The 71,882-nt window shown below is 45.4% G+C and overlaps 1 protein-coding gene across 1 annotated transcript; it reads right to left on the bottom strand.

The window, feature by feature from the left end:
• Positions 1 to 31,471: 31,471 nt before the first annotated feature.
• Positions 31,472 to 59,344, bottom strand: PDGFRA (platelet derived growth factor receptor alpha). The gene is made up of 22 exons (XM_059817616.1): positions 59,296 to 59,344; positions 57,562 to 57,876; positions 54,254 to 54,517; positions 53,390 to 53,520; positions 51,828 to 51,999; positions 51,535 to 51,724; positions 50,910 to 51,025; positions 50,303 to 50,429; positions 49,178 to 49,371; positions 48,622 to 48,716; positions 48,379 to 48,511; positions 44,103 to 44,207; positions 43,315 to 43,425; positions 42,874 to 43,027; positions 41,588 to 41,754; positions 40,314 to 40,429; positions 39,633 to 39,755; positions 38,908 to 39,019; positions 37,021 to 37,120; positions 36,794 to 36,899; positions 35,846 to 36,081; positions 31,472 to 34,812 (listed from the first exon to the last, which is right to left on the bottom strand). The coding sequence occupies exons 1-22, from the start codon at positions 59,342 to 59,344 to the stop codon at positions 34,665 to 34,667; spliced, it is 3,264 nt and encodes a 1,087-aa protein (XP_059673599.1). The 3' UTR covers positions 31,472 to 34,664.
• Between the last annotated feature and the right edge of the window lie 12,538 nt (positions 59,345 to 71,882).

The raw sequence follows: 71,882 nt of genomic DNA, 5'->3' as shown, positions 1-71,882 counted from the left end.
GCCAAAAAAATCCTTTCTGAAATGTCCCATGCTACTGTCTCACTGAACTAAATATTGTCTGCTAGCTTAATCCTAGAGAGAAGCAGAAAAGGAATGCAAAATTATGCTTTTAAAGAATGTTCCCTTTTGATTTTCTCTTTTTAGAGACAAAATGTTAACTCTGGAAATCTGCAAAAATTAACTACTAAAGAACTACAAATGTGCTTTGTTTTATGGATCACCGAAAGAATTATCTTTTAGCTGAGAGAGTTTGAAGGAAGCTGGGAGGAGGAGGTATGGGCCATTAAGTAAACCTAAGCAGTTTATACTACCTTACGTTTATTTAGGCATGGATGGGATTAGCTGCTGGTTGATTAAAGGAGACTGTAGAGAAGGAGGCAATAGGGGACGGTGTGCGGTAAAGGAGGAGGTTCTGCAGATCCAGCCATGCTGCAGGAGATTTGAGCAACACATTGCTGTAGCAAAAGGCTTGTGCGTTAATAGTCCCGCAATATTGCGTGGAAGCCCTGGAGGTGGGGTTGGGGTGCTTGGCATCTCTTGGCCTTTGGGAATTGGAGCTGAGAGGCTCCTCCGTAAGGCAAGGAGGCACCCAGGCTCACCTCGCGCATGAGCCAGCTGTGCCTTGGAGAGCAACCTTGGCTTCCTTGGGCTTTCCTAAACAGCATGAGGGCTAGGGCAGAGAAGAGAGCCTGGGAAGACAGCAGAAAGCTGGAGAGTTGGTGGCTTGTAGCTGTGCCACCTTAAAATATCTCACAGGCAATATGAGTATGAAAAAATACATGTGCAGCAGTTACTCAAATCCCTCCTCTGTAACTGGTTCCCAAGGCTGCCGGCCTCCTCCAGTATGGGGATTTGCATACAGCCCATTTTTTTCCACAATAACCATCTCACTAGTTATTATGCAAATCAGATACCCTGAAACAGAGTACACAACTGCTGTTGTGGAGCTACAACTATTGTTATGAGTCAGGAAAAGAGCCATCTCTGCATCCAATGAAGTAACCCCATTGCAGTATGAAGGCAAGGTTTGATGGAAGCATCTGCAGCCAATTCAGAAGAAGGCCAGCTTGATGCCTAGCAGATCTGTAGAGCCGGAGCAGGGATAGTCCTGCTTCTGCTGGACCAAACCACGAATCTCCCAGGAAATTTGGCAGGAGTGCATTGCCAATCAAGCCATATAAAAGTATTAAGGAGAGAAAAAAGCAAGGAACTTTATTTCTGAACTGACCAGAAAGAAAACTAGCTGGCTTTAAATGGAGATTTTAAATGAAATTTTGCAAGTATTTGCTGGGAACTCCTTACGGTTGATTCATTCTTGAAAAGAGTGTCGTGCTGTTTATTTAAACTACTCTATCTCAGCACTATTCAAAATGCTCAGACTGGAGAGCTGACAGGGATGTGCCATGGTTTTCTTTTTCCTAACTTGTCTCTTCTTAAAGAAATAGAGTTGAAACATGTCAAATGAGAGAAATGCGACTGGCAGCTGAGCTGTTGCACATTTTCCAGGAGCTCTGTTAGTGGCTGTCAAAATCACCTGTGCGCCAGAGAAAGTGGGCAGAACTACCAGCAGTTTCAGAAAGAAGACCTTTGGGCTTAGGAGGGCCCGAAGACAACCTTTTCTCGTGTGATTTCTTTGGGTTCTGCTTTCTACAGGCTGGCCTATGTTAGGGAAGTTAAAGGGAGATAAGACTGGGTTGGACCTTTTTGCCTTTTGCCTAGAAATCCAGAGGCATTTTCCTCTCAGAGACCACACCTCAGTGCATTTCTGAGGAGCTTCAAAACCATCTCCTCCTGACCACCTCTTTGGATGTGGAACAGTGGTTTTCTGTTGCTGATCCTGGTAAATTTTCCAGCGGAAATGCAGATCCCTTGATAAGCTGGACATGCCCAGATCTGTATGTTCCTTGTATGACCAACTTTGCCTGCTCACCTTGGAAATATTTTACCTATATCCAGGGGTTCACAGACCAGAGCAAAACCCCACTGCCACAGAGTAAACTCTTCGGCACAGAAACACAGTCAGTTTGGGTTTGCCAGACCGGACAGACTGTGATTTTGGCCATGCTCATCCGTACGTGGGCACTCGTACCCATCCCCACACCACCGTTGGCGGCTTGCTCCGCAAAACTCTTTCTCCTCATGAAAATAGAAAACCGGTGGCATCTAATATAAACAGGCAGCATGGGTTTTGAGGAGTGTTTTGTTTCCCAAACACTAGATGGAGCTGGGTAATTGAGGTTCATTTCCAGCCTCCGTGCAGGCTGTGGGTGGTGAAGGAGAGGAGGAAGGTGGTGGGGTTGGCACTCGTTTACCCTGCCACCTCCTGGAAGCTGGTTCCAGGGCTCCGTAATAGGATTTGCTTTTTTCATTAGCAACAATAGCCTTATACAGCAAGGCTAGCCGCATCCTGACATTACATGAAATAGGTCAGTATTTGGGTAGACAGATTTATTGTGCAGTTTGCATTTAGGCTTAACGGTTAAAATAAATAGTTCCTTTCTTCCCTTGGGAAGATGATGAGCCAGACTCACTTCCAAACAACTGAAGACTTCTGTACTTTTTGACAAACACAGTTCTCCAATTAAGAACAGTAAATAGGATTATACAGTCTGAAAAGGCTCTTTATCGCTAGAAAGTTTGTATGTGGGAAGTGGGGTGTCTCTCTTTAGGGTTCATTGTAATTCTTTTAAAATACAAACTAATGATTTTGTCACATCCAGAGTTCAGGGTTTTCAAAGGCAAAAGCTGCTTAAAGGCAGCCAGCCTTCTGAGGGAAGAGATCTGCATCTGTATGATTAATTCTGTATAATATATGCAGAATTAATATATATATTTTTAATCAAAGTCTTTAAAATGCAACCGTTGCTTTAAGTCACACACACAAAAAAATCATATTTATTTTTCTTTCAGGACAGTTTTTTTACAACATAAGGCTGATATATATACTTACTTGTCTTTAAATAAAAGTGGAATAAATGACAAGTCAGAAAAGGCCAAATAGTTTAGCACATCAGGAACTCGGTGTGACAGCTGTCTGCCAGCTGCTTTAAAGATATCACAAACCCAGTGCAGACAAGGTAGAAAATAACCTGTTAATAAGAGAAGTTTGATCCAAAATTCCAGCAGTGAGTACCTGGGTGGCATCATATAACATTAGGGCTTCCATCCTATATCACATGGCTGCAGATGTTCATATTATGTATACAATCATATAATCTCTCTTGACTCTAGAACATCTGTGACATAGATTAATTATGCATTGTGTAAAGACAAAGCATGGTGATTTAATTAGTTTTCTGATTACTGATTTTCAGTTCCATTGGCTCCCTCTCTTGTCCTTGTAATATGAAACAGGATTTACCAGTTTATTTTCTTTTCTCTATAATCCAGCTTTCCTACCAGGGCGGTTTTCCCTGTACTTTTCTCATTTTTGTCACTTCCCTATGCCCCTTCCATTTCTGCTATGTTTCTTTGAGATTAAGTGGCTAGAAATGTAAATATTAATCTAGGTGGAGTATACCATCTGTTTGGTATCCTTGGCTTTTTTGCATTCCAGATGCAGAATGATGACATGAATTGCAATATCCAAAGAATACAGTGATAATGATACTGTAAGACAGACAAATGATGCCCTGGGCTTGCGACAGTATAATTTACACTGATATAGATTGCATTTATGCCCTTTCTTTTGGTATCAGATATATCCTTTTTTGTTTTCTTAAGAAGTCCTTAAAAGCGCAAGTAGTATTTGTAATTTTGTCATTTAACTACCATTTGGCAAGGTTTCTTTTATCCCCCAGTTATTTTCTCTAGGGACAGGTACACCCCTTAGAGCCTGTTACTAGCTGGTTTTGCAGCATCCCATGCTTTTAATTTACAGCTGAATTTGGACTGCTTGCTTCCACTTGTGAGGTGCCTCAGGTCTGCTAGGCATTGAGATGGCATGGTAATTCCTATCTTTTCCTTAGAGCTTGATGCTGAGCTGGCTCATCTGTTCTTCTGCTCCCACTTTCTTCTCTCAAATTGTTTCTGGGACCATTACTCTAGTCAAATGATGAGAAATAAAAAGTGAAAAATTTAAAAAAAATTTTAAATCCAGTCACTGTTTAATTTTGGTACTTATGTACTACTGTTCGTTGCCTTCTCTGCACTTCTTCGTGAACAGGGAGGGATCTGATGAAAGATACTCAGGTCTAAGCACTTTCATGGTTCATCTCACGCGTGGGAATACATAGATTTTCGGTGCTGAGAGAAGAATCTGCATATGCTTTAAAGGAGATTGCATTTTGCATTTTTGCTGTAATTCCCCAACTTGCTTGTACTTGAAACATGCCCTCTTTCTTAAATAAAAGAGAAGCGAGCCACCCAGGGTAGGAGAGTGAAGCTCAGTGTGGAGCAAGGCACGTTGCAGCTGCAGTTGTTGGAAATAGTCTTTTAACATCCTGGCTTGATGCCCCTGTTTTCTTGGTGCCCAAGGCAGTTTCACACATTTCCTAGCAATCCATCTGTGAAAGATAGAAATGCAGCAACAATGCTCAATGCACAAGCATCAGTGAAGACAGAGGAAGAGCCTTTACTCTCAATGGCTGAGCCCAGTAAGACACTGAGAAATTCATTCAGTTTGGTTGACACATGCTGCAGAGCAAAAGGATGTTCAGGAAAAAAATCTTTACAACACATTATAAAACACACATCTGCAAGAGACCGTAGTCGCTAAGGTACCTCTGCACCAACACAGATGTGTAGAATATTAAGGTTTTGAAAGGAAAGTTGAAGAAAAAGTGGTGGCTGACTGCAGGACAGGTTTTTGTTTACAGGTATCAGTTGGGATTAGAAAATTACAAAATTGTGTTTTGACAACATGAAAAGCCACTGCTACACTCTTGGAAGGTGAATTTTCAATAAATATGTCTTCAGTGACTTTCAATTAGAGTATTTCAATTTTGCCTAAATTCTGTGCAGTAAAATATTTATTATCACCCTCAGGAACATAGGATCGTGCTATTTTAAATAAATAAAAAATGTGGCCTGTTTGCTTAGCATCTAATACTTACTTTTATAGATGAGATATATCTTTTTCATCTATAATTAATTCCTCCAGCGCCTTTCAGTTTTGAGAAGCATCATCTGTAGAACTGGATGTTTAGTTCAGCTGGGAGATTTTCATGGAAACAGGGATTAGATTAACCACTACAAGAATGATTTGAAACTACATGTGTAGGCTATCTGTATTTGAAGGCCAGCCTTTTGCTTTTTTGCGTACAAGAGTTTGGTCTTTTCAAGCTCTACCTCAAAAGCCACTCAAGGTACACCTATCTTTTCAATGGTATTGACTATTCATCGAGTATTTGGTGTATTCTAGTAGATGCCTACTGAGGCTAAGATGCTGTGTAGCAGGGTCAGTGGTTACACTGAGCCTTTTTGCCATGTGCAACATGAGACAACATCGGAAATCCATTGGCTTCTGCTCCCACAGGGAAAGCTTTGCCAGGAGGGGGTTTCTGTGTGAATCACCAGGGCTGTTACTGTAAACAGCTTTATGGTAGATCACGCCCTACGGTGTAACCCTGCGAAGAGGTGCCTTCTGGTGCAGCTTAGAAAGGAGATGATGCACAGCTACTGAATCATTTCTCATGGTGCTTCCCCAGCCCTGCTAACCAGTGCAAGACCCTGGCCTCCCACCCTTGCTGCCCTCCTTTGCAGGGTCTGGCTCCCCAGGCTCTGCAAGGACCTGGTGTTTTTTCTACCCAGTGACGCAGGAGGGAGGTTTGCGACCGAGCAAAGGGACATCCCACTGCAGAGCTGTGGGCACCACCAGCCCTCCTTGGCTCACACTGCTACCTGCATCAAGTTAAGCAGGACTCTTAGTGGAAAGAGTTCATACAGTTGGACAAAAGGCGGAGAAGCAGCCCAGACAACCCAACAGCAGGAGCATTTGCCATAAACCATGTGGTTTCTGTAACTGGGGGGGGGAACAAACCACAAACTTTTTTTGTTAAAATAAGTCTGCTGTAATGCAATCCTAAATTCTGAGCTGAGTGGAAGTGAATGCAAAGTGCCTCTCCCCAAAGGGATCCAGATACTGCCTCAAGCTCAAAGTCAGGGTGGGATCTGAGGGATTCTACTTGAGGTGAGCTAGATGTACTTCCAGGTAGGATTCAAGAAGGATCTCAATTTTGTGCAAAAAATACATGAAGCAGATTTCGGAATAGGCTTTTCAAGACTTTCATACTTCCATAAGCCCAAAGAAGCCTATTTTATAGACAGAGAGACAGATTCTCATTTGGGCTGCAGGTGGCCAAGATGAACCTTGGTTATTTTAGTGCAGTTTGGTGAACAGTCTTACTGGGAATGGGGCTAAGCTATACAACTCACATATATCATTTGGAAAAACCTACCCTTGTTGATACAAGGATCATGCTCCATAAACACCATGTTTCCAAGCACATGGAGATGGAGATGTACCCAAGGATGTACTCTTACCCTTACTACTTTTTCAAATCTGAGCAATGTTGATGCAGAGGCATATCACAAGGCTGACATTGTCAGGACAAACACTCAAAATTCACAAATGCTTCATCTGTTTAAATTAAACCCAAAGCTGATCTGTAAGGAGCATCTTCCAATACAGCTAGAAGCTTTGTGCTGAAAGAGTGCCGCAGTTCAGCCAGGGTGGACAAAGGCTCTTACACAGTGTCCAGCGTGAAAACGTGACCAAGACTTTGGAACCATAAGTGAGAGGTGGTATTAATACTGGTGATCAGAATGCATTTTAATGTTGCTTCACATCAAAGGGCCTTAGTTACATATTTGCTACCTGACCATGAAGATCCAGGAATGAGCAGAACATTCAAGATTATTAACTCCAGTGAACCCTGAAATGAGAAGATATTACCTAGTTTACAATCTCTTTCTGAGACGGTAGCACAGCTTTCCCTTATAACTCTTTTCCTCTCCTTTTGAAATTCCTTTTTTTCCCTTTTTGCCCCTTCAGGTTTTCCTCATTTAAGCAATTCCATTGTGCCAGTAATTAAAACTGTTCTTGACAAAGGTATTTCCTTATTGATGTGGTATTATTGGTTGTAAATCAGCCTGCATTCATATTTTTATACTCGCTATGATAGGATGCTTTCGAGCAGAAGCGATAAAGTCATTAACATTACCACCTGGAGTTCCTGAAATATCCATTTGCCTCCCAGTTCAAAAACTCTTTGCCCTCTGGGGAAGAGGGAGAAGGAAGGAACTTCTTTTTTCTCATTTGTATTTTTAATGGGCTAGAAAACCCAATGGGTTTATTATAATTACAATGCATTAGGTTTTCACAGAATTACGGCTAATGCTACAAAGGACAAAGTTGATTTAAATTAGAGCTGTATGACTGGGTTTTGTATGTGTTTCAGACCAGGAGTGCATGCAGGTACAGAGCCCCCATCAGAACTGCTAATATTAAATCACTTTAAATTCAAAGTTAATTTGACTGTGAGGAGGAATATTGGACTATAGCGTATTGCATGGATTCCCTGAGCCTGTCTATGTGTTCTGAGTACGTGTGTTGCTGGCTATCATTACAGACAGATCTGCCAATGAAGTCAGAGCAGGATGCCAAACTAACAGCTAACACTGTCATTAACTTGAGCATTTGCTGTGATTTCTTAGTTGACAAACATGTTTGTTAGAACACATACCAGGCGGCGACATCCTAGGAGGGAAGCAAGAACAAGGAAATTAAGACAGTTTGCTTGACATGCACATTATCATCTCAGCTCTAATCAGCTTCTGAAAAAGATACACTCTATAAAAATGACACACACAAGAGAATACACAGCAGCCTCATTTTATTTTCAGGCAACTGCTGTTCCATTTTTTCACCATATTTAAGGTAAAACCCCTCCTTTCCTAAGTATATTATTCTAGGTTGTCTTTAAACACAGAAGGTTTTTTCTCCACGGCTGCAAGTTTCTGTCTTATTCACCTTTCTTCTTTTGGGCTGTAACTGAATCTGTAGGACGTACTTCTTATAGTACCGTAATCCAGTGTCATGGAAACTTTGGAGTCAGCCAAAAGGAAAGCGATTCAGAGGCTGGCAGTCATTAAATAGCGTGAAGGATATTTTCTGAAAACAAAAGTTTCAAAATTTAGCACTTAAATGAAGATATAGAACCAAGTCTCTTTTAAGCAATGCCCAGCACGTACACAAGCTCATATACTGACATCGTCCCTCAGAGTTATGCGACAATGGAGACCTGGACCAAATGCTACTAGCACTGGTAAAAGCGCCCCCATGAAATGAAATTTCATACTATCTAACACTTAAGCAACCAGGACTATTCAGGGTTAACAAAACTTCATCTGAAAAATATTTGTTTGGGGCTAAATTCTTCATTATTAAAAAAAAAAAGTGGGGAAGTTGAATTTCTAAAGTAGATGTATACCTTTTATGAGACGGAGCTGTAATAAAAATGCCATACACGTGTATAAAAGCTATTGTTTCACAAAGAAAGTTATTTGATTTGCATTAATACAATGGATGAGACTACAGCAGAAGAAAAGAGTCACAAATCAATGGCTATGCCTTTCAACAAATTAAATCTTCCATAGCAGCGCTTTTCATACATACATATTAGGTGTAGAGACTTCCATATCAAGAAGCAAAACTGAACACAGAGAAGGAAAAATCCTATACCTTTGCACTATAATCTTAGTATTACATTGCTGCAACTGAATTGCACAAAGAAAGCAACAAATATGTCTCTTTAAGAGTCAGAATAAGAAACACCAATTGCAAGTATGAAATTCATGTGAAAGAAATATATTTGTGATTTTAAAAGTCACTGAAAGTTAGTGTGTCAAAGCTAGTTTTTCTGCAAGACTGATTTACAGTGAATAAAATTTCAATTAAAGGCCTTTTCTAGCTAAAAAAAGGATTCTCAATTCTCTGTGTTCTGGAGATAGCTGGACCCAACAGCACAACTCAGAAATGCATCTTAATGCAGGGTTTCAGCTGCTGAACCCAAGGCAACTTAACAAAAAGCCTTTTACCAGTCTCACACGGAGGTAGCAGGGGGTGTGGGGGGACTCAGACTTACTCTGGAAATGGCCTCATTTCCACCCATTTCCACATGCTGGACCTCTGAAGTGGTACCTTAGCCTAACAGCTGAGGACCATCAGGTCAAAGTGGGATTGTGGTGGTTTTCCTGGTTTTTACTGTAGCCTTCAGGCAGCAGTGCCACCAGAGTAATCCCTGATCGCTGCCTGACCAGCCCCTGAGATACAGCATGAGTAACCTCAACCCACCGCTGTGCCAGTGAGGTGGAGAGGTCCTGGGAAAGGGAGAGGGACAGCAGCTGCGGCTCCAAGCTTGCCTAATCCTCCTGCATCTCCCAAGCTCTCTACAGGCATCCCTCAGCAGAAGCAGAGAGGACAAGATAAAACACTGTTGACATTTCTGTATTCACATTTTTAAAGAAGGAAAAAAAAAAAGGAAAAAAAAAAAACAACAAAAAAACCCTGTGGGATCCTCCATCATTTCCATTCAAAGGATTAGTCAAGGGCAAAACCAAATTTTTGTTTTCTCACTCTGCCTTAAACAAAGGCTTTGAATATAATATCTAGAAGGACATTGCAACTGGATGGAAAGCAAATCTGAACAGTTTGGTAGTGCTAAATACAGGCCACTGGAAAGCCTGTATCTACCCTTGCAGTTTCAGTTTAAGAAAAGCCTCATTTTGTTTGCAAGTAAAATGAAAAGGCCAGTTATTCAAACTGGTATTGCACAGGCACTCTTATGAAAATGTGGCTAGTCCAGCAGATGAGCAGAAGCTTACCTGATAATCATTCAGTAAGATGAGAGCTAGCCCTGTCCAACCAAGGGTAGCACTCCCAGCTGGGAGTGAGGAGCACTTTCGGGATCTGGAAAGCACCCCTAGTTGTAAGAGCTCACTCTTACAACGTTCATGTTGCTATCATTACCTGTGGCCATGATTTTTGGATCCCATCCTTCCCTTAGTCATCTTGGTGTGAGTTTTAACCATACCTCAGTGGAAGCAGCAGGCTTCACGTGATGCTTCTGGCAGTGGCTATCACTTTGAAACTCCAGCTCACATTTGGGTGCTTCCATTTACAGTGTCCTCTTCTTGGTGATGATTTGACCCAAGTCCACTGCAAGCAAGAAATTGGCTCTGATGGGGTGTTTTTCACTTGTAACTCTTTGAAATAACTGTGGCATGCTGTTGGGGCTACCCTGATGTCAGCATCTCTTTTGCTTTTGCCATTTTAAACACCGAGGGGTAATTTTCACAGCCAGTGCTCATGACCAGGTGCAACTGACATAAAGTAACCATCAATCATCTGGTGGCACCCACATATCAAGCACTGAAGTAGCTAAATGGAATTAACTCTCCGATGCTTCATTGTGGACATAATATTTAGGCCTGCAACTTGTTTACCTGCAAATTCTGTGCAGGAGGTAGATTCTGGGACTTAAAGATCTGGCATTCAGGTTTTTCTTGTTCCTAGTTTTTTCTTGTCTCAACTTGCATTTTCGCCTTTTCCTGGTCAGGCTCAGGAGAGTTTTCATAAGGGCAAAACTGGCCTTGCAATCTGTACTCAAGTTAGTAATTTCTGTGCAGCGTCCCATTTATTTGAGTAAGTATTGCTCACAGGTCCAAGGCTTTGCTGGTTTGGGCTCCTTTTCAACAGAAGAGAAGGTGCCAGCCAGTAGTAATCTTTTTCCAGCGCGTGACAAGAACCAAGCACTGTCAGGAAGAATGCGTTTACTTTGGAATATGAAAAACAACAAAATGAAATTAATAAGTATGAGGCATCCATGAGACAACAGCAGGCGAATGTGGGTTATTTTTCCTCTTTCAAAACATAAAGATGATGTCCAGGAGAAACAAAATTGTGACGCCAAATGCTTTCTCAAGAAGCCGTACTTGTTTGATGCTGTGGTCAGCACGAAGGGTGATCTGCTGTAGTCATAGCCTATGTTTTTCCCACTGATGTTTTATTATAAGCAGTCATATAGAAGAAGAAAAACATCTGTAGAGAAATTGTTAATAAAATAAGGGGTTATCTCTCTTACCTACGCTATTACAATTATTCTCTTTTTCTAAGAAAGACACGGTAGTGTTCCTTACATTTTTGACACAGATTGAATGTAAATATTTTCCACAAATTGATACAGCTGTGTCACAGAGAGGTTCTTGGTATGGTTTCCTTGCTTGTCAGTGGATTCACAGCTTCTTTTAAATTCCTCTTCTGCTGTGGCACCACGCATGTCCTCTCTCATTTCTCTGGCAAGCAAACCAGGGCCTTAGGGCTCTTAGGGATGGTCCCAGTCCTATGGAACCTGGGCTGACTTTCTTGTCCCTGTGTGCTGGCTTAAAGTCACTCTGATAACATTACTGTGGAGAGCTTCTGCCAGAACAATGTCACCCTATCACTGCATTTGAAAGTAATTGTATCTGCCAAGGGAAGTCTCTGCAACATACAAGTTAAAGCATACTTTATTTAATATACTTTCTCTAATTACTGCACATGGCCAAAACTCAGTTACAAATGCTGGAAAGTCATGATTTGTTACTGCAGTCCATATACAAACAAAACTAACTGTTCACTGGTGAGGATGGAATTATTCAGTGCAAATAAATTTGCCGTCAGCAACTAATTCCAGCTTAAATGAACGAATAGCTTACAAAATGATCCCCTGCTTTTCTTGAAGATTCCCTGGCACGTGAGGATTTGCTGGGCACAGCTGCCGGACTGGCGGGCAGCTCATCCACAGACCCCTTCCACCACCCACCAGCTCTGCTAAGTCACCAGCACTGCTTCTCCTGGGGACTGGGGGGATGAAGGAGGCAAGTTAAAGCGAGAGCTGCAAATGGCAAACCGCTCTCATCATCATGAAAGTTCAGCACTTGCAAGTGCAAAGCATCCAGGGGTGATAACCATGTCGCACACCCAAGCCCAAACTGAAGGGGCTGCCCTCTGTACACTGTAGTGCAGTGATTTTCGTCTCTGCCCATGGAAAATATTCACAAATTGACTCATCTTCTATTTGATTAGCTGAGCTGCTTCTCCTATGCTTGCGTGGGGAGGCAGGGTGGGAAGGGAGAGCAGGCAGATTGCTGAGGAGGTGAAATTAATAAGAGCAAATTAGTCCCTGCGAAGCTCTACGCTGCCGTGGGTAGACCACAGCCATGTACTGTGGGCCAGTGCCTACCCCAGCACAAACCTGCCTTCTAGGTAATTAGAAACAATCTGTATCGCCTTCTCTATTAAGTTCTCAGTCCTTGGTATAGTACTAAAAGAAGTAGCTTCCTATCATTTTAAGAAGACAGATTTCTCACCAGTGAATAAGGAAAGTCTGATACATTCAGATTTCCTTTTCGACCACCTGTAACCTGTCCCAAAGGATAAGTAGCTACCTATTTTCCTTGGGTTTCATGCTGTCCATGGCAATCCTATATTATGTAGGATATGGCTTCAGGTTGACTATGTTGGAGGCAAAAAGGTTGCTGGGGACACTGGTGCAGGATGAATTTATGAATTGGTTTGTATTTTGTGTGTGCTTGGAGCAATGGCTGAGAAATAAGTGATGAGTAACAAACTGCCTACTCAAGTCAGCCTCTCTGGATGTATCCACCTAACTTTAAATAATGCAGTGTGGAAAAAAAAAAGTTATTCACCAAATACTGTTTCCAAGTGAGTCTCTCTGGTGTATCTGCTTTTTTACATACACTAAATCATTTGGGGTTTGTTAGGCAGTATTATTTTTACTAAAATGATATTTTGCATTCCACAGCTTCCCGTTTCCTGTAAAGGAAAACAGTCTTAAAATATATAGCTAAGCCACAGGCAGACAGGAACAAGCTAATGCATAGACTGGCTCCACCTGTATAAGCCAGAATTTAAAAAAAACAACAGTAAACAAATAAAAAGTCGCAAAGGTAAAGTTAAAGCAGACAGTCTCCCTTCTTACACTTTGAAATGATATTCACTTCCAAGTGTCAGGAAGCACAAGGCTGTACTCTGTGTAGGCTTTCGAGCTCACTCCTTGCTAGAGATAGCCTTTTATTCCTTCCACAGGCTTCCTGACTCTGAAATAATTTCTTCTGGAAAAGTGTTGTCTGGCACAAGGGTGCAGGGCCAAGGGATGCTGCAAATCGCAGGGTACCAGATGGCTGCTCCAGGGAAGCAACGTGCCCGGCTATAGGACTGACCTGGTCTGGCCAGCATTGAATAAACACTACGAGTGCCCTTGCCTCACCTCAGCTTTCACAGCAAGGTGGCTTTGCCTCTTCCACTGCTGCCAACTGTTTGTTACCTCCTCCGTGCATCGCTGGCTTTGTGTGAGCATCATAGAATGACTTTTTACCAGGGTCTGTAGTGACAGGACAAGGGGCAATGGTTTTAAACTAAAAGAGGGTAAGTTTAGATTGGATATAAGGAAGAAAAATTTTACAATGAGGGTGGTGAGACCCTGGAGCAGGTTGCCCAGAGAAGTTGTGGATGCCCCATCATTGGAAATGTTCAAGGTCCGGTTGGACAGGGCTTTGAGCAACCTGATCTAGTGAAAGATGTCCCTGCCCATGGCAGGGGTTTGGACTAGATGATCTTTGAAGGTCCCTTCCAACCCAATCCATTCTATGTTTCTATGACTCTATGTAGGACAAAGGATGAAGGCCACTCTGACACTGAAACCAGTGGAGATGGCTCTCACCGTCCTGGCTGTGCTGAGAGGCTCCTACCTCCCAGCTGAGTAGATACTCAGTGCAAAAAAAGTTAACAATACTGCCTAAAATAAAAATTAAAGAAAATACTGCCACTGCAAGGCAATCTCTAATTCCCTGGAAAAACTATGGACAAAACCACATCAGCCCATGGAGGAACTAGGTAAGTAAAGTGGCAAAGTCCTTGAAGCTCCCTCCTCACTGGGAGCCAGGCTGCAACTCCCGACACGATTGGCAGAAGCCAGAGGATGCACATCAGGTGGTGGTGGCATCTCCGAGCCTTTCCCTGCCACGCTGGGAGTGGCTTCGCAGTTGGTGAGTCACACTTGTCACCGACTCCTGCAGACATCCAGTTACTGCTGGCACATGAGCTGCATCTGAAAAATTGCTTCTGACTTCTGCTGGTGTTTGGGTTTATTAGGCTTGACTTGAAGGTCCTTAAAAGGCTGGGACTGGAGTACCTCAGACATCTCCTCCCCGTCTGTGACAACTGAGCTCATTGTGATAGGTGCCGCTGGTAACCAGGAGGGTGGTATTTTCAGTGCTAGAGTATAGGCAAGAAGTCCTATTAGAGAACCTGAGAGGCTGGAAGAAAAAATAAAAACCCAAGAACAGGTGTATCCCAGAGCACAGGAGTCTGGTTTTGTCTCATGCCTTTGACTTTGCTGCATCTTCTGCCTTCGCTGATTATGGAATCAGCCTCTTGATTTTTCTGACATTTAGATGTTGTTTTCTATGTTTGCAGCTCCTTACACATGGTCTCCAGTTCTGAATTTGTCAAGCCAAGCATCTCAGAAATCTTTTTTAATGTCAGCTGCAATTCCTACTTTGCTGGCAATTCTCTTCTGGGTTTCCTTACCCACTGCTTTTACCCATGCCCCAGGATGACAAGAATCTGTAGTGTCCCCATTTTCCTTCTCTCACATATTCGTTTATGAGGGGTCTTTCTAGTTGGAAACAACATTTTTCCTACTTCATAACAATGAGAAAAAATGTACCATTATGTTTTCAGAACGCAGTGAATGCAACAAAAATCCTGCCGTATGAATTGAACATGCAGGCTGGTAGACCCAGTGAGGTCTCCAAGCCCTTCGGTGTGATGGCAGTCACCTCTATAACTGCTGCGTTGGGACTGCAGATTGCATGAGGTGTGAGGAGAACAACTGAATTCCCTAGAGACATGTGAAACCTAGAAAGTGACTGGTCGTACAACTCTGTTTATCCAGTGTCCTCCAAAGTCAATGGGGACTCTGCAAAACCAGCTGGCTTTGGATCAGGTCCCTGCTACCTTCCTGCTGATTTGTGAGAAACAAGAAGGGCCAAGTGGCTACACAAAACCCATCATTCATGGCAGGGGTCTATGTACGTGAAGCAGAGCCGTACACAGATATGTGTGTGTGTGTAAGAACTGTTCTGCTATGGGAAGTTAGCTTAAACTGGCTTTTTTTAACCGAATTAAAACCAGAACGTTTTTCCAACTTCAAATATTTATACGAACAGGAGTACTGTACTATATCAATCAAACACTTGTGGCCTGAAGACGCATTGCAATCTATGTACCTGATCTCTCAGAGAGCTCTGTGAGCTGCTTGGAGTTAGTTTATGTTAAAAAAACCCTAGCCCAAATGACAATACCAGAGCTTGTTAGTTCTCTGTTTACACTGTGTGAACTTAAGTTACCAGCACGACAGGAGAGGATGTATATTTTAGATAACACAATCTGGTTTCTATCTTTTGTATTTTTAGATTTTAATCCTATCAGTCTCTTAGCCAAGCAACTGCATATCAGGTTTAACTATTGTTGTATAGAGGGAAAAATCCCAGTTTGTCTTAAAAAAACAATAGGTTTGAGTGTGAAAAAAGTTAAACCTAATAATTCCTCTTAGAAACTGAGTCACATTTCTCAAACTCCTCTTTCAGTTCGTGAACCTTGCAGTGATAAAATAAAAGGAAATGGATTTGCAGAATTTTTGGTTCTGTTGCATGCCTTTTTGTCCCTTGTGAACAGAAATAGACTCTGAGAACTGCCTTCTACAGGCATTATTTCTCAGAGATTTTCATAACATTTCAAGTAAAACATCCACTTTCCCTCTGCCTGCCCTGTAAACACCAATCCGAGAGTCAAGCCAGATCCTCTGCTCTTTCCACGCCGTTGCAGAGCTCGGGCGCCCCAGCACCGTGCCCAGCCCCATGCCCAGAGCAGCCCCAGGGGCTGCGGGACCTTCTGGGAGCATCTGTACTGCACGAACGGGCCACCTTAATTTTCTGCCTCACTTACTGCTGCCTCCCCTTGCCCTTAGGCTCTCTAAAATGGCTTTTCAAGCTACTTCTGGTCTAGCGAGAAAATTTCAGGGCCTTGGAAGAAGCATTAGCCGCAGATGAGGTCGCTGAGCTGGAGTTGCAAACTCCAGTTCGAGGGGGGATTTTTTGCAAGGATCTGACTGTTCTTGGCAAGCAGAGGAGCTTGATCAGATAGAGGTCATGGAGCTAATTACCTGTGGAAACCCACTGGTACCATATGGGAGTAATTATGCCCTGAAACTCCTTGGTGCCAAACATGAGGATAACAAGGAATCGGTGAAGCGCTGTCTTCAACTGGGACAATCTTATATATTCCCAGGGAAAGGTGTATCCCTACATGAAACTAAGGCCACCTCTGCACCCTTGAAAGCCATCCTGCTGTCCCAGGAGAATGGGAAGGTCCCCAAGATGACCTTTCCTGGTTGTGCCCAAGGTTCAGCAGCTGGCTGTGGCCAGGCAGTTTCCCTCCCTGCTACTTCTTTATCTGTTGTGATAACCGCTACCTGTGCTGAGCGAGCAAGAATAGCTGGTGTAAAGAAGGTTAGTGTCGCACTCTCTGTGCAGGTCAGGATATTATGCAAGTTGATTTCCACCAAAGCAATCAAAACCAGGACACAACAGGAGCTGAGTGCCTGGTTAAAATAAATGGGAATTTTGCCTGAATAAGGTTTGTAGCTCAGGCCTTTAATACAAACCAAGTCAAGAAAAATACATTTGACTCAGCACTGAGCTAGCTATTTTAAAAGCTTTGAACAACACCTCATATGTGACTGACCTTGAAGAAATTTGTTATTTATGGTGCCATCAGCCAAAAAGGTTTGAATTCCTACCGAGGTTTTGCAGGATGGTTTCCTAGGAAATTTATAGCAGTGGTAGCAAAAGCAGCAAAAGCAATTCAGATAAGAAAATAAGTAGATCCAGACCTGCATCTCTCAGTGAATGTAAAATGTAGAGCCAGAGAAAGAGCAGAAAATTTCTGGTTTACATAAAGGATAGTATTTAGTAATAGATAATATACCATTAACGCATGCTTAATTTCTGAGGGACATTAAATAGCTCGTAACTATAATGTATAACAACCATAGCAGCTTTTACCGATGGTCTTCAACTTGCCAGGAGGACAGACTAGATATCTGGGTGCTGTGTCATCTCTCCCTCTGCCAGTGTGTTCCTCAAGTAGGCTTTCTCCACTTCCCACAGCGATTCATGCCGCTGCCCTCCCTCCTGGCCACCACAGCCACCCATGCTCCTCCCCAGCCGCACCACCCATCCCAACGCAGGGTTCAGGCTTCTCTGCTCCTGCTTCTTGCTTCTCACTCAGCCTCACTACAGCACTGTTAATAGAAACCCTGATACAGCATCTGTCAGCCACTTCATCACCCTTTCAACAGTGTGTTAAACATACCTCTGTGTAAAGAAGAGGAAAGAAATATTTGGGGTTGGTTCCGCCTCCAAAGCAATTTTGGAAAAAGTATCTGCAAACACTGTCAGGGTCCCCCTCACGGGTTTCTTTACCCATACTCATTATTTCAAATTTATTTATTCCTGTTACTCCTGCACAAGCATGTCAAACTTTGATAATGCCTTAGAAACTGCAGGAAGATTCTAAAGGTTTGCTTGGCCCCTGCCTTCCTCCTCTTCCTCCCGCAGCCGCCCCTGTGCCCCGGGAGCCCCGGCACCCGCGGCATCACTGCTGGCGCTGCCTGATGGACTGATAGGCACTGCAGGAAGCCCTGAAGGAGGCTGAATTCGTACTGATTTTGGGACTTCTGGGCCCTTCCGATAACCTCACTGAAAGGCCAAGCTGACTTTTGCTTCCGTGGTGGCAATGCTCTGCCGTCCCCGTTGCCCGGCTGTTTTTAGCCCTGTTACTTAATCTGCGGGGTGATTCACGATCTTTCCTCTATTCAGGGTGAGGAGCACAACTGATAAAAGGACAGGGGGAAGGGTCTTTTAAAGAGACAGATGATTGCAGCCCTGTGACAAAAGTCTGAAGACTTTTGAAGGCTTCTCTTGGGAACAAATGAGGTACCAGATGTCATCCTACGAACACACTGACCTACTCATTTCAAGATATGCCATCAAAGAAAATAATTACCTGATGCTTTTCCTCATATAGCACTGTAAATGCTTCATAGTCACGTTTCCATAGTTTCATATTTTCCTGTAACTGCTATACTTACACCTCCTTAGCAATAATAAACACAGTACTTGTCGCATCCACAGCTACAGGGCCTCAGAGCATTTTCCAAGACTGATGACGATCTTCAAAATCCTCTAAGCACAGGGTCTGCCTGTGGCATCCTGTAGTTTAATGTGTCAAATGCAAGGTAAGAGGCAGAGGCACTAACTGGAAACGCAAATATCTGGGTGCCCCATTCCCCTTTTGGCATTTAAACACCTCTTGATTTCAGCAGAAGTTTAGGGACCGCTAGATCACCTCTCTCCACAAAACCTGAATGCGACAGTGTGCCTGCAACAGGGCGGTGTGCAGGGCTTGGAGACGGCCATCTCCTCAGGAGGCTCCGCTCACGCCCTATACCAGGGGAGCAAAGGGGTTCCTCTTCAACACCCTCAATTTTTTTGATGCCAGCTTTGGTGCGCATCGCTCCAAACAGGTACCACAACCTCTTCCCCAACTGCAGCAGGGCCAAGGGCCAGCACATCCCTGATGCCATGCTCAGGGAGGTGCCCAAAGCCAGCCTGGATGTATTTGAGTGCAGGTGTGCCCAAGGCACAAGATGGAGAAAGCCAAGAGAAATGCCCGAGACACAGGCAAGTTGAAATCCAGAAACAGAGAGGGGTTAGAAGAGGAGGAAAGCAAGACGGATGAATCATTAAAAATGATCAGCAGCACACTGTCTCTCTTTTCACACCCCACTTACAAAAGGATGTGATTTTCTGATGAGCCATCATGGGGCAGATCAGAGGCTAGCCAACAAGTGACTTACATAATAAGCTTACACTAGAGGATGTGATGCCAAAACACCCTGTAACAAGGATACTAGAGAACAGTTTTAATAACGTATTCCAAACTTCCTGAGGTTGTTTATACCTTACTTCAGACTGATGAAAAGCTTTTTCTTACATGTGGACTGGTGTGAAATACCTTTTAGCTAGTGCTAAAAGATCTGGGGGTAGAACACAGCACATACTTTCCCAGCTAGGGACAGAAGAATTGCTTATGTACCTCAAGAAAAAACCCAGTCACATAATTACAAGATTTGGGGTTTATTCCAAAGCCTTTCCTTCTATAAATTAACATCTCAAACAGGAGATTAGCTGTTATTTTTAGAGTATTTTTATGGTGTAGATGTTATTCTGCAGCTTTTTCTTTCTCAGACATTAGAAGGGCTCTGAGGATTGATGAAGAGCTGTGAAACATCACATGAAAATCATTAGTCTGACCAGAAAGAGGGCCAGATTTCACTTCTGCACCCCAGATGTATGCTCACGCAAACCCCACTGACAATGGCACAAAGCTTAAGAGTAACAACCATGAATCAGACCCGAAGTCATTACAGATTGAAACTAGTTACTAATGAATGGCTTGTTTGGTGAGCCATATGAAAAAAGATGGTGTTTTCAGTACAGATCCTAGAAGACAGATGTCCACATTTCAGAAATTACTTCCAAACTGGCACTACTTGGCACTCTCAGAGGAGAGAAAAAAAGATTTAAAAGAACACTCTTCATCTAAAAACATATTTGTGTCTGAACTATATTTACCCACTATGGCCTGTGAAGTTTTGAAGGAAAGACTCAGTTCTGCAGTTGTGTTGTTGATTGTGGCAGTCTCTAGACCTCAGAAATACTTTAATGTATCTCACCTGAATTGATAAAAGCCAAAAAAGCATGCAGCTACTTCTAGTTCATATTCTTCTAGCAGGTGTGGCACCCCTTTATGCAAGCACCTCCTCCACTTGTTTCCAGCTCTTCTGATTTACTGAAATCCCCCGAAGTTGCCAGGTGAGGACCCTAGTACAAAGGATTTAAAATCTCCCCCGCAGGCTCAGGCTTCTTAAACACTTTTCATGGTCCTTTGCATATCTCAGAGACTGGAGAGGTCTGCACACCTGAAGGGGAACCTCACAGAGCTGCAGGCTTGGCACATATTCAGGGTGAAGGAAAGCCCATTCTGCCCTGCTTTCCTCTGTGCAAGGAGATTCGTACCTGCATCCCTTCCCCAGGAGACCCTCTTAGCCTTGCAAATTGTTGTGCAGCACCGAAAGGCTTCTGCAGTCTCTCCCATTGATGTGGTCTCACTTTGCACATTACATCTGAACATTAATTGCTCCACAGGGAGCATTACAGTGCAGTGATTAGGGCACCCAGGTGGGAGCCGGGACACGCGGGACCATCAGTACTAATAAATATTTAATCTTTGTACGCAAAGTGTAACAGCTTCAGCGAGAGAGACTGCACCTGCCAGCCCCGCTCAACCCAGAGCCTGCTCAACCAGGACTGCGGGAAAATGAGGCTTCAAGCAGATGGCAGAGTTGAACTTGGATCTCCCAAACCATAAGCATGTGCTTTAGTCAATCTGCACATTCAGCCCAATTAGTGCATGGTGCCAGATCCGCCAAAGCCGCATTTTTCTCGCACTAAACGATTGATCAAAACAAAAGAAAACATCTCACCCAGGCTCACCAGTTAGTCTTGCTGCTGATAACGGCCCCACAGGCAGTGCCAGTGTTTCACAACAGTCGCTTTCTTTGGCTGTCAGCGTGCATCCTTTAGACACCAGCAGGAAATAAAGCACAAAACTGGAGACAGGAAATTGTTTAATGACAGAAATTGGCAAAGACAGGTGTAATCCTCAAGCTACTTTTAACTCATTTTAGGAAATAAGCAGGTATGATTTTGACAGCATGCCTTTAGCAAACAAAGGTAGAGATTCCCATAGTCATGGGAGATGTGGTCTTCTTAGAGGACCCAGTCCTGGTTCTGTTGGTAAATAGAGTGCCAGCTTTATCACAGCTGCGATGGCAGTTTTTGTGAAATCAGTCTAGGAGAGTACGTTTTAAATTCAGCTTTTGATGCCATTTAATGTCATTGTTAAATGACAGCTATGGTGTGGTACAAATTGAAGGAAGTCTATTAGTATCTGTCCTTGATTTCACAGCTGCTGCGTAAACACCAGCTTTGCCTCTGATATTGCCCTTTCCTTACCTATAGCTGCTTCTTTGCTGCAAACTTTGGGCCAGGTTTAACTTTGGTTCATCTAGTCTCCAGCACTTTCCCTACCTGTGGACTTGTCTCTACTCTTTTCCTGCGTCTTCTTGTTAGCCTGAAGCGCACAGTTTTACTTCTCAGTGACTTCTTTTTCAAGAAGCAAAAAGTGAAAATATTTATACATCTAAAACCCCAGGAAGTACCAAATTTAAACCAGGGTGATGATCTGTGTCCTGTGAATAGTTTGGGGTTCACACTCCTCTACTGCTCCTCATTGCGACCAAGAGCCCTGCAGCCTCCTTGGCAGCTTACACATACAGAGAGAGAGTATCTATAGAAAAAAAGGACAAATACCGCCCCTCTCCAGCTGTGCCTTCACATACATAGACAAATCCTTCTAGGAAATGACAAGGAGCAGCTAAAGGAAATGGACTTCAGAGATACGAAACGCTCATCACTGCCTCCCTAGGAATGGATGAGATGAAAGAGGAAGTGTCAAATCCAAACCAGACCCTGCACAGACACCTGTGACTGTGTACACACAGCCATCTGAACCTGCAGAAGACAAAAAGCAGACAAAAAACTCAACTTGATAAGGCAATATGGGTAGTTATGTTATTAAATGCTAATGACTGCATGTAAGCCAGACTGTAAACCTGGCCTTTGTGAACATGGGGGCGATAAACAGAAGTTAATCATCGTTTTCTTGCAGTTCTGCTTTATGGATGTGAATACTTAAGACTGAAGGCAGTGCCTGGATCTCCTGTTGAGTATAGCCCTTGAACTTTCTTTTGGTTTTATTCAAATTACTGCTAATTATTAAAGCTCATACAGGCAAACTCTAGCACTGTTTAGCAACAGCTTCTGGGATTCTCATTTTTAAAGAGCTACTAGCAAATTGAAAAAGGCAAGAGGAAGGATTTTTTTTCCTGCCAAAGCATGTAACTGTGCACATAATACTACTTAATCAGCTGAATGCTGATGGTTTTACCAGAGAGTGAAGTTCTGGAGAAGGAGCCCCAAAATCTTCTGTCAACTCCTGTACACTTCTGTGCTGGCAGGAGAATTGGACTGGCTATGTGCTGTATCAGGTTGCTCTGCCATGTCTTTGCAATGGATAGTGAAGTCCCAGCTGCTGGAATCACAGCTTCTCCACTTTCATTTGTACACAGTGTGTTGCTAGCTCTCACCATTGCAGATAAACGTCATCATGTGAAGCAAGCACAACTTAAAAGTCCACCAAGTGGAACTGAAAGAACTCAGCATGTTTTGCTTTGGTTTTAAATCATGCCTTGGAGGATCAGCCTATGATTTTTTGTTATTGGGTACAGCAGTGCTTCGGTTTTTTTCCTGAGCACCATCATCATTATGTCCCCTAGATATCCATCAGGGCTAATAAGGTCAGTCAGCGAGGAGCATATTGCACACTATGTAATCAAGACAGACTTTGAGTCAAAATCCTTCTACGTCATTAGGAATCTTTCCAGATTTGTACCACAAGATGCATAGGTATGAAACAGCACATGAGGACATTTTGGATAACTCTTTGATAATATATTGGAAGCAGAGATGGGAATGGACCTTCATTTACAAAGGATTGAAGAGTCATGAATTCAGGATCTGGAGATGGTATTGGGGGGCTGGTGCATATTGTCCGTTTATTGTTTTGATAATACTGTTTCTCTGCTTTTTCTTTCTCTTCTCCAATGGGCAGCTCTTGCATCAAAATACTTATTTCTTAAAGAGACTGTGTTCCTGGACAGTCACTAACATGTATGTCCCTCCAAAATCTGTAGGTTTTAAACCCAAGACTGAGCTGTGATTCAAAGTACTGCAGTGAGCATGGAGCAAAGTACTGCAGTGAGCACCGAGCAAAGCATTAGTGTCCTCCAGAGCAATGTTAGGGCAGATGAGTCACAGCACCTGCAGGGAGGGAGGAAGGCGTCAAACTGATTTTCCAAAGTACTGGCCACTGACATACCGTGGGGGCGACGTGGCCTTAAGGGAGGGGAAGGACAGCAAAGGACAATGGTATTGCTAGTTTGTGACTTCCATAATGATATGTTTGCAGAATTAAGAGGAAGGTTGGTACATGGTTGTTCTGGTTGTTCTGGACCTTTCTGCCAATTTCTTTGCAAAAAAGAGCTGAGCTTGCTGAAACCTAAGATAGGGGGGGTTATATTGGGACAGGACACATTGGCAGCAAGGCACAGACAAGCCCAGTCACTGCACAGACAGTCCCTGCTCCTCCTGCTCCCCTAGGACCCTCTTATTACCTAGCATCCTTTGCTTTCATTACTCCATCCAAAACAATAATTTCATTTTCATGGGAAGCTTTCTCTCCATAGAGAAACTATAGCCCTTTTGAGCAGATGTATAGCTGTACATCTACAAATCTACCAGAATTTATTCTACAGAATTACTAACAACTAAGGTGGCATGCAAAGGTTGATATGCTGAAACTGCATGTGTAGATTTTAGACAAAATTTCAACAAACCCTTTTGATGTAGTCATGTTAACATAATGAAAAGTTTGAAAGATTTATAACTTCTGCAATAAACTAATACTCTCTTTTGCTTTGAAGTATTAGTATATGTGTCCAGCCTTTAAATACTTCCAATTGCAGAACTACTAAAGTAGGAAGAATTCAGAAGGTTAGCAAAAATGGTATGTCTTCAAGATGTGCCTGCTCTACTAAAAAGATTTGATCTAAGCTTAGGCTGTGGGTCACATAAGTTAGATAATAATTGATTTTCCATTGCTGTTGTTAAAAAGTTTTATATAAATATTTCTTTGACTAAATTAAACCTCCTCTTCTCCCTTCTCATCTTATTTTTTCCAGAGCCGTGAAAAAATGAAAAACTTCCAAACATTCCCAAAACATTCTGGTAGGTGTTTTAATGAAACAAAAAATAAGCAAAATGTTTATTTTCATTTCATTAAAGATACGGAGGGTATATTTCAATGCACCAGATGACCAATATTTGGAATGCTTGACCATTCAATGAGAGAAGAAGATACAGGCATGTATATGTTTTCGGAAATATTAACAATTCAATCTCATGACATCACATCAGGTTCAACAGTATATGAGTATCGTAAAATCATAATTTTTCAGTATTTTAGCCACTGTATGGCTACTTGACATAACACTCCAGCTAAATGGAAGAATGGGTGGTTTGGGCAGTTGACAGGAGGAGCAGTTGTCAGCTGTTCAAATCCAGCCCAGGTTGCCAACAGCAATAATGATAGTAATGGAATTACCACTGCTACCATCTGACAGCTGTTGGGCTTAAGTGAAATAAGTCAGTGGACTACTCCGATATTTTTAGGTTACCCATCTCTCCAGTTTCTCCGACCACTCCCGAAAAGAGAGGTATCAATGCACAAAACTCAGTGAGGGTGTCTTGAGTGATTGTAAGCACACCTAGAAGAAAGAAACTTCAAGACAGAACCAAAAAAAAACCTGGACCATTAAAGAGCATCCTTCAGTGCAGGGCTGGGACAAAGTGGCTGTTTTTCTGGTTTTCTGAAGTTCTCCTGGTGATTTCCTCAAGGCCAAATCCTTAGTTGTCCCTTAGGTGGTCGGAGAGTGTCACATTTTGGACTTACTGGCCCTGGCCAGGTCCTTGCGCAATGCTCCTGTGTGAATGAGAACTGAGGTGCTTTGTCCCGGACAATGGTGACAGGGTTTGATCCTTGCTAGGACTGTAGGGTGTGTTATACGATGACATTTATCCTGTCCCAGTGCTTACATGGTCCTGTTCCCTCTCCCACCACGTACAACCATATGGGGGTCCATCCCTCTCCCTCACCAGCAGCCGATCCAGCCAACCTTCTGTTGTTGGAGTGGTCTCCTGGGCCAGAGGTACAAGTTCCCCCATGTCACAAGTCAGATGGGTCCCAGCAGTACCTGTGTGGCTTGGGGACCTCAGCAGGAGCCTGGGGACATGGCGGACAAGCTGACGGGGCAAGACACGTAGTGCTGGAGAAAGGAGAAGACAGGGAGAGAGGTTTGCCATGAGTTACATCACCACAATTCAGTAGATATGTAAGAAAACTCTTCCTTTCTGCGGACTTAGAACTCTCACAAGCCCCCTGCTCATTCTTCACTGCGGGAAAAGCCGACCTGAGCGGCGTTGTGACAAAACTCAGTGCTGGCGCAGCAGAGCTCCTCTAGCTGAGATGGTCTCAAAATTAACGTGCAGCAGGTTCGCAGAGAGAGGTGATGTCTCTTATGAGCCCTGCCCCAGTGGCTGGCAAAACCCAGGCAGCACCAGCAGCGCCTCTGACCAGTGTGAAGTTGCGAGGCCATGGTGGGGTTCGGACCCCTTCTTCGCGTTACTCCTGGGACATAAAGGTGAGCGCCCTGCGGGCAGGCAGCAGGCAGGCGGGCGGGCGGGCGGGCAGATTCGTACCCGCACACAAGCGCCACTCTGTTCTCGCTCACGCGTGTGAGCCCTTGCGTCAGCAAGGCTCCTGGGAAAGGAGGCTCTCACCGGCTCCCATAGCCGACTGCCACAGGGCAGAGCAGAGAAACAAAATGCATCTTTCATGCCTAGGCAAGCTGCCCACAGCCTGAGCGGCACCCCAGTGGGGGCAGCTCTCGCACCCCAATCCTCTGCCGGCATTTTCTTTGGAAGCTGACAGGATAAGAAATCCTGATAAATACTTCCCTGGAGTTGCAAGGCAACTTCTAACAGCTGTTCCTATGAAAGGTCCTTGTAGCAGCACAGTCACGGTCTCAACACAAGATGTCATAACACACGGGATGGGAAGGGGGGTCCTTTCAGGGAGGGAGGAGGTAACAGTGGATTTCAACAGGGGGAAAAAACCCAAAAGCTTGCTTTCTACATTCTCCATAGCGAACACGGCATTTTCAGGAGAAAATTTGAATACCAAAATATTCGAGCCAAAAAATAAAGTTTTTAATTTTTGGCAGCTCAGGACAGGTTTGGGCTGCTCAGTTTTTGACAGTAAAGCAACATACATTCGCACCATTTTTTTTCCTTCTTCTTTTACAGAATGCTGACATTTTCAAACGCATTTTCTCTCAAAATGCAGTTTCTCTTGAACATTTTCAACAACGCTTTTTCACGGTATTTAATTCTGAGGGTTTCTCACTGCCAGGGGAACAGCCGAGGATCCAGGGAGGAGCTGTGGAAACGCGTTAGCTATGCAGACTCTCGGGAGCATCTTGGAGGGGCTCTGGACCCCTTCAACCCTGGCCCTTGGCAGTGACTGGTGTCGTCTCAGTCTGAAGCGGGGCACGGATGCGGCAGAGCTCCCAGCCCACTTCTCTGGGGGGGAAGATGAAAAGGGTGAGCGGGAGGAAAAAGAGCCAAATCAAATGCGCCTTTGAACAAATCGTGCACTCTTAGCAAGACAGCAGGAAAAAGCAGAATATGCCATGCCCCAGCATCGTCTCACCAGTCATGCCAAGGCTTTAGCCAGCAGCCTTGCAGCCAGGGAGAGCATCTCTCAACCAGCCCACAGCTATAGCAGAGCATGGACAGTCCCCTGTGCTTGCAGCCAAAGGCAGTGGCCCAAACCTACATGTTGCTACATTATGTCGTAGCTGGGATTGGTATAGAGGGTCCTCTGTCCGTTCCTGCTTTTGCATACATAAAAGCCAAGCACAGGCAGCTCTGACCGAGCCCTGGGGGGGTCAGCAGTGGCACCCCTCCTGCTCTGCTCAGAGCAATCTCCCTGGGCCATCCAACGTGGAGGCACAGCTCGGAAAAGCATGAGAAGGTCTTGGGACAGAGAGGGAAAACACGGTTAACTAAATTCACCCACATTTTCCTAAATTCACCCGTATTTCCTTACTGGAGAGAAATGTTATACCATTTTTTTTTGGCTACAGACATCTTTTCTACTTCACGCCAGTCCACCTTCACTAACTTCCAGCCAGAGGAACTCTCATTTCATACACAGAGCATCAGAGTATTGTACACATGTAACCAAAAGTGCCAAAGGCTGCCACCAGAAACTACACTGAAGGTGACTGAAATATGCTGATGAAATCCCACTCCCCTGCTCATCCAGCCGATCAGACTAGAAATGATGCTAATGGGTTTCTGAGCTCCTCTGAGCAAACAGTGTGGAAATATAAGTCTTGGTTTGGTGCATGCCCAGAGTGTTGAACTAATAACACTTGTCTCACATGTAAGCAGCTGCAAAACCTGATATTTACACAAGGATTCACAGAGATGAGAAAAGACTGCTTTTTTTCTAGATGACAGGCTCTGGTTCAAATGGGGATTAATTTGGGAAAACCCTCTGGTCTGTGTCATACAGCATGCCAGCTTAAAAGATGACAGTAGACTCTTTTTTTTATATAATTGAAGATTGTCTTTAAAGCATTGACATCGTTTCCACATCAATATAGCAGCATTTTTACCTACCGAAGCACCCATCATTTTGCATGTCAAATAGATTGTGGGCAAAACAGAACTCAACCTTGAAAGCAATCAGTCAACGAGCTCACAAATGCCCTTGGTATAAACACAAATACACCCAAATACACTTGCTGGTGGGAGCCACCTTTTGCAGAGCTGTCACTGGTAGTGCACGCATGCTTGGCTTACCTTCGACAAGGTGGCTCCAATTTCAAAGCTTAAAGCTGCCTTTAAATAGGCATTTCTAAGACTTGGGCATCACCTGGCACATGCTACTGCTGGCAACACAATGGCTATTGTCACAGCCGCCCAGAAGTAATATGCAGAATGTCTTTTATGAGGCCAATTAGTAGAGCTGGAAAACACAGCCGAGCTTTTAGATACTCAAGCCCTACCTCAAGTCCTGACCTGAGTTACTTCTCCTTTTTTTCAGCTGTGTCAGCTGGTCTAATAAATCACATCACCCTTCTTACAAAGCTTGCATCACTTTTATGAAGAAATGATAAAGCAGGTGATGGTCCTGCTGGGGAGCACAGCAGTGCTAATGGCAGGGTGGATACGGCAATGTCTGATGCATCAGATTGCTGCAGGATTTGGAATAGCTTACAAATTCAAACTAACCCTCATACCAGCATGCTTTCTGGGGGTTAGGATTTGGGGCTCTGGCTACGTACATTAGACTGGTCCCAACTCTTTAGTTTTTTGAATACCATGAAGGCAAGTGAATCTGGCCCTCAGCTCAGGAGTGCTTCTGGCTCCTCATCTAACACCAGCACAACATTAAAGCAACAAAAGAATGAATGGAGAGGAGACAGATGCAGTCTCAGCTGAGTTTGGAATATCTAAGGTCTCACTCCTCACCATATTTAAAATCGTATTTTATTCTAAATCCCTCCCTCTCTCCACTAGAGGTAAGTTTCTTGAGGCAAAAGGCAGAGTGTCCTTCAGCCCATCACGGATAGCATGGCAGCTGCCAGTGAAGTTTCCAGCTTTGCAGAATTTGGGCCATATGGGCTAACACAAAATGGGTAACTGTGGCCCAGAAAAATCCCAGGCAAATTCCCTGACTTCCATGATGCTTTTCAGTTTTCCCTTTGGTAAAAGTAGACTTGAGTACATATTTCATTCTTAAAAAGGAGTGTCTACCATAGGTCTCATCCTATGGAAAACTACAGTTATCATAACAGGGTCAAAGTTCTTCCAAACAAAACATTTAGAGCTGATGGACACCGTATGTATTGCTTTACCTCCTATTGCTGTAAAGGCTCCAGCTGCTCTGCCTCTGCAGTGGCAGCATGTCTGTGCTGCTGTGGAAACAGAAACAGTAAAGGGATGAGGAAAAGAACTATTCAACATATTTTTGTCTGATGCTTCCATCTTGTGGCCAACTCGGAAAAGAGAAGTTTGGCTCTTTATTTCATTAAAGGTATTAAGAAATGTAAAGACACATTGGAATTTTTAAAGCTGTCCAAAATCCTTACCCTCAGTTATATGGATGGGGATGAATTGGGGTTGGAAGTCAGATGAGTATTCCCTTTGAAAGGCATTGAACATCAGTGCTGGCAGAGGAAAGGGCTGGTGTGTCCTCTGCCACCCGCTGTGGTTTGGTCTCACGAGAGCTGGCTATGCCGAGGGCTGCAGGACAGAGATGGGGCCAGGTGGACAAGCCCACAAGTGCGAAGCCTTGCTATAGGCATCAGTAGTGGTACTCCCACAGCGTATGGACTCTGCTTCAGCTGCCGGCTACATGGACCAGCCCAGGTCCATGAGGTGACTTTCCCTCTTCTTTGTTTTCAACATACAAAAGGCTTTCCTTTGCTTTCCTCTGATCTTTCCCGGAGATTACGCCAGCACAGAGCTCCCATACCACACAACCTTTAATGATGGAGATAAGGTGATGGGACACACCGTCTTGCCGAGACAGTTGAAAGGGCACCGTGCCTCAGGTTCCCAGAGCCACCGCGAGCATCTCGGGGTGGCTGGATGACTTGCTGATGAACCTGCTGCTCCCCTTTTGCACCACTCATAGCAATCCAGAAGCTTAGTCAAAGGTCTGTTTACCTGCATAAGCTGAAGTCCCATGAAGCTGCATAAGGCCCATGTGGAAAGCCATTCCCTGCCTTTCCCTTCCCATCCTAGACAGGAGCTCGCCCCTCTCTGTGGCTCCGGTCACAGTGCCGCTCTCCCCACAGCTCCTCTCTCCTGGGCAGACTGCCGCTGCCACATGCCAGCGCGCTCCCTCGGTACGTTTCCAGCCAAATACTTGCAGAGGCCTTGAGACAGGGAACAAGACAATGAGCGGGACTCCCGGCAGCCACCTGGACTGTGGTTATCAGTGGAATGAGGAGTTAGGCTTTTGCCCAAAATGCTCTACTTCAGCAAGAGGGTGAGACACTCACCGTCCATGCTTCCCAACGTGGACACACATGCTCACAGGCACACACAGCCATACCCTACACACAGGAGATTGCATTCCCCCTCTGCAAAGTGGAAGAAGAGGGTGGAGAACTGAATCTGAGCTCTGTACCCAGCTGCAGGCTCTTGCATAGAGAGGGATTTTTGGTACCACCACCCTTTGCCATGCACAGCATGAATAATGAGTCCATCAGTCCTCATGTCTCACACAGCTGCTGAACTTCCAGAAGAGCAGGTGCATGGCCAAGCAGGACAGACGTAAGGACACAAGCACTGCCACGAACCCCTGGGGTGGCAGGAAGCGTTGCATGTCTGTGCAGCGTTGTAGGATAAAGACTCCTCTTCAGCAAGGACACAAAGGAGAGGGAACCTGCTCTAACTCTTGCCTAAGGCAAGGGCCCAGGCTGCTGCACCCTGTTTGAAGTGAGGAGGCATTTTTCTTTGCAAGGAAGTGGTGAAGGAGAGGGAGATGTTAGACGGAGAGTTCATCTCTAAGCATGTTTCAACAACAGTGACAGCTCCATGGACAGGAGGTAGCTAACCTGCCCGTTCACAGGGCTTTCCCACGACCAGCCTTGCCTGGCTCCTGCTGGCAAACCAGGACAGGGTCCGGTGCAGCTGACAAATTTAACTCTGTTTGCAGGTTGAAATCTTGCAAATCTTCTCAAATTCACATTCAGTTACATCCACCGTGTAAAATTAATTATGGCGGGGGCACAGAACCATAGGACAAAATCTGGTTTGATTCATAAAGAAGGCGAGCTCAACATACGTTTAAAAAAACCCTGCAGCCAGAGGCAGGGAAACTATGGCCATTTCAAGGTGGGGACATCTAATCCTCTGTAATCATCAAAAGCTTTAGGCTAAAGACTGACACAAGTCATTTTTAGTCCCTTGTTAAAAGCAACCTTTGCATAAAACCCTTTATTGTACACCAGTGCTAGAAGCAGCAGAGAGCGTACATTGCAGACATGTGGCACAGCATGTCTGTTTGCATCCCATCTCCCTCCTTTCCTTGGTGTGTGAAGACCAGCAGGCATCAAACCCCCAGCACACATGGTGCCAAGGTCAAGAAGGATTTCATCTCATTGGGGAGCCCAGTGCCCACCTCTGCTCTGCCCCAGGCAGCTGTTGCTGGAGCATGGCACCCACCATGTTTTGGGGGACAGCATGGCTCCCCACAGATGTCACTCGCTATCCAGGACATTTGCCGCAGGCACTTCCCCACTATGCCCACTGGAAGGGCTCAGAGACCTGCTTGTCATTGCTGTCCGATGGCTTTGCAGAGCATTCAATTAACCAAAAAACTTTTGTGGGGAAAAAAAAAAACAAGGAAGACTAATTCTTTATAACCATCTTTCAATAAGTGAGTATAGACCCCTCACGTATCCTTAAATTATATATCATTTATTGAAATATAGAGATCTTAATTTACAGGATTTTTTCAAAGACAAAATATCAACAGGGGCATTTTTGAAATACATTTTGTGCCTACCATCACTTAGGCCAGTTTGTCCTTCTTCAAACATTTCACAACAGCCACCATTTTGGAAACACTTCCTTTTTTATTATTCTAAAATATAACTTTTGGACATTCAAAGTGCAACAGTTAACGTGCCTGTGGAATATATCACAGTAAAAAAAATATAAACAAAGGCAGTGATATAGCTGTCATAAATGTTTTGGCAGTATTCTAGAAGTCTATATAAAAATACTTATATACATATTGATGTATAACATCACCATATCTCACGTCCTTCATCATGTAATAGGACCATTTTGTACAAGTTGCAGACCACGCTGTAAGGAATTGGTTGGCCATTCCAAATCAAAAGCAGTGTTTCGTAGGCTAACGCTGATTGTCGTTATACAATTACGGTAGCAAAAGGTTTGGGAAGATCTCTTCCAGTGGCTTCTCAAAAATTAAGCCATAAAAGAAAAAGTCTGTAATACTGATAATATTGTAAAACTAAACAAATCATCCTCTCACACTTCTCCCTCTCTAGTAAATCCCCTCTCTTCCTTTGCTTCTCATTCCAGTTTCCAGGCCAGCTTATCTGATTCCAAGCCTGCAGTGAGCTGGGTTTGGCTAGACCCCTTCCACGGATGCAGCTTCATCTACATGATACTCATGACAGGATGGAGAATCATCATTACCATGCATCGGAAAGTGAGCCAGTTCTGGTTCACGTCCACCATTTGGATCTAGCCCCGAGATGTGCTGTGAGATACAGAATGAAACTGGTGAGGGGAAGGGGAGAACGCATGAAAGTGTCCTTAGATTCCAGTAACTGGTATAATAAAACATGCTGGGGCTGATTTTCAAACCCTGAAGAACACTAGGCCATGTGCAAAAATGCAGGTGAAATTGCTCGCCTAATTTGAATGTGTAGTTGTAATGACTACACGTGCAAATTAAGGCACATGTGGTCTCAGGTGGCCATTCAGATATCTGGGATATCCAATAAACAATTTGTGTTTCCTCAGTTCATAGTTCATAGCTGGAGGGAGACTTTACATCGTCTCATCTGTCCTGGCTATATTGAAAGTCTTTATGTTTCACAGTTGTCCCTGTACAGAGCTCAGTGACATGTGTTTGGCTAAAGCACGGCTCCGAGGAAGACACGCGGTCTTGATCTGTTGACTGCGAGAAATGGAGGGTGCGCCATCACTCACGGTTCCTTCTGATTGTCAGCCTCCATCACGGTTGAGGTCCATCCTCCATCCTCGCTTCAGGTCCTGTTTTCACATCTGCAGTATGCTTGTACGTGGCCTCAGCCAGGTGACATTTTGAAACCCAGACCCAGAATTATTTGCCTGTAACACTGGCAATATTCCATTTGCTTTCATTTGATTCACAACTGTCCACAACAAGTGAAGTCAAGGGGACTTGTGTAGCTTTTCTTAGGGCCATTTCAAGTTAAACTGCAGTTTAATATGGCAGCATGTTCTGTCGGTCACTGCTGGTCCATCTTTCACACTTCCTAGGAAAAATACTGCAACACAGGGATGAGTTTGCACTGCATTTGCATTGGTTGTGTCATGCCAGAGGCTGAGCACGTCCTGCGAGGCGCTCATCGCACTGAATTAAGGTTAAGTTTGAAAGTTGAGCACCAGAAAGGATGGGGCCCTTCGCAGTGATGTACCTTTTTTCACATGTAAGTCTTCCAAAGCATCATATCTCAATAACACATTGTACAATGATAGCAGTAATCATAATACTTTGTTCATGTAAGTGGTGTCAAAAAACAACTATTGCAGGCTGAGAGCAGGTTCATTTTCATGCACCTTCTTCTGAAAAACACTCTGGGAAGAAATTACCATTTGTTGTTAGAGTCTGCAAATAGACAGAATTTTCTGTTCCTGTTTAAACCTGAAAACTAAGAAGACAAGCATATTTGCTGCAGAATTATTTCTGCTTATTTAATCTGGAGTTCCAGCCTGGGAGAGATGTCTTTGTTCCTTGAGCAGTTCAAATATCAAATGGATTCTTCACAGCTAACCCCAGGATGAGATTTCTTTTGAGTACCCATGAAACATTAATAATGGTGTGTTGCTGGTGGTTTATCATAATCTTCCATTCTTGAGTATCTTGGAAATCTGGCATAAATTAAATGTTTCTTTAAATTAAATTTTTAGAACCTCACTTTATCAGAGGACAATAATTGCTTCTAGTATATCTGATTAGAAAAACTACTCAGCTCATGATAGAAAGCTAAGTCTTAATTATTTCTCCGTGTTAAAGCATTTTTAGCTAACCAGAGCAGTTACCATACTGCGTACAGCCAAATAAAAGAATTGTTTCATAAAAATTTTCAGGTCATAAATTTTGTCCTTGTACCTAAGAAAGTTTCTTGAGACTGTGCTTTTACTGAAGGACAATGAATTATAAAATATACATTTAGTGTTACTGAAAACAGTAGTAGTATTATCTTGAAAACAGCTATCTTCTATAGTTAATAAAGACTTACTAGGTTTCTAACACCTATTATAGACTGGTTTTTAATTATTATTATTATTATTCCCCTTTACTTGTATTAATGGTAAAAAGTAACACGTTTTGTAGTACCGGTCAGTCCCTTGTGGTTTTAGACCTTTTTGGTCCAAAAGTGGTTTTTGCATGTTCTTCAATTCACATGATAGTTCAACAGCAGCTGACACTGAGATTGAGGGAGGAAGAACACAAAAATCATGAACAATCTCTTCTAAAATCCATGGCATATGTTCAATGTGCACCTCAAAAGATCCTTGAGTAGACAGTTATTTACATAATTACAATGGTGAAGTATTGCTGCAGTGGAAATTCGATCCATCAAAGTCATATGAATGCCCTTGAAACACAAAACTGGTCTGTTTGTGGCCTTTTCCTTCATCCTCCTACCAGTTCAAACGGCAAACAACACTGAGATGCTACTGAAGTACTGCAAGAAGCAACACTAAAAAAATCCATCTTCAACATGTCTCTTTCATTCATACTCGGGCTGATTCCTCTGCCCATCGCTGGGAGTTTCTCTGTACAAACCCACCTCCTCTTCACATCCTTGACATTGCAATAAAGTGGTTTTCTCTGTGGAGCAGAAGTCTGTAGATGACACGGTAGGCTTCCCCGTGTGCAGAGCTGGAAGGTGTCCATGGGGTTACAGGAAGCTGTCCTCCACCAGGTCTGAGGAGTCGATCCCAATGTCGTCCATCATGTCAATGTCCTCAATGGTCTCGTCCTCTCTCTTGATAAAAGTAGAGCTACTGGAACCAGTTTCAATGGCACTTTCTTCAGATGTCTGGGAACTGGAAGAGGCAAACATCTCAGAGATAAAATAAGAGGCCAATGCAGCTGTGTAAGTACTCCAGTCTCTAGCAGAACCGAACACCACCTCCCCGCATGCTTTCTGACCCACAGCGCAATCTTAGGTGGCTCTGACCACCTGTTTCTTAGGACATGACACAACTTGTATCTCAGAAGTAATGAACTGCCTTGGAATTCAAAGGAGCAGGTTGTTTATATGTTCCTCCAAGCACTTTCTGCCAGAGACTTGTTACAGAAATAGCTTTATGACACTGCCATGACAATAGGTCCCTTAGGTAAATCTAGGGAGGTCAGGTGATAAGATAATAATAACAGACAATAAGATAAGAATAGCAGAGAGACATAATAAATCTTAACCTGGATAGTGCTTCTTAGAGACTTCATTCCCCCTCCTCTTGAAAATAGCGCAAAAATATCAAAAAAGAGGTTTCTAGGTTACTAATTTTATATACTGTGAATTAAGTGTTGAATTAACCCCCCGGCATTTACAGTAAGGGTTATACTGTTGTGCTGTAGTGGAATCGGTCATGCAAACTGACAAGGGAGCAGTAAAAGGTCCTGGATACCCTGCTGTGAAAACAATACTATGGAAGATATTAAAAACAACTCCCAAATTTGGAGCTGGTCTCACACAGAACAAATCAATGCCTTGAGATCTAATATGCAGCTCCAAGGCATTGAGCTGTAGGGGCAAGATATGTTGCAAAACGTGCCCACAGAGCCACCAGACAGCCACTGGGACTTGTCCAAGCTAGCAAGGGAGTCCCAGTGACACAGAGGAGCACCCTACCAGCAGTCCCCTTCCCCTGGCAGTCACGAAAGAGGCAAAATTAGTTTTTTCCCACTGAAAACACTGTGGCCAGTCATACTACCATATTTACAGGCCAAAAAAGTAGTTTCAACAGAGTTAAGGAAACCATTTGCAGAGTAGACTGCTAAAAAGTGTTAATGCACATTGCCAGACATGATCCTGAATGGTGACTATGGGCTACATGGTCTGTAAACCGCACCTACCTGTGCCTGTTCCTTTTGCCAAGCTCATCTTCAGAAACAGGGTCAATGTCAGGCAGGGGGATGATGTACCCGCTGTCGGCACTCAGCCTCTGCTCATCAAATCCGCTCTCCCTGTCCTTTAATTTGTCTTCGTTCTTGTAGGTGACACCAATGTAAGCATTGTCACAGTCCCCTCTCATGCGTGTGACAGCTGGGTGATCACTTTTCAGGAAGTCCAGGTGAATCTTTTCATAGCTCTGAAAATATTCATTTCAAACCCCTCATTAGATGCTATTCACTACAGCTGCCTTTCTTCAGATGGGTAGCTGTGATTCATGAACCCAGCAAATACTCTGCCCTAAGAGCCAGCAACACTGGATAGAGAAGCCCAGCATCTTCAAATTATTATTTGAAGGGAGAAGTGACATGTAAATTTTAGATGATGCAGGAGTGAGTGTGGTAGCACAGAGCAGAAAAACAGATGTGAAAGAGGGGTAGGGAGAGGGGGAAGGGAGTGAAGGTGGGTGGGAAAATGAAATGCTGAATGATGGGGCAGGCAGAGCTTGTCCAGAGGTATCAGAAGTATGAGGGGAAAACTTGCTGGTGTCAGGGTCCAAAGAGGGAGATAGGGAGATTATATATATGGGACAAGTAGTCCCTTTTCTAGAATTCTCTCACTGCCTAGAAAATCCATGAGAACATATAAAACCCGTTCTCCAGTAGAAAAATTGAGTTGGTAGGTTTTCATTAGAAATGGAGAGTTCTGCTTCCCAGCTAATACTGCGGAAGTGCTTCTCTCAGAAAGCTTGCCTGCAGAAACCGAACATGCAGTGACCCTGTCCGAATCACGAAATTCACGTAGGTTGGGACATGCCAGTCAGTGCTCATGGCTTTGACAGCTGGAACAACCCTTACAATTCCCTCTAAAGAAGTATATAGAAAACACAGAGAAAATTTCAAAGAGCAAACCTTTTTGTACTCTCCAGGCAACAAGCTCTCCACAATTTCACTCAAATGGTAAAAAGAAGGTCTTTTCTCTGGTTCACTGTTCCAGCACTTCACCATGATCTCATACCTGCAGATAAGATGGAAACCAATTTAACCAACTGGTAAAGGAAAATGAGTAACCAAACAGAAACTAAAGCCAAAATTGTGTGGAGACTGGCTAGGTGTGGAAAAGCCAAAGGCACACATACACTTCATTGGTAGCGTGATCAGGTTTGGCCATTCGGTATCCACTCTTGATCTTATTGTAGAAAGTAGAATCGACCATCATGCCAGGATATGGTGTGCCACCTGCAGGTAAAAGAGAAGAAAAAATACTACTCTATACTTGACTATCCATGCAGAGTTCTCAAATACTGTCTTGCTGTTCCTGTCAAAAAGTGGTAACGCTATAATTTGACATGCCATCAGAATGAATCTTTCCTAGCCAATGTTTCACACCAGAGCTATTGTCTTGTCCACATTAAGCCCTGTTGTGAAATGCTGGCTAGGAAAGATTGAAGTAGGCACTACTTAGAAAAAAAATCCCTTTACAGTGTTTATAGAATGTATTGACTGGGCACAGAGGTTGGATGATACCTGGATCAGGTCATCAGCCTCCATTTGGCAGATCTGAAGTCATGACTCTGCTCTGCCACTGACTTTCTGTGCAACCTTAGGCAAGTCACTTGCTCTGTCTGGTTTTACTGCCTTTGGCCCCTGCACAACAGCTGAGAGTGACGTGGCCTGAGTTAATCGCCTCATCCTGGGTGTAAGGGCAAAGACTTACTGCGAGCCTGTCCCCTCCATACCCAAATCTTCCCACCTGAGCGGCTAGCTTTAGACAAGAGCTAACATGTTGGGTGCATGGGATGTCGAAAAGTTTGGACTTGGCCCCTGAGCTGACACAGTTAAGCGATCATTTGGGGCCACAGCATACAGGCATCGCTGATGTGTAAAAGGATCATTCAAGCTGAAGTCAGTGTTGCAGCAAGATGTCAAAGTTGACTTTCTTAATAAACACTGCTGAGGATATGGTTTGCTTTCTGGGAAACATCATCTTTCTCAGGCAGAGAAGGCATACTATAATATTTACACCAGAAACCTCAGCCCTTTTAAAAGCAGGATTTTCACCTAAAACTGGGCTTCAGAACCTTCCTTACAGGTAGAGCAGTGAAGCACAGGCTTAGCTGTGCCTCAGTTCCCGAGCTATCCAACAGCACTCCCATGCCTCCCAGGGATGCTGGTGAATGAATATTTACAGGATCCTATGATGTCCAGAGATTACAGTAATCAATACCGTAAATAGTGGCGCAATTGCTGTTTTCTGAGAAGTAGCTATATGAAAACTTATTCTAGAAAATAACATTAGGCTTGGGGTTGCTGTGGGGCAGTAGTAGATACCATACAGGCATGATTAATTCTGCTCAGAGTAAACCTGAGCAATGCACACTTACTGAAGCAGGTCAGCCACCCGCCCGGGAGGCTAATTAATCAGGCTGAGGAAAGAGCCAGGCTGTTCCCAGCTGGGAACTCTACATTGTCTGTAACTGCTATACATTGTCATAACCACTTTACACTGCCATAAACCAACTGTGTGAACAGTGCTGACCTGGAAATAAGAAATCAGCGTCCCAGAAGATTGATATTTGTTTTCATTCTGTAATGGGACTAAGACGGGATCTTTTGAAATGTGTATGAAGAGACTGTTTCAAACCAGCCCTAGGCTGGGCTGCAGCCCCAGGCTCTCCATTGCAAGGGGGAAGCATGTTCCATCTCATATTAGCCTGAAAATACATCCTGGGCCAGCACACCAATACTTTTCCAGGAAAGCTTTTCCAAAAGCTTTTCACTCCGTGCTTTCAGTTTTCTAGCAGAAAAAAGGTATCTTGGGGAAAAAAAATCTAAGGAGAACTTTGGGAGAGTATGGACGTTTTACTTCACACCTAACTTTGGAATCCAAACCCTCATATAGAAGAATAACTAACAGTTGATTTCACACATATATTTTTACTGTAGAATTTGAAATACTTTATGTAGAACAGCTTGAACTGAAAAAGCTTAATCACTGCACATAAGAAAGTGTTCACAGTACATACCAAGAGAAAATATTTCCCACAGCAGAATGCCATAAGACCAGACATCACTTAATGTTGTGTACAGATTGTCAAAAATGCTTTCAGGTGCCATCCATTTTACTGGGAGGAAAGTCTGTAGCAAAAAGAAAGAAACCCCAAATCACACAGATTAGTCATTAAGGAAATTATTCCCATTACAACTGTTGTTTGATAGTCAGGCTTAACTTCTCCCTTAACAAGAAAAGTTGTGTTAACCTGGCTAGTGTTTATTTTTAATGCCATATAACACAGAGGTACCAGGATTATAAGGAATGCTACTATTTGCTCCCCACAAAAACTAATTAAGCCATAACTGTATTCATTTTATTACTAGCAAATGACCAGGCTGGTTGAGGTATGATATAAAAGCTGGCACTGCCGATCTAGGTCTGATACATCCTTGACTGATGTATCACTACTCTACGTATCACAGTGACAGTTCCTTTATAATTTATCCAGTCACAAAACTTGCCAGTTAAAATGTAAGCCTGTGAAGTACTAAGCGTGGCCAAGCACTCTTCAGCTTTAAAGCAGAATTAGGAAAATTACAGGAATTAATGAACTGAAGAAAAATTGTTCTCAGGAGCGTTCATCCCAATGGTCAATTAGTGCAACCAACACTGAATGGCAAGAACATTAAACAGCATTTAAAACTGACACTTCACATTTCAGTTAAAGCAGAGCTCAGGAGATTAAGAAGTACATACGCTGCCCTTGGAGACGTAGTTGGAATCATGCATGATGTCTCTAGCCAGTCCAAAGTCACAGATCTTCACGATTTTTCCTTGAGCCAGGAGGACATTACGAGCTGCCAAGTCACGGTGCACACACTGTATGGAGAGAAATTAAGTTGTTCAAGGACGTGCTAATTCCACTAGGGCCATTTCCCTTGCAAAGATCCCTGAAAAAGATCTGTTGACTTTCTGGGCACGGTCTTAACAAGACACCTGTATTGCCCCGCTAGCAGGGGCAGGGAGGCACCAGTCCTCAGAACCAGCGAGGGCTCATGCAGACGTACTGCAGTGGGGAGAAGACAAAAGAGATGCCACCCTTTCCACTTTTACCCGTCACGTCCTAATGATATGTCTATGCTGACCATGCTGGCCTGTGGCTGTGTGGACCCGCCATCCGGACCCTGATTAGATCCACCACCATCTCTGGCACGCTGCCTCCATGCATGTTACAGGCTGCAATGGGAGAAGAGGACTGCTGCTTTGATTTTTCCAACCACGGTGATGTCAGTTGCGAGGTAAGTGAGAAAGCTATCTACAACCCCAAAAAGTGTATTATATTGTGTCATGTTTTCAGAATCTAAACTGAAACCCATAGTTGGAAATGAAGATGTTTCTACACTTTCTTATATTTTACTGACTTTTTTATTTACTTACATTTTTAGAAGCCAAGAATTCCATTCCCCGTGCAACCTGGTAGGTGAAGCTCAGCAAATCCAGTAGGCTGAGGCCCTCTGAACTGTCATCTGAAAGAAGGTTTTTGACTTCTGATTCTATTGAAAAAGAGAGAAAAACGTATTTGTGCTGTGGAATGTGAAAGCAACAACCGTTTCCCCCTACCTGTCATGATTCTGAGCTGATGACTTTAACAGAATATCATGACCAAAACAGTCTTTTCATAATAACTAACCACTTTTAATGTCTGCATCAGTCACTAACACATACTGCATTCTTAGAAACATCCAGTATCAAATATAGGTTTTGTTTTTAATCCTGTCTGTGTTTTTTTCCCCAGAGAACTGCAGGAAAAGGTGACATTAAAAAGGCCCACTGAAGTGTTTTACAGGTTGTTTACAATACTCAGTGTGTGGTACAAAAACATTTATTTAGAGGTGGTGCCTTCATTAGGTTTCTGTGCATGCACGTACATTCTTATCTGTTTGCTTTTGCTGAACTCTGTTATGTTTCCCAGCAAGTATTCACTGGGACTAAGCCAATACCAGCAAAAAGGGTCAGGAATTCTATGGCGACAGTTCTTTTTTTTTTTTTATGAAAGATGTCAGCAAAAAAACAGTCAAAATTCAGTGATTCATTTACCCCAACTGTCCTAGAGCACAGTATGAGTACATTAGTCTGCCATGTAAATCTGGGACGGGATATGGCTCAGTTTCTGAGGCCTACAAGCAGAAGTGACGGTGCCTATTTTTAAAGCAAAACATATTCGGTTTCTGAGAACAGGACCAGGGAATGGGATGCATTCATTATCTTGATTACATAATCCAGGAAAGTATTTGGGAGTGTTCTGCATTTGTTAAGTGTCAGTTAATGTGAAATGTAAGTGGAAACAGAGCAATATAAATTTACTATTATTATTGTTCATTGCTATTGCTCAAAATCTTGCAGACTACAAGACTGATAAAATCCCTGCCTCCAAAGAGTTCCTACAGCCCCGTTGCAGAGCACAGCCACTCAGAGCTTCAGCACGAAAGCAAATACACAACTGGACCCCTTCTGCTCCAGCAGTACACAATCCTATCCCCAGAGCATAATGAAGAACACAAGCATAAGCTTTTACCTTATAGCTTATACTCACATGCTTGCAGAACACAGCTGAGTAGTTTACATCCATGTAGAGGGCAAAAATAAGATATGCATTTATGCAAGAATTATTTGTATTCATAATATATGCAGAAGGGACAATTCTACATTACCTGACATAGATTTCTTCTTATATGAAGCAGGCCGATCGTACACAGATCTCTGAATATCAGAGTATTTAGATCCCTCCTTCCTTTCCAGCATTGGCACGTACTGAGTTGTATCAGCTTGTTTCATGTCCATGTATTCTCCAGTGTTTTCAAATGATAATATCACATAACTGAAATTGGAAAAAAAAACAGGTATATCAGCTGGTATTGCCCAGGTGACTTCGCTGCCACAGCATCCTGTAGACCTAACAGTTCTCCTACAGTATACAGTTGTATTGCTGTGAAATATAAGAGCTGTCTTCTTGATAGGGAATACATAAAGATCATGTATTACAACATAACCATGTGTTATCTATCACATATTAGTACATATTACCATGTATCACTGTAGTCAAACACAAGTGCTTCAAACTTATCCTTTTGTCAATAGTCAGGTATGTAAACGTATATTGTCTAACTTCCCAAAATCCCACTGAATTAAAGTGTTACTACCTAGGACTTTTAGTTCAAGGTAGTTCAAATGATAGATGTAATTTATTCAGCCAGACAGTCTGCAACAAATCCAGTCCTGCTAAGCAAACCCATGCTCAGATGAATAGTCCTTGCTGTACTCAGCTACCAAGTCAGTTGATCTATTTGCCTGAGTGATTTTTTAAAGGAATCTCTGTTCACCTTCTAAATCCTGGCTAACTTTATGACGTTGCTCTATTGCTGAGTATATGATGACAAGCTTCCTCCACCATCATCTGGAAAAAGCTATGAGATGAGCACTAACCATAAGGAAACTATTGAGGCTGGCTAAGCCATTGGTAGATAAAGGAGAGTACTTGAGTTTAGAGAACAAACTCTGTCAGGTTGTTTGAAGGGAAGGATTTTTAGACAGTAGAAATGCCCCAAGTAGGGAAACAAGGAAACCTGGTAGTTGTGCTTTACTTTTAAAACTTGGGTGGGTAGAGGCAAAAGGATGTTTTTACAGAAAAGAGGAACACTGGGCCGTGTTTCATTAAAAGGAATGTTCTTTGGGACCTCAGGATGTCTATGGAGAACCCACGGTGGTCCTGGGACTGCAGACATCTCTACACAGGGGAAACATGGATCTAGGACACATGTCAGGGAGACTGAACAAAAAGTGCTGAAACCTTCCCAGATATATGAAACCTGAATGAAAGTCTAATGAGAAGAATTAGGGAGGGCTCTAAACCAATGAATGAGAGGAATGGAGTAAGGGTTAGTAATGACATTTCCTTGAGTTGCAGGTCTTTTTTTTTTTTTTTTTCCCTTTTTCCCACCTTCTTGTGCTTTCATCAGCTGGGTTCATCCCAAAGATATCCAAGTCTTTCTTTGGCTTCTCTGGGTGTCGGCTCAGGAAATTGTCCCTGTTCTTATGCAGATAGTTCACCAGATCACCATAAAAGCAGTATTCAGTGATGATGTAAATAGGACCTGACAAAATAAAGCAAAATAATGCATTGATGAGTGGAGTCTTTCAAAAAAAAAAAAAAAAACTCCAAAAATAGTAGAAAATAGAATATAAAACATTAAAACTATTGTGGGTTAATAAATTTTTATTTACTAAGTTATGACTGCAACTACTACCAAATATCAAGTAGGTCTGTGAAGCCTTCTATTTGTTTATATTTATTATTAAATCTTTTACTTGAAATTTGTCTGCTTGTTAAACAGTGGACAACAGCTCCACAGCAAACCTCCATTTTGTCAGCTAAACTCACCTGATTTTGTACAAGCTCCAAGCAGATTCACAATATTCAGGTGTGGGCCGAGATGTGTCATTATCTTCAGTTCAGACATGAGCGCCTGTTTTTCACTGGATCTAGCTGTAGCTGTTGAAAAAACACACCAGCCACTCAGTGAGAGCAATTGCCCTTTTCACAGTAACAAACGATTTCTCCTTGCTTGCCTCATCAGAGCATTGCTACCATGGTTTCCTGAAGAAGCCTGTGTCCTGTACATGACAAGGGGCTTTCTTAACACTTGGAGAGGAGTCACAAATCACTAATAAAAGACTCATTTGATGCAGCTCAATAGCTGACCCGGTCTGTTTGTTCCTCTCCAGGGATACAGTGGATTGCCCGGGTGGCACAGAGGCACTTTACAAGCTGCTAGTTTCCACCCAAGAAAGCTCCTCATGGTTCCTCCAGAACCACTGCATCAAGTTCTCAGCTCTCATGAACCAGGAAATCTTCAGGGAACTTAAAATTCTCGCATAAGACCTGCCTATTTCTCCTTTGTTGTATTGCTTTCATTTGTTCACAAACACTCATGGTTATTTTATCTTTTCTGATTTATTGTGGCTGCTACAGCTAAAACCAAACTTTGGATGTTTTCAGAAGCCTGGATACTTCCAGGATTGAAATGCCATGAAGCAATCTAAAGTATAACTTTAAGTTTCAGTCATTCCACAGTTCGTTTTCAACTTCAGATACGGAGAATCTATTTATGCACAAGCAATGCTTAAATAACCCTACCTAGCTTGGGAAATGGAACCCCGACAACTTACGTTTCAGCATTTTCACAGCTACTTTCATCACCGGTTGAGAGCGACTCAATCCATATGCAGTCCCTTCAACTACTTTTCCAAATGCACCAGAACCAAGGATTCGACCTGAACACAAGGGAGAGCATTACTTATTTCAGAAAGTAACAGCAATTCACCTCATTTCCCACTGCCACTCCTCTGCGGGTTGTGATTCTTGTGTGGAAAGAGCACACTCACTTAGCCAGACCACTAGTATTATTATCATTACTGTGGTTGTTAAGCAGAAGAGTCAAATATATTTTAAAGAAATGCTGTCATTAAGTACAATTCTTAAATAAAAACAAGCACGCAAACACCAGGAACACATCTGCATGTGGGAGCTTGTAGGAAAGGGACTGTGAGGAACGACTCAACTCGTTCAAATTCATCTCCCACTCTGCCCTGCCACCCTCACTTTATCCTTTCTAAACACTGATTCTCCTATGATGAAGTTGACTTCTCCACCTCAGTCAGCACCTGACTATACTACACTTGTGCCCTTTACTTAAAAATCTGAATTTAACTCCTTAGCTGTAGTTTCAGGCTGTTATATCGATGCTGGATACATGTAGCAGTAAGACAGACTGAAGTACATCAACAGCACATTTAGAAATAGACAGGCACGACCATCAGTGATCTGCAAGAAGCTGAAATACATGTTGATCACATATGAGGGGAAGCTTCTCTGAAGTTTAATGTACAACTGTGTTTCATATGCTTGAATAAATTTTATTGCAAATTTCCAAATGCTGTAATGAAATGGCTAATGTTTATACACACTTTACTCTTCCCGCAAATCAATTTCAACAAAAATTTTGGATTATCTGTCCTGTATCCTGATATGGATACAGTGTGCAGAAGAGTTTTGTACAGATTGAGTGAGATTTTAGAGAAATATGAACTGCACGAACAGACTCCAATGTACTATATTTCATAGGTTCCGTATTGAAAAGCATGTTCATTAAGGCAATGCTTACCCAGTGAACAAACCCGTATATGAGCTCCAGATGCCAGGACATTTTCATATTCCTGACAAGCTCTGTATTTTATTTTATGTTACTTTTTAACTTCCAGCACAGGAAAGATAAGCAGTTACTTTTACTATAGAGATAGACGGCATTTTGTCTTAGACGTTCGTTTGCAGTTTGAACTTGCCTCCTTTTATGCCTCTGAAGGTGTTATCTGGCATGCAATGCCATATGTTTCTGTTATCCTCCAGCTACAGCCCCCACTTTTATTGTATACATGCTTTAAAAGAAAATTTCCAGGCAAACGCTCTCTGCACCGTTAACAAGCACAAGAAACAGTTATAAGTATGCTTAGCTGAGTTACCACTGAGGAACCTCTCCAAGACTATGACTGTGTAGTTTGTCATGCACACAAAACCGATGCGATTTATTTTCAAGAGTCGTGTGCTCCAAAGGTTATTCTTCCCAGTCAGGATGTGAGAAAGCTTCCCACTAAATTTCAGACTAATTCAAACAACCTGAGTCTGAAATTTGGCCCCTGAAACTTTTCAGACCGAAGGTCTGGGAGCCACATGGCAGGATGCAGCCCTTCAGAAAGTGATGGCGTTTGCTGATGCTCCTTGATCTTCTTGTCTTCACAAGCCAATTCCTCCCTGAACCATATTGTCTGCTGAGCACGAGGTGCACATCTCCCTCTCCATCACCTCTGCTGAGCCCGGGTGCATGTGGAGACAGTGAGAGCGCTTCCGGAGTGGCGGGGAGCAATCACTGCTGTTTCCCTTTTTCACCCCTCTCCACAGACGTAGCCCAAGCCCCACGTGTTTTACACTTGAAATTTGGAGCCAGGTGGGAGCTGACTGCTTAAGAGCTGGAGGCATCTGTAATGCCATCGCGTTCTTGATGTTGAGGCCTTTAGTGGAGCCCAAAATTATAGCGTGTGTTTACTTTTCTTAGTATAAAGGCACCGCTGCCATCTGCCCGCCGGAGGAGCAGCACTGCTTCTCCACCACAGAGGGTCTGTGCAGACACAGCAGCAGCTCGAGGCTCCTCAAACTAGCAGAGGAACAGCACCTGGGAGTGAGAGCAGTTTCAACCTCTGTTACCCATCCACAGAGCTTATCTGCTGAGCCTGTCAGAGAGGTGCTGTTTTTCTGCTTGGGGGGGACACAAATACAAAGGTGAAGTCTGTGAATTTGTTGCAGACACAAGCTTCTCAACTGGATGCTTCTTTGGCTGAAATTGAACTGGGACAATCAGCCCAAATTCAACCATAACTCTCTTTGTCTATATCAAAAGCAAACAAGTGACAAGCTTTATAATCTACATCCAGTTTCTAGGCTCGTGAGAAGTTAGGTACTACATCCCTAAATGTTGTGTAACCTGAATATTAACTTGCCTTTCGCAAAGGGGGATAGGTCTGATTCTCTGTCAGACCAGCAGTTCGTTTCATTAAGGCCACCAGGACAAATGGGTGGCGTGCTGGTAAGCGATGGGAGCAATTCTGCCACCTCTCTACAGCCACCCCAAGATCCGGAGAAAGATCAGCACTCAGACCCCGCTCCTCAAAAGGCCCTGCCCTCTGCCACCTCAGCCGAAGGAGGAGGTCCAGGTCCTGCTGGGACCTCGCCACTTCTCAGCAGAACCAGGAGAAGGCAGTGGCATTCAAACAGCTCACTGCGTTATCGCGTTTCTCGTTCTGTTACACATCTCCTAGTCTTGTGCTGGCTGCTGAGCGCTTTGAACAGCAGCACCCTATGTACATTGTGGAGGGGTGATAGCAAAGGCAAATTTGCAGTGTGACACAAATTTATCAATTGATGCTCCATCCAGCCAACGTTCAGAGTTGGCATTTAATGCAGCACTGCACTCCAGGCACTACTAGCTAGAAAAACAAATAAATGCCAGCTGGCTTACACAGCTAGGATGGGAAATGCTTATCTAACTGAGCCAAAACAGTTTTGTACCCTGCTTCAGAGCCTCCCTGAGCTAAAGGTGTAATTGCTATGCTGCCATCTCCCTCTTTGATAAGAGAAAACCCGCACAAACCAGAATTATCAGCTGCAGAAATGAAAGAGGTCCCCACCAGCAAGCATTTCACATGGCAAAACTGCCAGTGGGTAAATGTTAACCATGTCAACAGAATGCTTATGCAATCCAGATCGCTAAAAGGACATATAACATTAGTTTTTAAAGCACTGACTATCCTGAATATACTTGTCAACAGGAAGGCATTGAAGTAGGCTGGTGCTCATGAGTCAGAGGGAGACAAAGTCACAGTGGTGGTCTGTTAACAACTCAGATCTGACAAATCCCATTTAGGCATATAATTAAAGTCTGGGTCGTAATAAAATAATTCCATTAAATATCCACCCTCCTCTAGTTTTCAATTAGCAACATGAATTTAATTAAAGGATATCATTCCTGAACCAGAATTTTTTGTGCTGCTTCTTTCAAGAATTAACATAAATTCTTTCTCTGTGATGGGGGAAGGAGAACTACACTACGGGGGTGTGCTGCTGAAAATATACCAAACAAAAGACACCTTTAGTTTCGTTCTCCTGCATTTTGTGCATACAACTTGGTGCACAGATACCTCCAAGAGAGGGATGCCTTGTGGATTTAAAGCATTCTCTGGATAGAACATTAAAATTGTCTATAATTATTACACTTTCAATTGATATAAATGACAGATTGGGCCAGCCCTGAAGAAGTAATTACTAACTGAAATATATACAAACTCCAATGCAGGGATAGCAAAGCAAGAAAGCAGAAGGGGAAGGAAGAAGGACAGTAGCCACAAAAATAAGTTATGCAGTTACTCAGCACTGATATATGCACATCATGGATTAATGCTTGAAAAAATAGTAAAACTAGATAACTACTTGCAGATTTCCCTTGGCCTCTACACATAAGTGTATAAATGTCGTGCAAGTAAAAAATGCTAATGCGCTTCTTGAGGGTGCCCTAGCAGAAATGAGTGTTGAAGAGGAAATTTAACATTGGGACAGGCCGTCTTAGCCATCTGGGGTGGGCACTGCATGCAGGGCATACAGAGGAGAGATGGAACGGAAGCGCAGGAGACACTAACACAAGGAGCTCAAGGCTGACACCACTGTAGGGGAAGAAGAGGATGTGGTAGGAGAGCTGAGGAGAACAGACAGGTACAGAGAGGGTCTGGACTTCGCGGCCATGAGTTACATTGCAAATCCCAGTAGCAGAGACCTCAGAGTTGTCCTTAATCATCCTTCTCCCCAGAGAAGGATGGGATTAGTCCCTCAGAGGAAACTTACCAAGCACTAACCCGTCTCGAGGAAACTCCCATCTGGAGTCATAAGGCAGTTGCATTGGGTCCACATAAATGTATTCGTGGCCATCAGGGCTGATAGACTCAATGACTCTCCATCTTATCTCATACCTCGGCTTCTGCAAAGCACATTGAATGCAAAACCAACCATTAGTCCTGTGCCTGACTTCAGAGCAGATCAAAACCCAGCAGGGCTCAGCATCCAAACTGAAATATTTTTCTACATTACCTGTTTCCATATGATGACCAAGACAATCAGTGAAATTATCACAATCACTAACAGCACTAAGACTGCAGCAGCCACCGTTAGTTCTGATCTCAAGGCTGTGGAGTAAAAAAGACAGACCATATTTTCCTCCTGAGCCACAAGGAACATGACACACGTATAAGACACCCACCTCCCCTACCATCGCAGTTCCCGTGTCCTGCAGATGTGGCAGGATTAGTTCCTGGGGCTGGTGACGGTAAAGCCTTTCCAAGCCCAGAACTGCTCTGCCTTCCTGTTTCAAAACCGAATGCAGAGATTGTCTAGAAGAACATTCCATAGCCAGTGGCCATAAAACGATTAAATGAATCATGGAACCACATAATAAGCTGAAAACAGATGCACCATAAAGACCTGTAGAATGCCTCATCCTCAGATGTCCCAGGGTGGAAAAAAATCCATTTTCATTTGGTTTTGTCTGCAGCAATTAATATTTTTATCTCTTAAGACTGAACTGGGGTGTGTTAGAGAGGGGTTAAACTGGCTGCTGTAATTTCACAGAAGGACAAAGCAAACTCACTGGGAGCCACAAGCTTCAGTTCCCGAGTAACAGCACCAAGGTCATTCCTTGCCACACATCGCACAGCCAGGGTTTCCTCTACCTTCTGGAAGGTCACCTGGCTTTCCACCATGTTTTTCTCATCCAGGTGGGCTTCCATGTGTATATCAGAGATATTGTTAGTCAAAAGAGTCCATGAAGTGTCATTGCTGCACCTGCAGAGAGGAATAACGGGGGGGACAGGAATTGGGCAGGTGTATGGATAAAGAAGAATGAACAGAATAGCAACCACCTTTCCCTATTTCTTCTGACAATGACCATTTTCAAGACCAGAAGTGATTAAGACCACCTCTGAGAAAAGCCTACATCTTTCTTTCCTCAGAATAATTTGCCTCATGATCGCCGTTACTGCTTCCACTTTGAAGGTCTGACAATGCAGCCCAGCAGGTCTGGTATAGGTAGACCTTGGTGTCGCTGTGTATCCCATAGACGTATTGTACTCGACGGATCTCTGTTTCTCCCTGAATCCTTAGTGCTGTACAAGGCTCCCTGGGGCAGGGCTAGGAGGACAATCGTCCCACCAGGACGATTCCATGCATGGTCTCCTCTCCCTGGTGGATAACCTCCCAGGGAAAACCCTGCCTCCCAGCAGCCACAGAAGGAGCCAGTCTAGAACTAGCAAAAATGGGAGTAATTACTCCACGTGTCTAAAATACTTTGAAGATGAAAATTTTAATTAGGGGGGAAATAATTACGAGCGAAAATTTAGAAGCACGGAAGAGTGTTCGTGAGGCAGATGGAGCTATCTGTGAAATGATAAGAACTCCCTGGTGGGAGGAACAGCTACTCCTTGAGATCCTTACTCCAACTGGGACTGTGAAATCTGCTGAGTTTGCTTATTGAACACAAAGCTTTTATGAGAGAAACCTCCTGAATCGATGCATTGTGTTTTCTCCTACAGGATGCAATAGGAAGGGCACTGACAACCTCTCTTGAAATATAAGCAACATGCCTCTAAAAAGAAAAATATCATGTATAGCATACTGGTCCTTGATGAGGAAAACATGGTGCAGTAACTAATAATGTTAAGCTAATCAAGGACACAATAAGCCATATTTTAGATAACAAAGCACACGCTTTTCTTACTTTTTAATGTCCTTGCAAATCAGCCATTCCACATCAGGAAGCGGGGTCCCCTCTGCCAAGCACCTCACCGTCTGCCCCCCCGCAGAGCCGTGGTGATCATCCACGAGGTCTAAGATCAGGGCTGGAACTGAGAAGGAGACAGGAGTTTCTTAAAATACTCATCAGGGTCTACAAACACAGCCTGAAATTTCAAATAAACCAGGACAGGTATTGTTTGGCCAACAGCCTGGCGACAGCTAGAGACCCGGACTCGTCCAGGAGGTCCTTAACTCCTGTAGAACAGAGCGGATCCTAGGCTAGAGCCACGAAAGGGAAGTGCTGCGGTTATGCCACGTCCTCATGTCATACTAAATGAGCTATCGTCCCCGCTGTCAGCTGGAATAACTTAAGCGGGAGGATAAAGTTTCTTTTTGGCTCAAGGCCAGAGTCGAAGTGAAAGCCAGGATGAGAGTACAAGAGCTCAAAGGACTCGGCACGCACGCACTCCTCTGGACACCCCAGTTCACGCCTTTCTTATCTCAATATTCCAGGGAATCCGATGTGTAAGTGGAATAAGTCTTTGCTGTGTGCCATCAGTCCTGGTGGGCAAGGCTTTGGGGGTCCTTACCTTGTATTAGCAAGGAGAAGGTATATCTTTTACTCTCATCTTCATTTTCAGCAACCAAAGTATAGTATCCACTGTCTTCTTCCTTGGCCCGGATCAATTTTAATATACTCTGAAACCTGTAGAAATGAGAGGTTTTGCTTGTATTTTTAGGGCAGGCATTTAAAAAAAATCACTTTGGTGCAATATGCAATCTGGATATATGGAGATTATAATGTAGTGACATTTGGCATTTCTAGCATGTCTTTACACTAAAATCATTACTCAAATGGTAAACAACTACCAAAATACAACTGAGAAACAAGTGGGCATAGTTATATTTTGCAGGGATCTGACAAAGCCCCTGATATTATTGGAAATAGCTAGAAATTATTGGCGTGGGACACGTTGGAGGGACTGAAGAGGCTTAGCACTCAGAAACCAAGATTTCTATGGTTTGGAGAGGTTGATGTTATGAAGGGAATAAGAAGAGGCAGATTAGAGTAGAAAACAAAGAACTTATTTTTAAATGCCACTGAGGAAGAAGTAACAAACTGTGGCGGAAAGAGAGAGCAGGAGCAGTGCCCAGGTTTCTGGGGGAGAAACTCAAGTCAACATGGCAAAGTAAGGGTCAGAAGAATAGTTTTACCTTGTTTCCTGGACTCTATTTGAACTGGTAACGATTTCAGTAAGATTTTCAATCAGAGTCACATTATTCTTCAACCAGTACATTTTTGGAGCTGGGTATGCCTGCACACCGACAATAAAATTTTTGACTTCATGTAGATTGACAGCTTCCAGAGGGCTGAACTGAGGCTCCAGGCGAACGAACCCTTTGTCTGTCAATGAAAAAGCCTTGTGTAAACAATGCTGTGCAGCATTTTTCGAAAATAGTGTTTTCCAACATGTTAATAATTTTTGGACACTAAAATCAGACTATACCATGAACTGTAATGACCACTTTCTTATTTTCCTTAACCTCCTTGGTTGCATGCCGAGCAGTACATTCATAATCCCCTGTGTCTTTCACTGATGCCTCAGGAATGGTCAAGGTGTAAACCAGCTTCTGTGATGGGACTTTGATATCATCGAGTTTTATCAGACCTTTTTCTTTCTGCAGTTTGGAGAAGGAAAAAAAACCTTACTTAAGTAACTGAGCTGAAAGCACACCATTGAGGATATATAATGCCACTGGAGTGAGAGCGATCATCTTAAACCCTGTATGGCAGAAGACTTGTTTACTCGGTCAGGGATGTATTTTTCAGCCACAGGCACAAAAGGTGTGTCTATAAAAATACACCCTTTTGGGGGCAGGCACAGAAGGGTGAGGAGGTTGAAAGCTCATATTTTGTTCACTCAAAACAAAATACCATTCAAAATTTGGGTGAGCAGCCTGAAAGAGTGTTTTACTGCTTACGCACTACCTTCTCCTCAGACATAAAAGCTGTGAGGGGTTATTTTGAATTTTATTTGTTCAGTTCCCATGAAATAGGGTGAATCTTCATCCCCTCCACCAGACAAAAAGTAACCAGTTTCCAGATGCTGTGTTCTGCCTGCTCTCAAAACAAGAACCATTTATTTGCAAGGAGAAGAGTGCTGCAAGTAAAAGGATGGTGAGAATGGCAGATCATGTTATCATGACAGGCTGGAACAAAATATGTGCTGGGAATAGTTTTGAAAGGTGGCATATAGCAAAGGTTATAATCTGTAACTTGGAAAATAGAACAAAACCTTGTCAAATAATTTTTCCTCTTGGGCTCTTAACTTACTTAAATAAAAGGTGGGATTTGGGGTCACAATTAGATAGTCACTTCAACTACTCCATGCCTTCAGTGACCAGATTTTTACATGGGATACTCTGAAATTCTCCTTTGACTGGAACTGTCTCTAACCAAGTTTCACCTAATAAAAATTTCCACTGCAGAAGAATGTTAAGCCAGTTTGAAAATTTCTGAGGTTCTCCAAAAGTTTTAAGATTTTCTTTCTAAGCAGTTCTCATTAGTGAATAATTACACTGACTGTAAGAGTCATTTTAATTAACACCTGCATAATAAGGAACAATTAAGTCTATGAACTTGATTCTTCATTGTCCTCTATTATGACCCAGAATCCAGGGTTTAAGAGAGCCATTTTAGAGGTTCAGACCTCCAGCAGCAGAGCTCTATGCAGACGTCTGACACATTCCTAGACCTCTCTATTTCCACGTTTCTTTTTTTGAACCATCACAAGACCAGAGAGACAGCATTCCTCCCTCAGAGGATGGACTCTAGTCACACCTCACCTTCCTCTCATGCTTTGCATATTTACTAGCAGCAAACTCAAAGTTTTGGGACTGACTTTCTTTTGTGGTAACCTAAAAGTAAAAGAAATTACTTTGTTTTCTCTCCTCAGCTGTCCTCATTCAGAGAAGAGAAGAATATTTTACAACCCTACCTTCTTCCCCAATAAGTAACTACAAACATTCAGACAAAAAAATAAAATGAAATAAAAAGAGAGATATTTACCACTTTCCCAGGATAATTCCACTGTAAATTAACCACCTCATTGTCAAAGACCACACAAGTTACTACGATGGTCTCACCCGTTTTGTAGACAGTTTTAAGAGCTTCAATTTCAACTGGCAGCTGTGAAGTAGCTAAGAGAAAGGAGAGAGAGAGAGAGAGAGCAGATTTAGTTTAAAACAGTATTCAGTTTTCACATGGTGCAATTGCAGGGGGAGATTTCCATTTCACTTCCTCTACTGAGGAATCACCTGGGAAATTCAGTGAAAGTACTACTGACTTATACTGATACAAACTTTGTGTATTTAAAGCATGAAGTGTACAGGCATTGAGTTCAATCCCACAAAGAATGATCTATGTTTAAAATGTCAATTAGAAGTTCCTATCTCAAATGCTCCTGTGAAAAGGCACTCGGTGGAAAAGCAATTTCCCATTTTGCTAATCAGTGACTGTCTTTGAGAATCTTGCTGGCCAGTAAAAACCTTGTTTTCAATATATTTGAATCATGCTGTTTTTCAGGCTACCCGAGGTCCTACGATTTGAAGCCACTGGGAAACACCAGTCTTTTAAGTTACGTTTCAGCAAACAGTATGAAAATATATGGATTACAGAAGACTTTTCCTGCAACCATTTGGGAAAGGAGGTAAAGTTAAGGACAGTTTATTCTCATCAAAATTGTACATAACTGCTGAGTAAACTAGCAACTAGATAACTAGCAATACTGCCACAGGACCACCATCATCAGGGAAGTATCTGATATAGCCCTGTGATGCTGGTGGTAACATGGTTCCTATAGTGTGAGGAAAGAACTGGGCTGAACGTTATTACTTCTTTTCTTTTTTTTTTAAAAAGAACAAAAATAAATACCTCTTAAAATATAGATGAGGAACTCATCGGACTTGAACTCCACACCTTTAACCATTGTTTTGCATGTATATGAGCCCGCAGGGAAATTCCCTATGAAACCTTGTTTGCTGTCATAGAAAGCATAGACAGCCTTGTCTAAACTGTTAGTTAAAATCACTTGAGCATTTGGGTCGCTTGTCCGACAAGGGATAACGGTGGGATCACCTTCTTCTACCAGGATGAACTGGTCTTCTGGTATAGAAGGAACAAAAGGCATGTCTGGGTCTGTAAAAAACAAGAGGTAATTAAACACTATCTTGTTTGTAGTAAGTTCATGTACAAGAACTAGTTATCAATGACCACTTACAGATCGTAACTGAAACTAGTACAGTTCGTTACTCCACTTTTTCAGAGGTAGGGCATGGTAATTGCATGCAGCATCTCATTTTTGCTTTTTGATGTGACACGTAGCGAGGCATTTGACCTAAGCACTGAACAGGAAAGGGCTTGGGCTCCTTTGTGACAATTCAGGATGCAGAATGAAAAATACAAGATACCTCAAAAAAAAAACCACTAAGCTTTATTATTCCCCTTAGACCTGCTTCTGAGATATTCCTACAGTGAAGGCAAAAGGATATTAAGTCACAAAAAGCATGAAAACCACTACTGGGTGTGAAAACATTAATGCAGTTGCTGGGGACTAAAGTAAAGATTAATTCACTTTATTGTAGACAACTCTATCAAGATATATGTACAGCAAAGAGCCTAGGGAAGAATTTGGAATTAAACATCCTATTTTTATAACACAGGATTTTGCACTTAAGTGCAACATCCACTGCACACAAAAATTTATTAAAGATCCTGCCTTTTATTGGCACAAATCACTCATCTTCTTCAGTTAGATTTTTTTTCCTTTGGTAATAGCAGCTGTCCCCTAACCATTACATAAGCGGGGGGGGGGGGGGGGGGGGAGAGGGAATAAAAAGAAGAAAAAATCCAAACACTTTCAATGTCAAAAAGTAGAAATTAGTTTCATGTTGTTTATGTTGAACACCATTAAAGCCACATTTCATCAAAAATAGTACAAGGTACTTATCTTCATGCATTTCTAACATGTCCAACATTATAGTTATGAGGCATAGCTAATTATGGTCACAGCATGTGGTTTTCAAAATATGGTATTCAACCAGAAAAAAGCAAACAAACACCTGGTAGTTTTATTTCTTTTAAAGCCAACAAAATACATGCCAGCTTTCCTACCCGGCCAATCCAAAGTCTGAGTTTAAAACATAATTGCATAACATATCCAACTTAAAAAGCACAGCCCTCAAATTATCTCCGTTTGGCCATTTGGAATAAACAAATAATCCCTGCTAGCCTCAAGCTTCTGTGTGAAGCTTTATAATAAAATTTAATAAATAGCGATCCAAATCCCTCCAACAATAGACTTTCTGCTGCACTGGCAGGCTCTTTGTAGCTATATTCCAAACACAACGCTCTGTCCCAAACACACTGCCAACTCCATGTATTCATTTTCCCACTGTAATTTAAAACAGAAGTGGGATTCACCTAGTTTGGTTTTCTGTGTGCTGTTAGTGAAAATAGGATATTGTGTGAAGTCTCAGCGTAATCCTCCTCGTCTAAAGTGGGTTGCTGCCACCCATTGCCCTCCTAATTCATTGCAGGAAAAACAAATGTAAAGACAAAGTTTATAGTGGAAACAGAAACATTATAATTTGGAGAAAAGGATATGTTTCTGCATTTATGACATCTTGATGGTTAGTGAGTGGAAAAAATTACAGGGTGTCTCTGCCCTGCAAATCTGGTAGGCTGATGTCTAGAGGCATTTAAAAACCAAACCAAAAAGCCCTCTTGAAGAAATCTTCCATTTCTTGCCTTTATATTCCTTCACTGAGTGAGTTACAAGACTGCTTAACACCAACAAAATCTTCTGGTCATTTGGTTAGAGCTGTTTGGAAATCCAGACACATATGCCAAAGCCTGCAGCCTCTGCTGAAGCATCTTTTCGCTTCGAGAAAGAATGCAAATGCTTTATGTTTGTTGTGGGAAATGGACAAAAAGTCTTGGAAGAATCACTGTCCTCGAATCACACATTGTGAACTGCAAAAACTTAATGCCAGTGCAAAATTGCCTTTAAAACAAGTCCTGTTAGTGCTTCCTGACTTTTTCCCCTTCCGCTGTCTTCCCTGCAGTTTCAGACATCATCTCCTTCACAACATGCTGCAGTTTTGCAGGATGATTTGCAATCTCTTCTCTCTTTCTTTTCCTCTTCAAAATATTCACTGCAAATCTACTAGCTTGATCTTTCCTGGCCCTGCAGTTGTGCCACTCATCCCCTGAATGCCAGCCAACGCCGAGGAAACATCCAGACAGGGCTTTACAAAGGCAGTCAGTTGTGGCTCAGCCTCTGCTGCCTATCTCAGCTACGATAATAAAGATCTTCATCCCACGGATAGCGTGGCAAGCCTTTAAACACATTGCCAGTCAGAACAAGGGGGTGGGAGGGCAAAGCTGGGGATAGGTACTCCCAAAAAGAAGGGATGCCATTTCTTCTGGGTCTAACAGGTTTTCCACCACTAAAGAGAAAGGCGGCACAGAGCCTGGGAAGGCTGTGTTTGCTTTGAAAATTACAGGGCACTGCATGGCAGCACCATATTTTTAATCTTGTGTCAGACTGGCCAGCAGTAACACTTCTCGTTTCACCCTCCCTTGTGACAGCCACCCCCACCAAGACATCTCCGTTGGTTTACACTTCCCAGGACCTCTGCACACATGAGATTTTTCCAGTTGTCAGTTCAAGCCTGATTCAGGTTAAGAACGAGACACGTCCTTCCTCATCTGGCGACTGCTTTAGCGCCAGACATGGCACTGGTTTTGTCAGTACATGTCCCAAAACATCCACCCAAGTCACCCCTGAAAAGGCCAGCATTGGTGTTAATCCCCACGCAAGGGCCAGGCAAACCTGGAGGCTGGACATGCTCCCAAAGCTGAGCTGCTGCTTACCCTAGCCACCAAGGTCTACTATCCAGCCCTTGGTGGTCAGAAGACCTCAGCTCTGGAGTTGTGAATTCATCCCTCTTCTTGAGAACTAAAACTCTTGCCAAAAAGGTGAAAACCAATAGAAAGAAAGAGGAACATATCCATAGACACACAGGGGCTGGTCCCGATTTACACGTTAGGAAATGGCCCTGGGATCATTTATCTTTCTCTGACAGCAAATTGCCACCAGCAATATGCTGCTTCTGAACATCCCTGGTTCAGCCTTCCCATTCAAACCTCCGGGTACGGCTGTGGCATGCCCCACTTACCAGGCACATAGATGTAGATGTCCTTCCCTTCCACTTCCCCATCCTCCACTTGAGTGTGGTTATAATAGCAAACATACAAGCCCGTATGAGCAGCTGAGGCATTTCCTACTTCCAGCACCGTCACGAAGAGGCCACTGTTGTTTTCTTCATGTCTAATGTCTATCCTGTGGCTTCCCTCAGTCACTGGGTACTGCCAGCTCACTTCGCTGTCTCCAGAGCATTTGAGCGTGAAATTGGAATTCAGCTGTACCACCATTTCATTCCCATTGGGAACAATAGTCGGCAGAGGAAGCTGGCAAAATGTTAGGAATGGTCCTGCAAAAAGATGCGAATAGCATATGAACGCACAGAACAGCCTCAGCGCGGGGATGCGAAAGAAAGCAAAGCGGATCCGCAGCAGCTGTTTTTCTGACCATTTCAGATGTGCTGATGTCCCAGGAAATTTGCCCTTGTTAAAAGCCAGAGCTTGGCCCAATGGACTGCAAAAGGCTTCCCTTTGAAATGCTAAGTGTTTGCTTGCTGACTTCTGTTTGTCAAATCAAGAGGTGAAAGACAGAGGTGAAGTTAGAGATGGCTCCAATCCACACCTCAGCTTCCCAGCCCCAAATGTGGGCACTGCTCTGCTGCAGACCAGTGAATCCCACACCCCGGCTGCTGGGTCACAGCCATCGTACAGGTCCCTACAGCAATGGTCAGGAAACCAGCAGTTCTGTCGGACCTCGAGTAAGCTCGCAACTGAAAGTTAGAAACCCCTTCCCAAGACCAACACCTGCATTTTACATCTGGCTTCAATTTCTGCAAAGGGCCAGAGCAGGGGCTTGGATCCAAAATTTGTGCATCAGGTCTACTTCTAGCCAAAATGTACAGAAGATTTACAGCCAAATAAAACTGTAATTCACTGAACTAGATGTTGTAGGTGGCACTGATTTTCAGATGCAATCTACAGTTAGAGGCTCAGATTTGCAAGCCTAGGTAGTTTGTAGGTGGGCTGGTGTAGGTCCAACTCCCAGAAGGAAAATGAGAGGATCCACACCCTAAGCCCCACAGAAAAAAACGGGGAATTCACCAGGGAAACAGATTTACTGTTTCAGTCTATCAAATGACCCGTACAAAACAGACAGGGTAGTCCATGACAAACAGGCATTTAGGCCCACGGCGTGAAAGTGGGCTCTCCGCAATAAACCGGCAGCAGGAATCCAGACTGTCTTTGAAAACAGTTTCTCGCTCCTGCACGTGTTATCTCAGTCTACAGGCCCTTTCTATATTTGGCACCCTGTGGCAAACCCTGCCCTCCCCTCCCGGCACCATTCGCTCTGCAGATGTTGGGAGGCTCCGCAGGCAGCCCCGGCAAGTGCGGTTCAGTGGTGCGGAGTGGGAGGACACAGGGAGCCCACACAGGCAGCCCTGCCTGCACCACGCTGCTGGAGGAACCCCAGTGGGGCAGGCTGGGACAACTGGAGGTGGGCAGGCTCACTTTCCCTGCGCAGGCAGACGAGCCAGGCAGGAGGTTATAGCAGCTGTAGGGGTGCCAAAGTGGCCGGCGCAGGCTAGCAGAAGTACCGTCTTCTCGGTAGTTCTTGTCTTAGCCTACCGAAGGGAAGGGCAGAAAAATCCAGCCTGCAGCCAGCTGGCAACCGTTTGGCATTTGTTATTGTGGGCACAAAGAAAGCAAGCTTAAATAAGGATTTACAAAGGAGTAGGGGTGGAGAGGCTTAGAGGAGTGAGGTATATTACCTGTGAGAAAACATCCCAGGATCAGGAACGTCCATGGGGAAGTACCCATAGCTACCAACAACTGCAACAGAAAGGAGAAGGCAGGAGGGAGCCAGTTAATGGACTGACAACAGGAATGAGAGTTTGCAGAACCCCTCTCCTGCAGTGCCCTAGGGCAGCTTCCCGGCACTCTGCGTGGTACCACAGAGAGAAACAGCCTGGGGACCCCAGCTCACACCCGCAGCCCACTGAGACCTGTGCCACCACCTCCCACGAGGTATATGGGGCCACAGACACATCACTGGCATGGGGAATGCAGCTAAGGCACCATAACCCCTTCTCTCCACTGGCTGCGTCAGGAGCCAAGTCCTGGCGCTCCCCTCTCTCAAACAGCCTGCACGCCGCTCTGATGCCCACTGTGGCCTCCAGGACTGAGCCCACAGAAACATCCCTGCACAGAGGCAGTACCCTCACTGGCATCGGTGAGGATGCAATGGCTTTATGCAGTAGGTTCTGACCTTTTAGCTACAAGAAGCTTTTATGGGAGAAAAATCATATTTAAAAGCTACTTTTAATACAAATAGTACAATCCTGAGTGGTATTTTTGTTTTGCCATTGTACATATGTATATATATAGCTTACTGAATACAATACAATACAATACACTACAATAGTGTTTATTGCTTATTTAGCAAGAATTCCCTTGATCGAGAGACATACTATTTAAAACATATGCTGAAATTTTCTGATGGAATAAATCCATGACAGACTGTAGGCCAGCACTGCCATTCACAGAGCATCTCTTCTCCCCAACAGTGTGGAAAGTCATAGATCACATGCGATAATTTTAGCTTTCAAACACATAATCCTAAGGCATCAGTCCTGAAGAAGCAGCAGTGGCAATAAGCATCTATGTAATTTTTGTGCCATCTAAAGACATTTCTACTTAAAACCCCAAGCAGCCTGCTAGATAATTTCCGAAGGAGGAGCTCCTACAACCCCTGCTCCCATTGAAATCAATGGACGTTTTGTTGGTGACTTTAATAGTAACTGGATTTGGCCCAAAGCCAACACAGATTAAAAAATGTCTGCACGGAAGAGCCCCTAATCTGAAACACAGACCAATGAGTAAAATAAAGGATGATGTGCCAAGACAGGGATACTTTTCAAAGGTTCTGGAGCGTTTCTGTTCACCCTCTGTTATTCAGCTCCTGATGCTGAGGTAGGAAAGCACGTAGGTACATGCAGTTATCGCAACTATGCCAGTGCCATATGGGAGTTAAATGCTTACAACACGCCAAGGAGTGTTTCTGAACCAGTCCCTCTTTCCTCCCGCAACATGAGGAGCAGACGGCACGCTTTTGCAAAGCAAAAAGTATTTGAGACATGAATCAAACATAAAGGTCTCAGAAGCAGGATTAGAAGACTTACAAACTACCAACCCCCAAAAACATATACAAACAACTTCGGAAATTCAGCTGACAACATTCCAGCAGAGACAAGGCATTTTGCCTGATTCTTCAATTAACAATAATTGCCATGTGTTTATGTATCTGTCTCCCATTGTTAACAGACTCTCGGACATCAAAGAAGTCCCTCGGTCTCAGCCTCCTTACTCATTTTTATCACATTTATATCCTGTAATTTTTTTTCTGATAAAGTAACCCACTGTAAATCTTGAAAGACTTACCATGGTCTGCTTTATTGATCTGACTCCTAACCTCCCAAGATCCACAAGACAATGTTACCCCACTGTCTGCCAAGTTTCCTTCTGCCTTTTCTCTCTGAAAAGGCAGATGTCTCCCCCTTTTGTGTTGTTTTTGCAGACTATTCAGTGCAAGTGATACAGCACAGAAGGAGAAAACACAAAGCTAGCTCAGCTCTTGCACACTGGTGTGCAGAAGCTCTGCTGAAGTGGCCTTACCCTGTTGCAGAGCTCTGTGTGTAAGTGAGGAGTGAAGCCCCATGACTATACTGATGTAAGTACAGGTGATGGTATTTCCAAAGTGCTACTTCGAATTTGCTGTCTTGGTTGGGCTGCCATAGAAATCAGTAAGAGTTGAGTGCCTCAATCTACCATTGCAGTTTAAAAACACACGGATTTAACTAAATTTGCATTTTCCAGCTGGCTATTCTTTCACAATCCAGAGCTTTGATCTTTCCTCAGTGACCCGTTAATCTCGTCAAGACTCAGAGCAACACTTCCTCACTGTGAAAGACAGAGTAATGTACTAAGGATTCGCCACCATCTGTACTCAAAATCTATTTGAATTGGATTTAATTACATTGTGCATCTAACTTAAGCATGCTGGAGTCCCATCTCAAATGTATCCTCGCACATCAGTGCTGGAGTCAAGATTTAATGCAGGTACAATTTCACACTTATGGGCAACAGAGAGTTTACTCATTCCCCCAACACCCAGCAGGTATGCTTACCATGGTTTTGTTTATTTATGATCACTTAATTTTTTGTATGCACTTGTTTGCCTTTTTTTACCTTCCTTTATGACAGAGCACCCCTCTTTGTCCTAAATCACCCCAGTTTCAGCCCTGAATAAATACACCAGGTTCAGTTCCTAACACCACTCCATCAAACCATAAATTGGTGTAACTTCACTGAAGCCAGTAGATTTATGCAAGCTGAAGCCCAGTATTAACAGCACACATACAATGTAAGTTTGAGCCAACCTTAATTCCTTGCCTACCTTGAACACTGCTAGCTAAAAGAGAAACATGGGTGTGTACAGTGAAAGCTACACAATGCCATGAGGGGTTTGCCAAACTCTCTGCAGGGCAGGCTGATTGCCCAGGGTAAAACAGTCATTGCATCTACTTTAACCACTGGGGTTTGAAAGGATCTGACTGAAATCCTGGTATCTCTCTTGTGTGCTTTAGTGATAAAAGATCAGGAAAATAACATCTGAAGAACTGTTATCAGCGAGGGGTCAATCTTCCAAACACTCACTGCCAAGCGCTGCCTTCCTACCAAGAAGGGTTTCGTTGACTGCACCACAGAAGACAGAGTAAAACCAATAACCAGAAAGCCGATGGAAATACATGTTTAGAAAATTATGCTATTCCTAGGTGATTGCTCTACATGACCTAGAGAGAAAGCACCGTGGTAGACCAAGAAGAGCCAGCGGTACCTATTTTTCATATTGCTGTAAATCAAAGAAAGACCTCTTTCAAGACAGAAAACTAGCCCATCTACCAGAAAAACAGGCTTATCTCCTGCCAGCTACCCAGTCACTACAGTTCATCCTCTTGGCCACAGGATGGCAATGTTGATCCACATTAATGAGCCAAATTTCTTGTCGCGCAGGAGGAAGCGCTAGTCTTCAACGTAGCTGACGGAATCTAAACTGGGTCTCCTGGATCAACCTAAAATTCACATTTCTTATATTTTAATTTCGTGCGAGTTCACCGATTTGGAAAAAAAAAAACAAAAACTGGTCTCTGTTGCTCTGTATCTACATAAGGGAGGCGACAATAGTTGGATTGCAAATCTTGGCACGTAATGATGTGATTATCCTTGTTATGAGAGGGCTGGATAATTTCAGTGGTGATTTTGTCACAGTGGCAGTCTGTCCTTCTGGGAAGACTGATCTTTTCCAGGAAGAGCTAAGGCCAGCCCAAAAAAAGAGGGGAACATTTCCTCCTTGTGGTATATGTCACTAGCTGAATGTAAGTGTTCAGACAGGACCTCCTGAAACATTTCTTGGTTCTCAATTCCCAAATTGCAAACTCAGTTCTCCGCAAGAGCAGAGCTGCCCTGCAGTGCTAACAGGCGGGCCTGAAGGTTTCACTGAGGAAAGGCTCAAACAACACAAGAAAATTTCTTCAGTGAAAAAGACTGGCATAAATGTTCTCCTAAAACGAGGCTTGTTCCACATTCCTTTACAAGTATTTGCATCCAGCGTAGCCTGAATGCAGGAATAACTACACACCAAGACTAGCCCAGTGTTGTTGGGCTCCTGCAGTGCGTTTCAGGCGGTGATGGCTGCTACCCAAGGACCCTTCCAGTCAGACACGATTCTTCAGCCTAACCCTCAAGGACAGATCCCACCAGCCTAGGAGCTAAAGGTGGGAGGAAATTTGCAAAGTCTAAATTTCCCCGCTCGGTCCAAAGAGAATTTTCCAGACTGTCTCAGGAAACAGACAAAAAGACTGGGACTTCCAAGGAATACATCTCACTTAGGTTCTCGGGATCAGATCAAAGAACACCTCAGAGCCCAACTCAAGGGCTCAGAAGCATTGCGTGGAAAAAACAATCCATCTCTGTTGACCTCAGGAGCTAGGAAGCCTAGCTGTTGCAAACTTTTCCCTCGGGTGCCCATGCAAAGCTTTATTGACTTGAAAGAGATGAGTCAAGCAGGAGAGCAAGGCAAGAGGGAGAGAAAGGATTATTTGCTTACTTGCCTGCTTTTTTTAAATTACCAGCACTTCTTGCCACCACCAGGAAAAATAACCTCTCAGAAGTCATTCCTTGGTCTTTAAAACAAGCAAAGCGAACGTCTTCCATTAAAATTTTCAGAGTTCACATGCGGAAGAAGTGCCATTGTGGCCATGATGATCTAAGGATGCAAGCGAGGCAAGGATTGTATAAGGTTATACATTTCACTCTCATTTGTAGACCAACTGGTATAGCTGGAAATAGCCGGCAAGGTTTGGGGTATGCAAGACTTTTTCTGTCTACATACATTGTAGTCAAATCCTAGCCCGATACTGTAGTACTGGTGAGCAGTATTTTTTTTTAATATTTATTACTTCCTGCTTTCTTGAAACCTAATACCTATATATTACTCTCACAGCCACGTGAAGATTTCCTATACATCAACAAGCAGATAACAGCAAAGATGGCCCCAGTGTCCGATGGCACACAGACTGGCACACCTCCTGCCCCTTCGTGCCTGGAGAGGAGCACCAGAACAGGGGGTCTCATTTTAAAGCTGCAGGAGAGCGCCTGCAGGCTGGGAGAGCTGGTTTGCTTGTGGACTCCTAAATCCCAGTGCTTTGTGCTGTCTCATTTTTCTTCAAACTTTTTTCTTAAGCTTTGAGGTTGGCTAAACCACTGCTTAGCTGAGAGCCTTTCTAAAATGCTCTTTGTTAACTAGAAGCTAAAGCCAAAGTCCCTGGCTGGTAGATGTTTCCCTAACGTTTCTAGACCGAGAGTTAAAAGTCAGATCTCCACAGCTCATATTTTGATCAGCCGATGACAGAGGAACCTTTGATGCCTGTCTCCTTGCTTTGATCCCATCTCTTGCCCCATCCAGCGACACGGAGTTAAGGCAGCCGAGCTGGGACCCCAGCTGGGCTCTGCACCGGCCCTGGGAGATGCCGAGGGCATAACGAGCCACCCCCCTTCCCCCGGTGCGCCCCGTCGGGGAGACAGCGGGCCGCCTACAGGCAGCCGGGCTGGGGATGGTGGGAGGGGGGTTACATTCACACTCTCCAGCCCCCATCAGGCTGCAGGCGCTTGCCAGACCCTGCCTGCCCGCGGGGAGCCCGAGCGGCAGGCCCCAGGGAGAGCGGAGCCCGACGGCTAGAGCCGCTGCGGATCAAAGGCTGCCCGGGGCACCGAGCAAACCTCGCAGAGATGGCAACTCCCAGACACTTCGCTGTTTGTCTGGGAAACAATAGGAAAGCCTTTGCCAAGCTGGAGCGATTTTTTTTTTTTTTTTTTTTTTAATGCGAGGTAGCCAGGAAAAAGAAAAGTTGGGTAGGGAAGACGGAGAGGGGCAGAGCAAAGCCGTGTTTCCCTCCGGGGCTGGCTAATTCTGCTGGCGCTGCGACCCGGGGCTTCTTCTCCAGCCCTCTCCGTCGGGCGAGGCACGGACCCCGAGGGCGCGGGGTCCGGAGAGGGGGCGGGAGTCTCGGCGGGGGGGACAGATGTTATGCCCCGGCCCGGAGCTGTGGGACCAAGGGAGAGCGACGTGCCCGCAGCCCTGGGGGCGGGCCCGTCGGTCCCCACCCGGGCCGAGGCGATGCCCTGTCCGCCCCGGGCGTGCAGCCTTGGGCTCCGGAGGAGCCCTGGGGAGCTGGAGCATTTGCAAGAGACGCGCCGAAGATGCCGTCGAGGGGCGCTGGAAACGTGCACCCGGCGCGGGAGGGGGCCAGGGCATCGCCCCCGCCTCTGCCCCGCAGCCGCCTCCCCGCCGGGATGCGGGCAACCCCCGGGGGCTGGCGGCTGCGCCCCGGGGCTGCTGCTGCCTCGCTAGATCTGTCGCTGCTGGCTCCAGAAAAAGCTGTCCAAGTCCTGTTCTCTGGAACGGCTCCTGGGCTGCGGGATCCGCGTCCAAAAATGTTGAGCAATGCCGCGGACAGCCAAAAAGCCATTTCCTACTTGCTCCTAGGACTTTTCCAGGGGACTCCAGCCTGGCAGAGGCTGGCAAGTTTGCAACTTCCGCGCCTGACAAAATCCAAACGGTGGCCGCGAAGACTTTGCGCTCCCCCGGGGAAGGAGGCGATGGGCTCCAGCAGTCCGGCGGGGCATGCGGCAGGGCTGGCGCTCCCGTTGCGAGAGGGGGCTGTAAGCTGGAAAGGCTCCAGGTACCAAGTCCTGCCTAAATTCAGCATCTTCTCTGCCGCTGAGACGTGTTAAAAAAAGACGGGGCGCGCAGGGATGGAGATCGGGTTGCCTTGGGGGAAGGGATGGGGGGTGCGTGCCCCCGCCCGGGGTCTGGGGGCATTTTAGGCTACCCGGTCAGGGCGAGCGAGGTGGGAAGGGGGATCTGAAGAGGGGAAGGTGGTGAAACACAAAGGGTGGGGGAAGGGACGGGAGAGCAGCGGGGTGAAGGCAGCGAGGGATGCGAGAGACGGGGAGCCGCCGGGCGCGACCCTACCTTACTCTGTCGGTGCGCGTCCCCCCGTCCCCCCGGGCGGGCACCGCCGCTGCCCGCGGAGCCCCGGCGGATCGCTCCCGCCCCCGCGGCAGGAATGCGGCGCGGTGGCCCCCGCCGTCCCAATGTGTTTGTCATTAGCGCTGCCCGCGCGGCTCGCCGCCGCGCCCCGACGGCCCGCGGAGCGCCGGCTCCCCGCTCCCCTCCGCGGGAGCCGCCGGCGCCCGCCGCCCCCCGCCGCCTGCGCCCCGCGGGAAGGAGCCCCCCGCCCTGCTCAGAGCATCGGGGAAAAAAAAGAAAAAAAAAAATCAAACCAACAACAAATAAATCAAGGGGAAGAAAACAAAAGAGAAAAAAAAAAAGCCGCGGGAGAAAAGGTGAAAAAAAGAAAAAGGTGGGGAAACTGCCCCCCACCTCTTACCTTCTCCTTTATAATCCGCAGCCCCAATCCTGCAGATTGTAAAATATCCAAAATATGTCCACGTCTTTTGTGACTCTCCCCGCTCAGCTGCGCTCTTTCCCTCCCGCTCGCCCTCCCTCCCGATCCGACTGCAATGGTCTCACAAACCGCGTCCCGTAATTGATTCAATGTTATAGTCCATCCTTCCAAAACTAATCATTTGCTTTAAGTAAATAGCTGTCAGGAAATGAAGCCCCCCTCCGGCCCCTTCAGAATAAGAGCCGCCCTGGCTCGCCCGGCGCCCCCAGCCCCGCGGCCGGAGGCGGGCGCGCCGGCGGGAGGCTCTTACGCAGGCAGGGGGGCCAGTCTCTGCCTCCAGATTTCACCAGCCTTGCAGGGGAGGGGGGAGGTTAGCCATATGGCAGGGGCGAGGGGGAGGAAAGGGGGAAGCCGAGAGTTTTGCACTGCAGGGGGAGAAATAAAAAAAAAAACAAACCACCCAACCCAAAAAACTTTCATGAAAACTCCGAGTGCTCCCAATTTCATGAATGAGCCTTCCCTCCTCAGACCCTCCAGGACGGTGGGTCGGGCGCCGGGCTCGGCGTCCGCGGTCACAGTGTGAGTTTATGGATGGGGAGTTTGATCTGGAAACGAATTTGCGGCTTCCTCGTGCCCTTTGTGCACCACTGAGCTTGGGCTTGGGCTAGAGAGCTGGATGGACGGCCGTGAGCCCGCCAGGAGCAGGAGGCACTGAGAGAGAGGGGGAGAGACGAATCACTAACATTTATGAATGAAAGACACAACGAAAGGTAACCTTCGCCAGCAGCCAGCCCCCTCAAACCCCGCTGCTCCGACGGGACCGGGAAAGCTCTTCTCTTCCTCTCTGCCTTTGCTTTGCCCAGCGCAAAGAAACCCCAGTAATAGCCAAGCCGGGGCACGGCGAGGGCCCGAGGTGCCTGCGGAGGCGAGGGCAGCGCACGTCCGATTCCGTCCTGTTTGAACACGCTCCAGACGGAGCTTTGATCCCCGCCGGGGAGCCAGCACCGGGTGTCTCCGCTTTGTTGGCCGTCGCTATCTGCTGGCGATAAGGGGTGGCCGGGGGAGCTGCCGGCGAGCTGCCCTCGCAGCCCTTCTGCTGCAGGCTCCGTGCGGAAAGAGGCGAGCGGGGCCGGCGGGGCGATGCGGCGGCCGCGGGAGAGGGGGCAGTGCAGCCCCAGGAAAGGAGCGGCGCGGGAGGCCCCTGCCCGCCCGCCTGCCTCCCGGGGAGGGCACCGGCCCAGGGCTGCGCCCCGGGGCTTCTCCCGCTTCCTCCTGAGTCTGGCCCTGCTCCCCCACCCCGCACCTCTTTTTTCCTTTTAGTATTAAACAAAAGAAAAGTTTGTCCTCAAAGTCAAGCGCCAGGATCCGGTGGTTTTTCTCTTTCCTAAGCGCAGGAGAATTGAGCCTCTGAAGCGAAGATGCCCCGAAGGGAACCGGGGCAGGAACGAGAACCGACTCCCGTGAAAAGCGCGCTCAGGCTGAGGCGCCCCTGGCTGGGTGCGCTGGGTCCCCGGCGCTGCTCCCGGCCCTTTGCACGCCCTCCACTAGTGCATCTCGGCTCGGGTGAGTGCACAACCCCGCTATTGCTTCCACATGTTCCTCCAGGAAATCATCGGAGTCAGATCTGTGAGCTGCCCCCGGTCGGAATGCTAACAGGATACCGTAATGCTTGTGAATAAACAACAGGCTCCAAGTGAGTCAAAAGCGTGGCAAAAAAAAAACCACCCAAAACAACCCAGGAAAAAAAACCACTGCACCCTGGAAGTCTCTGCCGGGGGGGTGGGGGCGAGCGCACCCAGCAGCCTGAACCCCTTAATTTGTGGAGGGAAAGGTCCTATCATGACTTGGGTCGGGGCTGCGGGCTCTCGCAGAGTTGAGCCCCACGAAGATGCGCGGTTCAGACCGGCGGCAGCAACTGCCTGTGAGCTCCGAGGCGATCCCGCCCGGCCCTGCCGGGCTCGGGCCGCGATTTACCGGCGTGAACGTATCCGGCTTAACGTGCGGGGCGGTGGAGGTGATTCCTGGCGAAGTACCGTCAGGATGGGATGTAGTGCGAGAGTTACTCTTGCAAAAAGAAAGGAGCAAAAGAAAGGGGAGGAGGCGCCTTCTGGTTGCAATTACCTGCCTCATTTGAATAATGCCTTTGTCATGATCATTATCGAGCGGTCGTTAACGGATTCCACGTGGGCTCTCACAAGACCCAGCGAAAAATAAAAGTTGCAAATTCGGGGACTGGCGAAGCTGCCTTCCAGGCCAGCCTGGCGCTGCGGGCGGGGAGCCCGCCGGCCTCTGCGGGGACCGGGACCGGGACCGGGACGGCGGTGCCCCGTCGCCCAGGGCCCCTCCGGGGGAGCGGTGATACTTTCCCCGACGTGGCTTCCCCCTTCCCCACGCTAAGGGCCGGGCCGCGCCCGCCCCACGCCCGCCGCCCGGGGGGGACGCGGCCGCCGGGAGCCGCGCCGGAGTCTGCCCGCACGGCCGCTGGGCCGATCCCCCTCCGAAGTGCCGGCGGTGCCTATGGATTGGTCCCGCGCAGAGGAGGTGGCAGTTAAAATAAACCCTCCAGGACGGCTGCTGAGCTCTACCCCCCGCTCCGTGTGGCGCAGAGGGGGTCCCGTCCAGGGAGGCGCGGGGAACTTGGGGTTAGCGAGAGGACAGGCTGGGGGTGGGGGGGATTTTCACCACTGCAGCCCCCTTCCCCTCCCCCCGAAGGCCTGGAGCATAAGGCGTCCCGCTAGCGTGTGTTTATGCGGCAACAGATGGAAGCTGTACATCTTAAAAAAACCTGCGGGCTAGAGCTGCTCTCGCCTGTTTATGCTCCCAACTGCCCCCCGGGGGCGGGGGGTGTCCCTCCCCGGGCCCGCAGCGCCCGCAGGGTCCGGGCAGCGGGCATCGGCGGGGCGGGCTTTTGCAGGGCGGCTCGCTCCGCTGTCGGACGCTTCCAGGGGGACTGGGAGCCTGCGAGCTGCCCCTCTCAGCATCCTCCCCCACCCGGGAGACGTCCCAATTTGCTGGAAGTAACGAGCCCTTTCCTGCGGCTCTCCCCCAGGGGTGAGCCGGGCACCGGTTAGCTGGCTGAGGCTATTAGGCAGCCTAATAGGTGGCTCCTGTGGGGTCCGAGCGGTCTCCTGCAGCGCAGGAGCGGGTGAGAGGGGGTGCCCCGGCTCGGGGCCCGCGGGAAGCCCCGCCGTGGGGCCGCAGCCTTTTGTCTCCGTGGGAAAGCAGGTCTGGGTTTGATTATGGTTACCCACGTTGCAGCAAGGCACGGTGCGGGGGTCAGCCGCAGACTGCTCACCCTTTTACCTTCTGGAGCAGGAACCCCTGCCTGCGAGCAGCTCCAGCCTGGAGCAGACCCCCTCAAGCCCCTGAGAGAGGGAGAAAGCAGAGCGGCCTCTCATTGCTTGTCGCTATAAATCTGTGCTTTCTTCTATCGCGGAGGGAGAACGCAGCGGTAAGGGCTTCCTGAGACAGAAGGCAAGTCAGGGGACCGCCAAGCCCCCCCGGCCCACCGGGAGGTGTGCGCTGCCCGCAGGAGGGAGGGCCCTGTGTGCATTTACAGCCCTACCAGTTTGGGTTTTGTCTTTCCCTCTTTCCACAACACCAGATTCCCTCATTTTGTTTGTTCAACAGAATTTGGCTCTGAATAGCAGGGATTCCGTGTCACCGGGAGAGCAGGGAGCTAGACAAAAGAAATTAACGTGGCCCAGCCTGCCCTCCCCAACCTTTATTCTGATTCCCCACATGGTTGGCTAAGGTAGTTCCCCGTGCCCGTCGTTTTCCCACTGAGGCCACTGCTGCCACAACGTCGAGCTGTTTTGCTTTCATCGTTGCATTTGGCTCTTGACATTAAAAGATGCCAGAACAGCCGTGGAAGCCTTATTCTTTCAAAACCAGGCTTTGTTTTTCCTTCTGCTCCCGCCCTGACTTTTTGACTGGGGCAGGAGAAACACGCCGCTGCGGTCCAGAAGCGGCCCCATCCCAGCACAGGGGTGAGGTAAGGCGGCCCAGAAGGCAAGGGGGAAACGGGTTGTTCCTCCAGCCAGTCCTTCACCGGCGCCTTACACCGCGCTTCGCTCTGCCCCGGCCCCCCAGCTCCCGGGGCGGGCAGCCCCGGGCCCCGCCGCCGCACCGACGGGGCGGGGAGGCAGCGCCGCTCTCGGCGCGGCCGCCTCCGGAGGTGCCCTTCGCCGCCGGCCGAGGTGCCCGGGCAGCGCCGCCGCCGCCCGCGACACTAGAGGGCACCGGAGCCCGCGGGAGCGGCGAGCCCCGCCGAGCCGGGGCACCGCGCGCCCGGCCAGCCTGGGGTGTCTCTGCTGTTAATTAAGGGTTTGGAGAGGGTGGGGAAGCGGGGCCGTCCGCCCGTCCCCGGGAATCTGAGGGCTTCATCCCTGCAGGTCCAGCCCTGCACAGCCCCGGGCTGCCGTGGGCCGGGCTCGGCAGCTCGGGGGATGTGGCATGCTGCAAGTAAAGCAGAAAGCGCAATTCCTCCCGCGCCACAAATGAGAAGTTTTTCCCTCTGAAATCAAAGGACCTCCTCTGCTGATTCAGCCCAGGTTTGATTTCGGTTCATAACTCCCGAGACCATTATCTCTGCCTTTGTTCTTTCAAGCTGCAGCAATTAATGGATTACAGCAGGACAAAAACACAGCCAGACCAGGCTGCTTTGGTTCTGTGTCTATTTACTATTAGTACCAGCTTTGCCTCCTCGGGCTGCTGCGCTCGGGGACCCAGCCGTGAGATCTGCACGGGGGAGCTGGCTGGTGCGGAGGCCACCCTGGACATAGTGGCCACAGTCACCCTTGACGTGACGGGCATGGGCCAGCCCTGGTCTGTGTCAGTGTCAGTCCCCATATGTGCCTGGGCTGGCCCCATCCACCGTACATCCCTCCCATGGGCACAGAAGAGCCAAGGTAGCTCACGAGGGGCCAAACTCAGGAGAGACCCAACATGTCTATTTACTGGCTACCCTGAATTGCCCATGCTCCAGACATCTGCTTCATCCCACAACAGGTTTTCTTCTGATGCTTAGTGATCAACAATACATCCCTTCGGGTTGATTTGCTGTAGAATAACTGGAGCTATGGCCAAGGTTTCTGAATTGTCATTTGCTTTCTGAAAGGATCCCTCTCCTCCCTGGATGTTTCACACTCCAAAATACCATGACAAACACTGTCCCTCCATTTCTGTGGCATGGAGAGGTCCTGAGCTTGGGTTTCACCCATCCCACGGATGAAGAGGAGGGAAAGCCATCAATGCCTCCTAAGACCTTGCATAACTGGGGTTTGTGTGGACATGGTGGAGGTTATGGGTTTCACCCAATACTTTCCAAA

Source organism: Gavia stellata, chromosome 5 (genome assembly GCF_030936135.1).
Source record: "Gavia stellata isolate bGavSte3 chromosome 5, bGavSte3.hap2, whole genome shotgun sequence".
NCBI classification, from domain to species: Eukaryota; Metazoa; Chordata; class Aves; order Gaviiformes; family Gaviidae; genus Gavia; species Gavia stellata.
The sequence above is the reverse complement of the archived record's forward strand: the minus strand, read 5'-3'. Positions and strand labels throughout refer to the sequence as shown.

What these genes read in the sequence shown, in the direction of transcription:
- PDGFRA (XM_059817616.1), bottom strand. Translation starts at nt 59,344, where the DNA reads ATGGGTACTTCCCCATGGACGTTCCTGATCCTGGGATGTTTTCTCACA. An exon ending in CTTCTCCTTGCTAATACAAG is followed by an intron (nt 50,430 to 50,909) that starts GTAAGGACCCCC and finishes TCTCCTTCTCAG; the next exon opens with TTCCAGCCCTGATCTTAGAC. An exon ending in ATTTGCAAGGACATTAAAAA is followed by an intron (nt 49,372 to 50,302) that starts GTAAGAAAAGCG and finishes TCCTCTCTGCAG; the next exon opens with GTGCAGCAATGACACTTCAT.